This window comes from Pan paniscus, chromosome 2 (genome assembly GCF_029289425.2).
Source record: "Pan paniscus chromosome 2, NHGRI_mPanPan1-v2.0_pri, whole genome shotgun sequence".
Lineage (NCBI taxonomy): Eukaryota > Metazoa > Chordata > Mammalia > Primates > Hominidae > Pan > Pan paniscus.
Genome location: NC_085926.1, coordinates 74,054,405 through 74,126,493, shown reverse-complemented (window position 1 = coordinate 74,126,493; position 72,089 = coordinate 74,054,405). Strand labels below are relative to the sequence as shown.

Here is a 72,089-nt window from a genome sequence, read left to right as displayed (position 1 = left end):
TGTTAAACAAACCTGAAAGGATCATAGATAATTTCTTTTGAGCTCCATAAGCACACTTTGCAGGAGCACTATAATACATGGAAAAATTACTAGAGTAGCTTTCAAGAAAGTTGGGTGCCTGTTTTTGCCATGAACACACCAGAAACTGTACCTGCCAAATAGGCCTGTGCTCCCCTACATTTCTTGGTCTTCCTTGGAGTGAGGCTAGGGCAACATCACTAGTTCCAGCCAATGGATAATGCCCAGAATAGATGTGTCAACTGGGGACCGAGACAGTTAAGAGAATGTGCCTCCTCCCCATGTCTCTTTTCCTGCCTTTGCAGCCTTACAAGCCATGGTAACATGGCTCTAAGATGGAAGAGGGGTACTCAACCCACTAGATTTTATGTCTGAGAGAAAGGCACCCAGGAGCCACTATGGTTTTGAAGATTTGTCTGATATGACAGCTAATATGAATTATCCACTGATACAGTTAACATAAATAGTTCATCCTATTTTTTATGGAACTTTTATATTAAGATAAACAATATCTGCTCATCTCAAAAATAAAATAATTCTTATAAAAATATCTTATAACACCTAATATTTGTAAATTGCCTGGGCCAAGGATGTATGTTGGAAAAAGTTGTTTTAAACTGTCATAAAAAATTTCATCTGCTCAAATGTGATGTCACAAAGAATGTAATATTGCATTTTCACTAAGATTTTGATCCTCACTCTGGATCCAGCAACAATTTAAGGCCTTCGCAACTTACCCAGTTTTCAGTGAAAGATAAGGCAGGGAACTATTTATTAAAGGGTTCAATGTTCTCCTCAAAGAGATTGCAATAACTAGCAAAGAGATGCCCATAATGGAAAATGTTTTGTTACAAATCAGCATGTGATTAAGCTAATAGCTATGGAGAAGTCATTCAGTGCCTTAAAAAGTTTCAGTTGTGGAGTCAGACACACTCGAATTCTGATTTTAACATCTAATAGCTCTGTGACCTTGGGCAAGCTACTTTACTGTTAAATCTCAGTTTCCTCATCTGCAAAATGGGAACACTGGTAACAGCCATTCTCACTGCTAGTTAATGAGCTTAGCCTTTGGTACAGAGCAAATACAAAGTGAAAGCCAACAAATACACCAATAATAGCTGTATTAACACTTCAGGACAAGAACAGGTGCATGAGTTCAAATAATTAAGTTAGTTATTCTACCAATATGTATTGAGCACTCACTACATTTAAGACTTCTGATGTTTTCTATGGGCAACACATAGTCATATCAGTGTGGCAAGGATGATGGCTAGGATCCACCCAAAATTCATGCTTCTACTTCAGTTCCACAAAATTGTTGCTAAAAGGCTTCTGTACAGCGTGGAATTACACATCTTAACTTCCTTTGCATCTTTGTGTGTCCATGTGACCAGTTCTTGAAAGTGGACTATCAGAGAAACTGTGACCTCCGGGCTGGGGCTTTTGTGAAGCAGGTTACTTTCTCCTTTCTTTCTTTCTTTCCTGTACAGTAGCTGGTTGCAAAGGATTCCCAGGCCATAGGAAATGATGGAACCATCTGATGGACAAAGGCTGAGTCCTTGAAGAACAAACTCAGAAGGAAAACTTCCCACATGGGACTATTCAGTGAACAATAAATACACATTGACTGTTTTAAGCTATTGAAATGCAGGAGTTAATTTGTTGTGACAGATTGTGCTACCCTAACCAACATCATCAAATAGGGCTTTGCCCTAAATGACTTTAGAGTTTATAAGAAACTAGTTATTTCAGCAGATTGCCTTATTAGTTGTTAGCTGGTAGGGATGTCTGAGTAGGAAAAGCTTTGGGAAATTGAGAACTTGTGGCCATAACAGGACAGTTCTTACTTCCTTTTTCTGTGACTTGCCTTTATATCCCCCTTGATGATAGAGACCTGGAATGGGATGAAAATATCAATTCCTTGTCTTTCAGTTTTGTTTCTTCTCCTGTTATTCACTCCTCTACTGGTGAAACTCAAGACTGACTTTGGGAATTTTTCACCACACTATAATGGAACTGTTTGCCACACTTTCTGTGTTCACTCTCCCATGCTGGTCTGTGGTGGAAAAAAAAATGATTCAAGATTTAAATAAGAAGTTAATAGAAAAGATTGTAACCAGAGAATCAAAATTTCTGTAGTCTATAAATATACAATGATATCAAATTAACTTCTAGTGCCCAAGCTGGAATGACTCAAGCCCTATCTTTAAATGGCCTTGCAAAATATTTTTTTGTTTTCGTTTTAACTGATCCAACAAAAATGCTTTAAAAATGTAAATATCATTTTCAGGAGATACCTGGCATTTGCTTTCAGGCAGCTATGAATGCTCAGTATTGGTCCAAACTCTCATCTTTGTGCCTTGGCTACAATGTCTCCTATAATTTGCCTCCATGACTTTTACATGACTTTTATTAACAGTCAAGTGGCATACAAAAATAAGAATTTATTTCTCATGAATCAATATGGTTCAGCTAATCTAGGCCAGGCTCAGCTGGGTGGATCTTCTAATTTTGGCTTGGCTCACTCAGGCATGTGGAGTTGGCAGGGGGTCAGCTGCATTAGACTGGGCTTGGATGGGAACACTCAGCAGTGCTCCACATGTCACTCATCTTTCTCCTTAGAGCAGTGGGCCAGCACAGGAACATCCTTCTCTTGACAATGGCAGAAGGACAAGAACGTAACCCAATCTGGTAAATAATTTTTCAAGCTTCTACTTGCATCATGATTGATGGCATCCTGTTGTCCAAAACACATCATATGATGAAATCCAGGTTCTAGGGTAGAACAATGTACTCTTGATGGGAAGGACTGCATAGTTACATGGCAATGGCATATATTTCTCTCAGGGTAAAGTATTGGTTCTATTAAGGCAATTTACCACAGTTATCCCATCTTTCCCAGCAGAAGACAATTTCTTCATTAAAATCTCCCTTAAACACATGCATTTTCCATTGGAAGCTTAGGCTCATTTTTATTAATTTATTAGTAAAAAAAAAAATCTATGCCCTTAACCATAAGTTAACTTGTAGGCAGGAAAGCTATTCTTTTAAAGGACTTTATTAAAGTTTCAGCCAATAACAACATTTATATTTCAAACAGCATATTCTTTCTATTCACAGAATTCAACCAATATTTTTAGCATTGATAATTTACAAAAATCCTAAATGCTTTAAGACACAATATTAATAAAATAATGTTTTTGCCTTTTAAAATAAGTAGAAATTGGAAAAATGCCCCCTCATAAGACCACCATAAAAATAACTCATAACAGTAGAGAAGTCCAGTAAGGAAATTGGCTTTTTATTAGTTTTGTGCCATTGAATATTGTTCTTATCACATCAACCTAAGTGGGGCACATATTATTAGTTATGTTACTTAATGTTAAATTAAAATACATTTGTTAGCAATCAGTGATATTGGATATAAATGGGATTTTTCACAGGACTCTGTTAAAATGGGAAAAAGTAATCAAATAGAAAAGTTGAGATGCACTATCTTTGCATGAATAGTTGAAATGAGCAAATGAGCACTATGTAGAAAAGGGTAAACATAGCAGACCTGAGACTGCTATCATTAGAAAAACCTGCAAGCAATGTTAGCCCTTGGCAGACATTTGGGAACTGGGATTTCAGAAGGGTTCTCACTATTCCTAGAACTGATAAGAATGCCCCATTGTGCCTAAATTGTCTACGCAAAAAAAATGGTTTATAAGGAATACCTGCTTTATTTTGGGGAGTCTGGAATGTTGGTGTATGCTAGGCAGACAGTGCCTACCCCCAGTAACCCTGGGCTCTGAGTCCTTATGAGCGTCCCTGGTAGACAGCATTTTAAGTGTGAAGTCACATCTTTCTGCTTGGGAATTAAACACAACCTGCGTGACTCCACTGGGAGAAGACTCTGGGAAGCTTGTGCCTATTGTCCTAAGAACTTCACCCCATGAGTCCTTTCCCAGTGCTGATTACGCACTGTGTCCTTTTGCTGTAAAAAGTCATGACCATGGGTATGACTATTTGCTGAGTTTTGTGAGTCCTCCTAATGTACCATTGAATCTGGGAGTATCCTGACTCTTGGTAATATTGTGGCCTCTGACACAAATACAATCTTCTCTTTCCTATTGTGAGCTTTCAAATATAACATTGAATGGCCAACTCATTCATGCATTCAGCTGAAACTTAGTGAGCATCTATTATACAATAGGCACTGTGCTAAAATGTAAGAATAAATTTGAATACAACCCACATGAAACCTGCCTTCCTGAAGACTGGATTAAGCAGAGGTTAAAATAATAAACTAAGATGAAGCCAAAATTATTTTCAGCACATCCTTCCCCCCCTTTTTTTGGCTAAAGTAGAAACATGCCAACTAGTTATATAGAATAGTAGATAAAGGAGCCAATTCTTCTTCTTCTTCTTCTTCTTCTTCTTCTTCTTCTTCTTCTTCTTCTTCTTCTTCTTCTTCTTCTTCTTCTCCTTCTCCTTCCTCTTCCTCTTCTCTCTCTCTCTCTTTTTAAGGCTAGTCAAGTGAATCAATAGCAGAATGGACAAAGAAATATATAATTGGTTGTAATCAATTAGTTGTAAACACCACACCAGCCAGGACCCAATTCTTAAAAAAAAAAAAAAAAAAAAAAAAACAACCAAAATTTAGTGCTTGCCTTTCTGTTTTTCCTAAATAATAATTAATAATAATACCTATGAGTATGAGTGTCATGTTATTTTAAAATTCAATAAAGATCTAAAAGCAATTGTTAGGTAAGCATTGTCCAGTTATGTAGGATAATGCTAAAAAATAGTTACTGTATATTTTCATGACCACGTTTGCCAAAGTACTCCAAGGACTCTCTTGCAAGAGAAAATAACAGATGCCATCCATGTATTATAGCTGGAAACTCTACTGCTATGAATTCTGATAGCACATTCAAATAATGAATTTGTAAGTGGAAACAAAACAGACTGAGTATTGTAACTGATTTTTTGAGGCAACTTCAACATTTCTTGCAATAATTAGGTCAGATATAATATTTGAAATGTAAATGTGGATTTTAAAAATAATCAAATGACGAAGTGAAAATGGTAGCATTATTACCCTGTTGGAATGAAGAAAGAATTGCAAAAACATTTTGGAAATTTAAATTGCTTGCCTACTTCTGCAGCTTTATGCAGTTTTTTATGGGCACAAGTGAGCCTCCAGTTTTTATTTTAAGATGTGCTTAAAACATATGAACCAGATTAAGTTAGCTTCCATCTGCACAAAAGTGGGAAGGTTTCACTGCCTTGTGTGCCGACCAGCAAATATTTTCTCTTCTTATATCAACTTCTGCTGGGAGGTAGAAAAAACTAGATGGTATAGAAAGATGTGCCACCATGATCTAATATTTTTCAATTACTTCGGGTCTTACTGGAGCATACGTCTTGTATTTTATGGTCACCCATTCATCTCTGGTGCTTTGCTGCCTTTGTAATCTCATCATTAACAATATATGAGAAGAGTAGTTCTTCAGATTTAGGCATAACTGTGATTTGTTCTTGGCTGCTAGCACACTGGGGGTGGATTGGCTTTTGTTATGAATCATTTGTGCACATGATTTAATATATGTTTGGGCCATAAGTCTGGCTTTGATTTTCAAACATTTGACAGGTTGAGTCAATCTTGCATGAATGCAAGTAAAATGCAATGTGCACTCAGTATTATCTCCTTAAACATGGGTTTTTCAGGCATGTAATAATTTTCATGGCTGTTGTAAATTCACATTTTGAATTAGAGTTTAACCTGTGTTTATCGCCCAAAATCTGGAACGGAAAGAATTGTCAAGAGAGATTCAGAAAACACTGAATTAAGAAGCATTAAAAACATTACATTTTGTGATAAAGAACATGAATTTGGCATCATAAAGATCTGTGTTCAAATTATGGATTTTTTATTTGTAAAATGGGGCTAAAAATAGGATCCACCTCCTGAACTTATGTCCAAGATTAAGTGACAAAATTTTTGACACGAGATAATCTCAGTGACTCAAGAAATGTTACCCATGATATATAATTGTTTATAGCTTAGCATACATATATAAAAGTGCACCAAACCTAACTGTGCAGCTCAATTCATTTTCAAAAATTAAAGCTTCAGTGTAGGTTGCACTAAGATCAACAAACAGGATATTATTACATGTTTCTTCCAGAAACCATACCCTACCACCCCCAGAAATAGTCATTAACCTGACTTCTATCATCATCGGTGAGTTTTGCTTATTTTTAAACTTTCTGTATAGGTTCTTTCAGATTTTTTACAGATACTATCATGCTGTCTGCCAAAAATTATGTTGTCTTTCTTTCCCACTGTCTTTTATTCTCCCTCCCTGATTGCACTGGCTTGGACTTCCAGAGTAATGTTGACTTGAAATGGGAAGAGCAGCCATCTTTGTCTCATTCCCTATTTTGGAGGGGACAATTTTTTTACATTTCATCATTTTGTACAATCTTTGATTTATTTTTAAAAGCTACTATCAGATTAAGAAAATTCCTGTCTATTCAACTTAGGCTAGAGGTTTTTGTTTTGTTTCTAGTAAAGAATGTTGAATTTTATCACAAGTTGTCTATGCATTTAGGGATATTAATTTCTTCTCTTTTTGTGGCTAATGCATCAAATTACATTTTTCTCAAATGTTGACCAATATTCTTTGTATTCACAGAATAAACCTCACTTAATTGTATTCTCTTGTCCTTTTTATATATCCCTAGATTGATATAATATTTTGTTGAGGATTTTACATGTTGTTGATGAGAAAGATTTATTAAAATTTTATTTCTTATAATATCATTGTGAGATTTTGTATCAAAGTTATGCTAATCTTATAAAATGAGGTAAGAAATTTTTCTTCTACTTTTTTTATTTTACACTTTCTTCCTTAAATATTTGGAAGAACTCACTGCTAAAACCATCTAAACATAGGGTTTCTTGCGTTGGATTTGTAATTGGTGGTTTCCAAGAAATGTCTACTTTTCATCTAAATTGTCAAATTTATTTTTTGTTCTTTATTATTTCCTTCCTTTTGCTTTCTGGGGATTAATTTACTCTTCTTTTGTCAATTTCTCAAGATGGATGCTTAATTCATTGATTCTCAGCCTTTGTTATTTCCTAATATATGCATTTTAAAGTCACAAATATGCTGCTAAGCACTCTATCAGATGTATCATGCAAGATTTGATATACTGGACCTTTATTATTATTTCATTGAAAAGATTTTCTAATTTTTGGTGAGTTCTTGACACAAAGTTTTATTTAATATGTATTGCTTAATTTCCAAGAAGCTAGGAATATTCCAGTTATTTTTGTTAGACTATTTTTAATTAATTATATTATGTTTCAAAAACATAATTTGAGTGATTTAAATCCTATACAATTTGTTTAAATTTATTTGAAGACTTATCATAGACTCATGGTAAATGTCCTGTGTGGACTCACAAAGAATATTTATTGTCATTATTGGTGCAGTGTTCAATAAATGCCATTAGGGTAAATTGCTTAAGAATGTTGTTCAGGGGGGTGGAGCCAAGGTGGCCTAATAGGAAGAGCTCCAGTCTACAGTTCCCAGCATGAGCAACGCAGAAGATGGGTGATTTCTGCATTTCCAACTGAGGTACCGGGGTCATCTCACTGGGGAGTGTCGGAAAGTGGGTGCAGGACAGTGGGTGCAGCACACCGAGCGTGAGTCAAAGCAGGGCGAGGCATCGCCTCACCCGGGAAACGCAAGGGGTCAGGGAACTCCCTTTCCTAGTCAAAGAAAGGGGTGACAGATGGCACCTGGAAAATCAGGTCACTCCCACCCTAATACTGCACTTTTCCAACGGTCTTAGCAAAGGGCACACCAGGAGATTATATCCCGTGCATGGTTTGGAGGGTCCTACGCCCACGGAGCCTCGCTCATTGCTAGCACAGCAGTCTGAGATCAAACTGCAAGGCAGCAGCAAGGCTGGGGGAGGGGCACCCGCCACTGCCGAGGCTTGAGAAGGTAAACAAAGCGGCTGGGAAGCTCAAACTTGGTGGAGCCCACCGCAGCTCAAGGAGGCCTGCCTGCCTCTGTAGACTCCACCTGTGGGGGCAGGGCATAGCCAAACAAAAGGCAGCAGAATCCTTTGCAGATTTAAATGTCCCTGTCTGACAGCTTTGAAGAAAGTAGTGGTTCTCCCAGCAGGCAGCTGGAGATCTGAGAATGGACAGAATGCCCCCTTAAGTGGGTCCCTGACCCCCAAGTAGCCTAACTGAGAGGCACCCCCCCAGTAGAGGCAGACTGACACCACACACGGCTGGGTACTCCTCTGAGACAAAACTTCCAGAGGAACGATCAGGCAGCAACATTTGCGGTTCACCAATATCCACTGTTCTGCAGACTCCGCTGCTTATACCCAGGCAAACAGGGTCTGGAGTGGACCTCCAGCAAATTCCAACAGACCTGCAGCTGATGGTCCTGACTGATAGAAGGAAAACTAACAAACAGAAAGGACATCCACACCAAAACCCCATCTGTACGTCACCATCATCAAAGACAAAACATAGATAAAGCCACAAAGATGGGGAAAAAACAGAGCAGAAAAACTGGAAACTCTAAAAATCAGAGCACCTCTCCTCCTCCAAAGGAACGCAGCTCCTCTCCAGCAACGGAACAAAGCTGGATGGAGAATGACTTTGATGAGCTGAGAGAAGAAGACTTCAGACGATCAAACTACTCCGAGCTAAAGGAGGAAGTTCAAACCCATGGCAAAGAAGTTAAAAACCTTGAAAAAAAATTAGATGAATGGCTAACTAGAATAACCAATGCAGAGAAGTCCTTAAAGGACCTGATGGAGCTGAAAACCATGGCATGAGAGCTACATGATGAATGCACAAGCCTCAGTAGCCGATTCGATCAACTGGAAGAAAGGATATCAGTGATGGAAGATCAAATGAATGAAGTGAAGCGAGAAGAGAAGTTTAGAGAAAAAAGAATAAAAAGAAACGAACAAAGCCTCCAAGAAATATGGGACTATATGAAAAGACCAAATCTACATCTGATTGGTGTACCAAAAAGTGACAGGGAGAATGGAACCAAGTTGGAAAACACTCTGCAGGATATTATCCAGGAGAACTTCCCCAATCTAGCAAGGCAGGCCAATATTCAAATTCAGGGAATACAGAGAATGCCACAAAGATACTCCTCGAGAAGAGCAACTCCAAGACACATAATTCTCAGATTCATCAAAGTTGAAATGATGGAAAAAATGTAAAGGGCAGCCAGAGAGAAAGGTCGGGTTACCCACAAAGGGAAGCCCATCAGACTAACAGCTGATCTCTCAGCAGAAGCTCTACAAGCCAGAAGAGAGTGGGGATCAATATTCAGCATTCTTAAAGAAAAGAATTTTCAATCCAGAATTTCATATCCAGCCAAACTAAGCTTCATAAGTGAAGGAGAAATAAAATCCTTTACAGACAAGCAAATGCTGAGAGATTTTTATCATCAGCAGGCCTGCCCTAAAAGAGCTCCTGAAGGAAGCATTAAACATGGAAAGGAACAACCGGTACCAGCCACTGCAAAAACATGCCAAATTGTAAAGACCATCAAGGCTAGGAAGAAACTATACCAACTAATGAGCAAAATAACCAGCTAACATCATAATGACAGGATCAGATTCACACATAACAATATTAACCTTAAATGTAAATGGGCTAAATCCTCCAATTAAAAGACACAGACTGGCAAATTGGATAAAGAGTCAAGACCCATCAGTGTGCTGTATTCAGGAAACCTTTCTCACATGCAGAGACACACATAGGCTCAAAATAAAGGGATGGAGGAAGATCTACCAAGCAAAAGGAAAACAAAAAAAGGCAGGGGTTGCAATCCTAGTCTCTGATAAAACAGACTTTAAACCAACAAAGATCAAAAGAGACAAAGAAGGCCATTACATAATGGTAAAGGGATCAATTCAACAAGAAGAGCTAACTATCCTAAATATATATGCACCCAATACATGAGCACCCAGATTCATAAAGGAAGTCGTTAGTGACCTACAAGGAGACTTAGACTCCACAGAATAATAATTGGAGACTTTAACACCCCACTGTCAACATTAGACAGATCAACGAGACAGAAAGTTAACCAGCATATCCAGGAATTCAACTCAGCTCTGCACCAAGCGGACCTAATAGACATCTACAGAACTCTCCACCCCAAATCAACAGAATGTACATTATTTTCAGCACCACACCACCCCTATTACAAAATGGACCACATAGTTGGAAGTAAAGCACTCTCAGCAAATGTAAAGAACAGAAATTATAACAAACTATCTCTCAGACCACAGTGCAATCAAACTAGAACTCAGGATTAAGAAACTCACTCAAAACCACTCAACTACATGGAAACTGAACAACCTGCTCCTGAATGACTACTGGGTACATAACAAAATGAAGGCGGAAATAAAGATGTTCTTTGAAACCAATGAGAACAAAGACACAACATACCAGAATCTCTGGGACGCATTCAAAGCAGCGTGTAGAGGGAAATTTATAGCACTAAATGCCCACAAGAGAAAGCAGGAAAGATCTAAAATTGACACCCTAACATCACAATGAAAAGAACTAGAGAAGCAAGAGCAAACACATTCAAAAGCTAGCAGAAGGCAAGAAATAACTAAGATCAGAGCAGAACTGAAGGAAATAGAGACATAAAAAACCCTTCAAAAAATCAAAGAATCCAGGAGCTGGTTTTTTGAAAAGATCAACAAAATTGATAGACCGCTAGCAAGACTAATAAAGAAGAAAAGAGAGAAGAATCATATAGATGCAATAAAAAATGATAAAGGGGATATCACCACCGATCCCACAGAAATACAAACTACCATCAGAGAATACTATAAACACCTCTACGCAAATAAACTAGAAAATCTAGAAGAAATGGATAAATTCCTTGACACATACACCCTCCCAAGACTAAACTAGGAAGAAGTTGAATCTCTAAATAGACCAATAACAGGCTCTGAAATTGAGGCAATAATTAATAGCTTACCAACCAAGAAAAGTCCAGGACCAGATGTATTCACAGCTGAATTCTACCAGACATACAAGAAGGAGCTGGTACCATTCCTTCTGAAACTATTCCAATCAATAGAAAAATAGGGAATCCTCCCTAACTCATTTTATGAGGCCAGCATCATCCTGATACCAAAGCCTGGAAGAGACACAACAAAAAGAGAGAATTTTAGACCAATATCCCTGATGAACCTCAATGCAAAAATCCTCAATAAAATACTGGCAAAGCAAATCCAGCAGCACATCAAAAAGCTTGTCCACCAAGATCAAGTGGGCTTCATCCCTGGGATGCAAGCCTGGTTCAACATATGCAAATCAGTAAACATAATCCAGCATATAAACAGAACCAATGACAAAAACCGTATGATTATCTCAATAGATGCAGAAAAGGCCTTTGACAAAATTCATCAACCCTTCATGCTAAAAACTCTCAATAAATTATTTATTGATGGGACGTATCTCAAAATAATAAGAGCTATCTATGACAAACCCACAGCCAATATCATACTGAATGGGCAAAAACTGGAAGCATTCCCTTTGAAAACTGGCACAAGACAGGGATGCCCTCTCTCACCACTCCTATTCAACATAGTGTTGGAAGTTCTGGCCAGGGCAATCAGGCAGGAGAAGGAAATAAGGGGTATTCAATTAGGAAAAGAGGAAGTCACATTGTCCCTGTTTGCAGATGACATGATTGTACATCTAGAAAATCCCATCATCTCAGCCCAAAATCTCCTTAAGCTGATAGGCAACTTCAGCAAAGTCTCAGGATACAAAATCAATGTGCAAAAATCACAAGCATTCTTATACACCAATAACAGACAAACAGAGAGCCAAATCATGAGTGAACTCACATTCACAATTGCTTCAAAGAGAATAAAATACCTAGGAATCCAACTTACAAGGGATGTGAAGGACCTCTTCAAGGAGAACTACAAACCACTGCTCAATGAAATAAAAGAGGATACAAACAAATGGAAGAACATTTCATGCTCATGGGCAGGAGGAATCAATATCATGAAAATGGCCATACTGCCCAAGGTAATTTATAGATTCAATGCCATCCCCATCAAGCTACCAATGACTTTCTTCACAGAATTGGAACAAACTACTTTAAAGTTCATATGGAACCAAAAAAGAGCCCATATTGCCAAGTCAATCCTAAGCCAAAAGAACAAAGCTGGAGGCATCACACTACCTGACTTCGAACTATACTACAAGGCTACAGTAACCAAAACAGCATGGTACTGGTACTAAAACAGAGATATAGACAAATGGGAAAGAACAGAGCCCTCAGAAATAATGCCGCATATCTACAACCATCTGATCTTTGACAAATCTGACAAAAACAAGAAATGGGGAAAGGATTCCCTATTTAATAAATGGTGCTAGGAAAACTGGCTAGCCATATGTAGAAAGCTGAAACTGGATCCCTTCCTTACACATTATACAAAAATTAATTCAAGATGGATTAAAGACTTACATGTTAGACCTAAAACCATAAAACCCCTAGAAGAAAACCTAGGCAATACCATTCAGGACATAGGCATGGGCAAGGACTTCATGTCTAAAACACCAAAAGCAATGGCAACAAAATCCAAAATTGACAAATGGGATCTAATTAAACTAAAGAGCTTCTGCACAGCAAAAGAAACTACCATCAGAGTGAACAGGCAACTTACAGAATGGGAGAAAAATTTTGCAATCTACTCATCTGACAAAGGGCTAATATCCAGAATATACAATGAACTCCAACAAATTTACAAGAAAAAAACAAACAACCCCATCAACAAGTGGGCAAAGGATATGAACAGACACTTCTCAAAAGAAGACATTTATGCAGCCAAAAGACCCATGAAAAAATGCTCATCATCACTGGCCATCAGAGAAATGCAAATCAAAACCACAATGAGATACCATCTCACACCAGTTAGAATGGCAATCATTAAAAAGTCAGGAAACAACAGGTGCTGGAGAGGATGTGGAGAAATAGGAACAATTTACACTGTTGGTGGGACTGTAAACTAGTTCAACCATTGTGGAAGTCAGTGTGGCAATTCCTCAGGGATCTAGAACTAGAAATACAATTTGACCCAGCCATCCCATTACTGGGTATATACCCAAAGGATTATAAATCATGCTGCTATAAAGACACATGGACACGTATATTTATTGTGGCACTATTCACAATAGCAAAGACTTGGAACCAAGCCAAATGTCCAACAATGATAGACTGGATTAAGAAAATGTGGCACATATACACCATGGAATACTCTGCAGCCATAAAAAAGAATGAGTTCATGTCCTTTGTAGGGACAGGGATGAAGCTAGAAACCAGCATTCTCAGCAAACTATTGCAAGGACAAAAAACCAAAGACTGCATGTTCTCACTCATAGGTGGGAATTGAACAATGAGAACACATGGACACAGGAAGGGGAACATCACACACTGGGGCCTGTTGTGGGGTGGGGGGAGGGGGAGGGATAGCATTAGGAGATATACCTAATGTTAAATGATGAGTTAATGGGTGCAGCACACCAACATGGCACATGTATGCATATGTAACTAACCTGCACGTTGTGCACATGTACCCTAAAACTTAAAATATAATAAAAAAAAAAAGAGTGTTGTTCAGCTCTTCTGTGATGTTGCTGATTTTAGTTGTTCTGAGTGAGAACTCTGGTATACTGCCAGTGGTTCCACCACTTTTGAATGAAAGTCACTAATCTATAATTTCTCTTATTAATTCTGCTACTTAATTGTGATAAAAATTAAAATCTTCAGAAGCAAGTTGATGCTTAAAGTAATTAATGTTACTTAATAGCAATTAATGCTACTTATATTTCATATTCAGAATACGGCTTTATTTGAAAAGCCATCTGAATTCGTTAATTTAACTTTTCTAGAAGATCCTGTTGTAAGTCATGACATTTTCTTCTTGGATGCCTAAATGTTGCTGAGAATGAAACGCTAAATTTTATTTTATAGCTCAATGAGTCAATAGGTAATACTAATAATGCCTAATTGTTGTGAAGTTGGCAAAGTTAACCAGACCAGTTTATGTCATAAAAATTAGGGCTTCATTAACACTAGGTAATTAGGCATCCAGTTTTCCCAAGTGGAAACCTCAGAGGATCTTGCAATGGTAAATGAGTGAACTAAGGGTCCAGGATTTCCAAATGGTAATGGTTTCATGTCAATAAGCTAGATATTTCAAACCAAACTATTAAAGCTTTTGTTCAAGTCAACCAGGAAGCTATATTAATATGTCTCATAGGTAAATATTCTAACTTAGATGGTTATGGTTCAACTTCAAATACAAATAGTGGCATCCCAAAAGTGGTGTTTATGAATGAACTAATAAACCAAGTTTTCAGTATCAAAGCCTTACCTATGAGGCCAAGGAATTGCTTTGCTGTTAAGTTTGGTCTAAGTCATAGTATCTATGAAAAAGTATAAAAAATATAAAGGAAAAATATAAAAATATAAAGGAATAGCACAGTTGGGTTAGTGCTCTACTGCATTTACTTGGGATAACCCTAGTTTGGGAATTAAAATGTGTTAACTGTGTATTCTAAGACTGTCCACTGAAAGAATATAAGGCATGCCAAAATGTCACAATATTCCTTTGCCAATCTTTCTTTCTTTTTCTGGTAATTTCCAGTCTTTGAGAGTCAAGAGCTAGAATGGAACAAAGTTAATTTTTATCAGAGCATTCTAAACAATCCACAACAAATATTCATCATACCCAAAGCCAGTGGTCCAAGAGTCTTCAAAAAATACATGATTCCTATTTTTCTCTAATCCAAAAAACAGTAATACTGGAGCCAAACTGACATATTTTCATGTTCATAAAATGATGAAATGAAAAGTTTTACTTTCACTTTAACTCATCTAAGACTAGAAGTGATGCTCCTTAGGAAAAATAGGTGTTAGGCACTGCAGTTATAGTGAGGTGTGTGGGAAAGGAATGTTATTTACGTATTCTTGTGACACAGCTTTCAGTGTGCAGAAACTTTCTGTTAAGACTGTCAGAGTCAATATTGATTACAAAGAGGATTTAGACTATTGTAGAAGTCATTTTCAGAGATATTCTTATTTTTTTCTGCATTGTGTTATTGAATGGGTTGTTTTTACTTTGTCTCCCATCCTATCTTACACTGAAAAACAGTTTCCATCCATTTTCCCCTAAAGCGTGGTGTGCTTTGATATTCAGAGCCAAACGGTAAGATTCCTATCAAAGAAAGAAGCTTAACATTCAAAGGCACCAGAACACAGTGGACACATTCCTGATCTTAAAATAATTATTTAAAATCCACAATATAGAATTGGCCACACTCTATATTTCAAATTCTGTTATTCTGGAAATGCAATGACCATATTCCTCCTACATGTATTAGGAAAATAATGGATTAAATAGAACGCACTTTAGAGTTCTTTATGATGTGGTTAACATTTGTGTTTTAAGCATTTACCCACTTTGCTTTTTTTCTCATGTAAGAGAAAACTCTTAAGAAGAAAACAGGCCAGTCTTTTAAAATCAGGGAAAAAAACCAATATAATGTATTTTATTTCCAAAATAAATTTTATATTAGGTTGCAAATCAAGTCTAGACAATGACATCTTCACTGGTGTGTAGAATTCTTATCAAAAATATTCATCTTATTCTAGATGTACTCTAAATTGTGGCAGATGACAATAGTCATTGGAATTGGAGAAACGGATTTATTTTCAGATTGAAATCTCTCATCTACTAGCATTAATTTTGGCCAAGCTGGTTTTAGCTACAGAATCTGTGTGCCTTATTTTTTCTGAATGCTTTATTTGATATTTAAAATACATGGGGATAGCTGTCATGATAAGAAAATAAGATTTAATTGATATTCTTTTGAAATAATCTTTAAAAAAGTTCTAAGTAAAAAATTGCTATATTATTTTTTATGACATGTTGAATTATTATCTGGATAGCTTTTCTAAGACAATACAGTCAATATTACATGTTTGATATTTAAAAATTATTTTAAACTTACTTTAAATTAATTACACAACTAGAAATAAAAAATGAAATCATAGAAATATGTATTTTAAAAATTGTGGTAAAATATATACAATATGAAACTTGCCATTCAAAACATTTTTAAGTGTACAATTCAGTTGCATTTGCACAATCATCACTACTATCCATTTCCAGAACTTCTTCATCATACCAAACAGAAACTCTGAACTCCTTAAACAATCACTCCCTGATATAGTTTGGCTGTGTCCCCACCTAAATCTCATCTTGAATTGTAGCTCCCATAATTCCAACGTGTTGTGCAAGGGACCTTGTGGGCAGTAATTCAATTTTGGGGGCCGGTCTTTCCTGTGCTGTTCTTCTGATAGTGAATAAGTTTCATGAGATCTGATGGTTTTATAAAGGGCAGTTTCCCTGCACATGTTCTCTTGCTTGCCTCCATGTAAGACATGACTTTGCTCCTCTTTCACCTTCTGCCATGATTTTGAGGCCTCCCCAGCCATGTGGAACTGTAAGTCAATTAAACCTCTTTCCTTTATAAATTACCAAGTCTTAGGTATGTCTTTATTAGCAACATGAGAACAGACTAATATACTCCACATTATTTCTTCCCAGCCCCTGATAACCTCTATTGTGCTTTCTATCTCTATGAATTTGCCTATTCTAGATATCTCATTGTTATATTTGTGTCTCTCCAAAATTTTCATGTTGAAATCTTAACCCCCAATGTGATGGTATAAGGAGGAGGGGTTTGGGGGAGGTAATTAAGCTGTGAAAGTGCAGCCCTCATGAATGATATTAGTGACTGTGATTGTTAATATTGTCAACTTGATCGGATTGAAGGATGCAAATTATTGTTCCTGTGTGTGACTGTGAGGGTGTTGCCAAAGGAGATTAACATTTGAGTCAGTGGACTTGGAAAGGCAGACCCACCATAAATTTGGGTAGGTACAATCTAATCAGCTGCCAGTGTAGCCAGATTAAAAGCAGACAGAAGAACGTGAAAAGACTAGACTGGCTTCACCTCTGAACCTACATCTTTCTCCCGTGCTGGATGTTTTCTGCCCTCAAACATTGGACTCCAAATTCTTCAGCTTTGGGCCTTGGACTGGCTTCCTTGCACCTCAGCTTGGCTTGCAGACAGCCTATTTTGGGACCTCACCTTGTGATCGTGTGAGTTAATACTCCTTAATAAACTCCCCTTTATAGATACATCTATCCTATTAATTCTGTCTCTCTAGAGAACCCTGACTAATACAGTGCTCTTATAAGAAGTGAGATGAGGATGTGAAAGCTTTTTTCTCCATCCTTCCATTCTGTCTCTCTCTCTCTCTCTCTCTCTCTCTCTCTCTCTCTCTCAGCCCCATGAGAATACAGTAAGAAAGCAGCTGCCTACAAGCCAAGAAGTGGCCCTTCTCAGATGCAGGATCTGCAAGCGCCTTGATCTTGGATTTCGTAGACACCAGATCTGTGAGAAAAAAATATTTGCTGTTTAAGCCACCCAGTCTATATAGTATTCTTGTAGCAGCCCAAACTGACTATTACACTCTTACAAGGGAAATCATACAATACTTGCCATTGTGTTTGTGGCTTATTTCACTTAGCTTAGTATCTCTAGGGTTCATTTACATTATAGCACCTATCAGAATTTCATTCCTTTTTAAAACTGAATAATAATTCATTGTATGTATGTGTTGTATTTGTTTATCCATTTGTCTGTTGATAGACATGTGGGTTGCTTCCACCTTTGGCTATTATCAAGAATGCTGCTATGAACATTGGTGAACACTGGTGTTCAAGAATCTATCTGAATTCTTGCTTTCAATTATCTTGGTTATATACCTAGAAATAGAATTGCTTGGTTATATGACAACTCTGCTTAACTTTTCGAAGAGGCACTAAACTGTTTTCTGCAGCAACTGCACCATTTTATATTCCTACTAGCAATTCACAAGGGCTCCAATTTCTTCACATTCCACCAACATTGGTTATTTTCTGCCTTTTTTTTTTTAAATAGCTATTCTAATGGATGTAAAGTGACATTTCATTGTGGACTTGAATTGCATTTCTTGAATGACTAGTATTGGTGAACACTTTTTCTTGTGCTTCTGATCATTTGTATATCTTCTTTGGAGAAATGTCGTTGCAAGTTCTTTGCTCATACCCGTGCCAAGGATTGCAGGCACAGTGGCTCAATGTAATCTCAGCACTTTGGGAGTCTGAGGCTGAAGAATCTCTTGAGGCCAGGAGTTTGAGACGAGCCTGGACAACACAGTGAGACCTTGTCTCTAAAAAATGTACAAAAAAAACCAATTAGCTGGGTGTGGTGTCACATACGTACAGTCCTAGCTACTCAGAAGGCTGGGAGGGGGAGGATTGCTTAAACCTAGGAGTTTGAGGCTGCAATGATCTATAATCATGCCACTGCACTCCAGCCTGAGTGACAGAGCCAGTCAACCATCTTAAAAAAAAAAGAGAGTTATTTGCCCATTTTTGAATTGGGTTTGTTTTGTTGTTGTTGATGATGACATGTAGAATATTTATATATTCTGAAATTTAATCCCATATATATAATATGTGTAATATATATTATATATATATATAACTTGCAAATATTTTCTCGCATTCTGAGTTGTCTTTTCACTCTCCTGATAGTTTTCTTGGATGCACAAGTTTTTAATTTTCATGTTCACTTTATCTCCTTTTTTTATTGCCTGTGCTTTTGGTGCCATATATAAGCAATCATTACCCAATCCAATGTCATGAAGATTTTCCGCATCTGTTCTTCTATGAGTTCTATAGTTTTTATCTCTTTAGATTAGATCTTTGGTCCATTTTGAGTTAATTTTTGTATGTGGTGTAAGGTAAGGATCCAGCTTTATTCTTTGCATGTGGATATCTAGTTTCCAAACTAACTAGCACTGTTAGTAGAAAAGTGCCCATCTCCCAATTGAATGGTCTTAGCACCATTGTCAAAAAAAAATGGACCATATATATATGAGTGTTTAGTTTTTGGATTTCTATTCTGTTTCATGGATTGATATGTTTTTCTTTACATCAGTATCACATTGTTTTGATTACTGTGACTTTTTAGTAAGTTTTACTAAGTAAGAAATCAGAAAGTATGAATCCTCCAACTTTGTTCTCCTTTTCCAGGATTGTTTGGTTATTTGAAGTTGTTTGAGATTCGATGTGAATTTTTGGATGAGTTTTTCTATTTCAGCAAAAAGCTGTTGGATTTTGAGTATTGCATTGTACCTGTAGATTGCTTTGGGTTTTGTATTGTCATCTTAACAACAACTTTAAGTGTTTCAGCCATGAACATGAGACATCGTTCCACTTATTTATGTCTTCTTTAATTTATTTCAGTAATGTTTTATAGTTTTCCATGTATAAGTCTTTTGCCTCTGTAGTTAAATTATTTCTAATTATTTTATTTTTTTGGTGTTATTATAAATGGAATTGTTTCCTTAATTTTATTTTCACATTGGCCATTTTTAGTGCATAAAAATGCAATTTATTTTTGAATGTAGATTTTGTATCCTGATACTCTGCCAACTTTGTTGATTAGCTCTAACAGTTTGTGTGTGTGTGTGTGTGTGTGTGTGTGTGTGTGTGTGTATGTGAATCATCTTTAGGGTTTTCTACATATAATATGATGTCATCTGTGAACAGAGGTAATTTGACTTCTTTCAATTTGGATATATTTTATTACTTATTTCCTGAACGTTCTGGCTAGTACTTACAATACTCTGTTGAACAGAAGTGGTGGTGAAAGTCAATATCTTGGTCTCATTCCTAATCTTAGAGGAAAAGCTTTTAGTTTTTCGCCATTGTGTGTGTTGTTAGGTGTGGGTTTTTCATATATGCAATGTTTTTAATATTGTACACTCTCCATTGAATTTATAGAACTAATTAACTTGTATAATTTATTAATAAAATGAATTTGAGAATGCATATCCCCATATGTCAGTTAAAGAATAGCTTTAGATGTTCATAACAGAAACCCCCCAAAAGAATGGCTTAAGTAAGATTTCAGTTTATTTTTCTGTTATGTGATAAGTCCAGATTTAAGAAGCTGAAGTCTGATATAAGAAGCTGAAGTCAGAAACATTTGGGGTCCAGGCATCTGATACTTTCTACTCAGAAAGGTGGAGTGATCTTCACTATGCTTATAAAATGTTGGTAGCAAGATTGTTTGAGCCAAAGAGCAAAAGCCTGTTATCTGCTGAGTTCCTTCTCTCTATACAAGAAACTTTCCTGGAAACTCCAATACTTTCCACTAGGTTTATCTTATTGGCTACAGTCTAATTGCACATTCAACCTATGTACAACGTATGCTAGGCAATGTAGTTTTTAAGATGGGCACATTACTCAAATTGAGGAAAAAGGATAAAATGGCTATTTATGAAAGTAACAATCTATTCTACTTCATTGCACTTCATCATAGAAACATAATGGTGGGAAAAAGCAATGTCCTAAATACATGTGTGCAAATAATTGGCATAAACTACATATTTTAATAAATATTTATGTAACAAAATGAATGACTGAATTTTTCTATATAAAGTTCTTGTAGTGGAAATGTCAGAAAGAGGTTTTTAGCGGTATTTTCCATTTCCCCTTAAAAAGGATGGTAAAAAATAGGAGGATTTTGTCCTTCACGTGTAAATATTGTGTTTGCCTGATTCAAATGCATTAGCAAAAATTAATAAGCTGCTGACATCCCTCTATGATCTTAATATTTTATTCAACGTTAAATAACCAAATTTAATAGTAAAAAATAATTTAGGGGATGCAGATTTATGAAGTGAACATCTTAACATTATTGTATAAAGCGTGTGCTATATATAAATATTCACTGAAGGCACAAATATCTCAGAGTTCTCTGTCTTGTATGATCCATTGCTAACTTACCTCAATTTCTCACTTCCTCTTACAATTTCATTACTGTATTCTAAGCCAAGAAGATTCTTAGAAGCCAGTGCCTGTAAGAGCCAGTGATATTTTTTACTTCAAGAATTAAAACATTATCTATTTACTCTTGCTTTCTACATGCATTCATTAAGGAGTGCAAATTACACAATTAGATGCATTTTGTTGCTCAAATGAAAATTTCATATTCCAAAATCTGAACTCAGGAGGACCAATTGGTAAAACCCAATCTCAGATTCTGCACTGAATACTGATCTGTATTTTTGCTTGAAGCTTTTCTACTTGAAGGTTTAAAGTATCACTCTTCATCCTAAGTATTGTTTTCTTAGAATGCTTTTGATTTCTAAGACTGGTGAGAATGATGGATTGAGATTAGATAGTTAGATTCATTGAGTGTTGAATGTTATTTACCACTGTTTTTCTTCTACATCGGTAGATAAAAATCAATCAAAATGAGTTTTACTGTAGAACATGGCAAGTATCGCTACTTTAAATAAACTTCTCAGTACAAATCAGAAAGTCTCTTTATGAATACATCAATGATTTTAAAATGCAATAAATTAACAGGGTAGAAAATCTTTTTATCTTCCATCATAATTATTTCTTAAGTGCCATTCAACAGCCCCAAATACTTTATATTACATAAGCTAACATTTATCAAATATGCACTTAGGCTAGGCACTCTTCTACAATTTATTCATTTTACCACATTTACTCTTTAAAAAAACTCATAAGATATGTAATTTTATCCCAATTTTATAAATACATTTTCTAAGCCACAGAATCACAGAGAGTAGAGCCAGGATTGGAATGCAGATTAGCTTCATTTAGAGCTTATAATCTTAACCATTAGGCTATGTGGCTCCCAATGAATATTCATTGGAATGTTCATTAACGGAATATACACGTACATAATATCTACATATGTAGAGATGTGTGTGTGTGTGTGTAAACATACCTAATTTAGGAACACTTTTTTTCTAATGTACATCTATTATGTACTTCCATATGCATGTCTATATGCTCTTCCAGTACACCTGTTCTTCCAATATGCATCTATTAAGAAGCATAATTAACAAAGAAAGATTTTAAATTCTAGTGTATTGCCATTTAGGTCACTTGAGATGGGATATAAATTGTGTCATTCAAAAAAGACAAGTCAGTACAAAATGAATTATTATTTTGACACCCAAATGATATGATTAAGATTATTTTAACACAAATTGAATCTAAAAATGTTTGCCTTCATTCTTTAGTAATATGGGAATCATTGTCCCAAATAAATGTAAGCATAAGATTTAGTAAAGGATAATTTTATCCATAAAATTCTAGGTTTATGTATATCTGGCAAAAGAACATAGTTTAGAAAGTAAAAGTTATTCCAAGGTACTGTATTAAAAATAAAATTGCTTGCATTTTGTCATAATACTCTTTACTAAAAAGTTAAGTCTATTTTAAGTGGCTCCATTTTGTACCCAAATCCATCTGATATACTTACTAATCTACTGGCTGTCAGTTTTTCCTCTAAAGTGGTACCATGGTTTTGGGTCCCCAGTCCTGCTATGCAGGATGAAAATGATAAAATTTTACAGGTAACACTAATGCTTTCATAAATTAGAAATTCTCTAACACAGCTTTTTTAAAGACCAAAACAATGAAATGCTTAACTGTCTCAAAGAATTAACATAATAAGTAGATGATAACATTTTCACATATAAATCATACCTTATCTCTTCTTGTAACCAAAGTCTGTAATGTTTCTTACTATTAATTAGATCATATTTTGACTAGAGTAAAGGGAGTATTGCATAAGGCAGTAGAAATCTAAAATTTCAGACAAATTGCTACTAATGTACTATAATATTATGTTAATGGATACTCAAACTCACCAAGAGACAGACCTGGCAGTATGAGTTACTCTTTCTGGTTTCTGAGCTCTACCATCCTAATAGCTGGGAAATTTAGGAGAAATCACCTCATAGCTCTTGTCTACAAAATGAGGATAGCAATAGTTACCATTCGATAGAACATCAATTAATTAAGGCATAATGTGTTTAGACAGTGCTTATTTTAAAAAATGTGTTTTGATTGTTATTTATAATGTTTTTTTCCAGTAGTGCAATCTCAAAAACTTACATTTTTCTTTGCTTGTCTGGATTTTGTTTACTTTTGTCTAAAGAAACTCTGTAATATAAATGTGGTTGTTTCAATGAGTCCTGATGCATTGTGAAGATAAAACATCAAGGGGCTTTTAAAATAATATTTATTGTCTATTTGATAAAAGTCCTTGATTATTCACTCCTTCACTCATGCACTCATTCATTTATTCACTGAATATTCTTTGAGTGCTAGTCATTGAGGACAAGAGGTTTAACAAGACCAGCATGATCTCTACCCTCCTGGAGTTTAATAGCCATAATGGAGACAAATATTAGTGATCACACTTGCTACAAACTGGGATACATGCTAAAAAAGGACAAAGGTATAGTGATAGATTTAAACAAAGAAACTCAGCTGAGGTTGAAGGGGGCAATATTCTGAAAAAGTGACATCTAAGATGAGACCTAAAGGATGAGTGAGAATTTGCCCTATGAAATTGTTTCTGGAGGAGGGAAGAGCATGCCCAGGTGTTCTGATGAAGGAAATGAACATAAGCCAGTTTGGAGAGAGGGTAGTGGGCAGGAGAGACGGGGGTGGGTTTGACTAGAGTATAGACAAGGCCATGTCTTATAAGCCTCAAAGGCTGATTTAGAAGATTGAGATTTTTCTCCTATTCACATTAAGAAGCTGTTGAAGGGTTTTAAACCAGGAAGAGGTTGGATAGAGTTTGCATTTCGCAAAGAAGACTAGCTGTTGTATGCAGAATGGATTGCAGGAGCCAGAGTGGAAGCCAATAGGAGGCCATGACAGCTGCTTGATAAAAGATGACAAAGTCTAGAATGCTTTGTACAAAGCAGTGAGGATGGAGAAGGGGACAGAGAAGGGGATAGAGTTTGGGGGCACAACTGATAGAATTTTTCAGTAGAATACATGGATGACGGACTTTTGTATAGTGCGCTGTAAGTATCTGTATCTCAAATATTCTGTATATTTTTCCCTTTGTCTTTGAACTGTGGTCATATATTCTTGCCTTTCTAGTCCACCAATAATAAGTCTTAAAATCTTTGCTTCATCCCAAGGGATTTTAAAAATGTTACCTTTCCCATGAAACTCGCTCTCAATTGGAATGAACGCTCAGCCCAGCATGCTTTGCTTTTTGCTACATCTTGGTGTTAGCAAGATGTTAGAGTGCAGCGTTGCCTGCATTGGTGCCTTATTCCTGCTCCTACCCTATTTTATAAGCATCTCAGATGTCACAGCAACATCTTGGTCACACTACACTGCAGATTCTATTACTTAGTATTCAACAAATATTTCCTGACATTGATTTTTGCTTAAAGGTAAGAATAAGAACTTATGTGACAAAAACCAAGACATTCAATTTTTGGGGATATTAGGAATTTTTAAAATAGCAGCATTAAAACAATCAGTCCATAGTACAGAGATTACTATATATTTGATTGTTTTTTTTTTTTTTGGCTCACTTAAAAAATTCTATGGTGTACGAATGCAAATAAATATATCTAATATGTAGCTGCAAAAACTGAAAAGTAAAAATTTAAAAAAAATCTATCAGTCACAGGCACTGTTTTAAAATCTCTTATAGTATAAACACTTCTGGTTTTAATAGTTAATGATGCCAATCTTCCAACACTGTTGTTTAAATCTTTCACCTATGTTAGCTGTGTGGCCACCAATGAGATTGTATTTTTTTTTAAGAGCCGAAAACATATTTTACTTTGTATCTTCCCAGATGTCTGTCCAAATTCCTAATGGCGTTGACCCTCTCTCCCCGGGTCTCACTGTATTCTCACAGCTCATGGCATTCCTTTTTGACTCACCTTGCTGCTGTCTTTGGAGCCCCACACCCTAATTTTGAGAATGTACATTCTCCAACCTATTTCTTCAAATCCAGTTTTATTTCTCTCCATCCATACACTTTGAATCAATGTTTGTCTGCTCAGTTGTTGCCTATTTGCTAATTTCTCTTGGAAGCATTCAATGGATTTTTATATCACAACCTTTTCATATACCCTAGAAAGTGAGTACACCTGCCTTTGTTTGTCCTCATGGGGATTTTATATCTTAACTATCTCATGTGTGATACAGTTCTCAGCATATGCATGTAATTTTTTGGCTCAGTGATCTAGAAAGAAAGATAATGGAGAAATATAAAACAGTCAATTGATACAAAATTCACATTTTCACATAGGTTAATGTTTGTGACAGAAAATGCTGGTTACTGCACATGTCCATTCTGTCCTTCTTTAGCAATATAGCTCCCAAAGTATTGCTGGGCCTATGGCCACCCAGCTAAAGATTATATTTGCTAGACGCCCTTGCAAACAGTTGTGGCCATATAAATACATTCAGGCAATGGCATCCAGAGAGAAGTGATGTGTAGGGTTTCTGGGGCATGGCCTTAAAGGACAAGAACATGGTTTCTTCTTCACTTGCTAGAAAAGTGAAAATGGCAGTGGGAACTGAGGTAGTCCTTTCAGACCATGAAATGGAAGACATTTATTGAGGCTGAAAACATGCAAAGATAGGATTGAATCCCCAAAGTGGAGAACCACCACCGCAGCCCTAGGTCACTTCTATTATGATACTTAATTAATCCACTGTTACTTTGTTTTGGGTACAGCAGCCAAACTTGAATCCAAACACAAAAACACAATGTTTCCCTTGATTTCTGGAGAAGTCCCTGCTGTTCTTCAGGTACTTTATGCTATTCAATACACATAGCTAGTAGTAGTAGAGCTTGGATTTGAACTTTCCTGTGTCCAATTTGCATTAAATTATTGCACAATCCAAAGAGTACATGGTCAGCATTGTTTCTAAAATGTGTTTGCCTACATATATGAATAAAAAAACCACATCTATGCTCTTTCATGTAATGTCTAGCCTTACTATATTACTATCTTAAGTCTATAGTATTACTGTTGTAAATCTATAGTATTATTGTCATATAACTTTATGGGAAAGTTTTTTTTTCCAGCAAATTTAACTCCACATACACTTAGAGAGGACCTATGTGACTTGAAAATGAGTTAGGGACATACATTACCTTGTTACAACAACTTATCTTGTGCCCAAAGAGACCCTATAATACAGTGGCTCAAACAAGCTAGAATTATTTTTCTCCCTGGTAAAAGAAGAAGGCAGATTGCCCATCATGGAGAGACAATTTTGTTTCATGAGGTCATCCAAGCATCCTGTTACTTTCCTTCTTGTTACTCTACAATTCTCTGGGTTAGAAGCTCACAATTTTTTTTCTGTAAAGCACCTCAGTAAATAATTTAGATTTTGAGGACCATGTAATCTCTGATGTCTCTGATGCAACTCCTCAACTAGCCATGTCTACTGCAGTGTAGATTTGTCCTTGAGCAGCTCATAATTTGCCATGGGATAGGGTCAAATAAACAAATGTCTGCCATCTAATATGATGCATGTGCCAATATGTCTAAACATGCACATGCACACACACCTCTATGAGATACAGATGTAGAACAAGACTGGTTATAGAGTATAAAAGAAAACCAGAGAAGGATGTTCACATCTGAAGAAGTCTTTACAGTCTAAATAGGCATTCATCAAGCAGAAAGCATGTAGAGGAAAGGAATTTCTTGCAGAGACACATAGAGGAAAGAAATTTCTTGCAGCTAGAGCCACAGAATTGTGTTAGGATGGGCAAAGTTATACTGTACTAACAAATGACCACGAAAGTTCAGTGGCTTAAAACTAATACGTATTTTTTGATAATTATAAAGATTGGTCTCAGCTTTGCAGGGGCTCAAACTTCTTGAAGCTAGCAGCATTTCCACCATCTAGAGCATCATCAGTCACTGCGGCAGGAAAAGGCACCATGTTTACACCGATGCTGGCTCTTACTTTTCCCCCACAATCACATGCATCACTTTTGCTCATATTTTCTTAGTCAAAACAAGTCCCATGAACACGTCTTAATTCAAGAAGATGGGAAAGTATAATTTTACCATGTATCTTAAGGAGCCAGCAGGGGATATTTGTAAGCCCTAATGTCAACCACAGTTATTGAGGACTCAGAGACAAGCATGCAGGAGTAGCCAGAAGCCAGGTGACTGGAGCTTGTAGAAGAGGAAAAATAGGTGTATTGTGCTCTACCTATAAGAAACTATCAAATGTGCTTAAAGAGGAGCCATCCAAATGAAGGATCACCGTGATGATACTGAAGAGAATAGATTAGAACAGGAAAAAGTATTGTTCTTCCCAGAGTGAAAATGTATATTATGGGTAAAAATTTGGAATGTGAGGATGAGGTCAAGGAAAGAGTCAAGAATGGTACACAAATCTATTCATGTGATAAAGTGACATAGACGTATACACACACACACACACACACACACACAAGCAGGTAAAAACTGATGAAATCTGAATAAGATCTTTATATTGTCCCAATGTCCATTTTCTGGTTTTGATATTATGTAAAATGGGACTTCAGGAAACTGAGGAAAGAGTACATGAGGCCTTCCTGTACGGTTATTTCCTTTTCTGTGAGCCTATAATTATTTAAAAATAAAATAAAATGATCTCAATATTTTAGAGGGTTTTTAAAAACTGGAACGAATAATTAGCATTTGCATAGTGCTGGGTAATTTGTCATCACTTTCACAGACATCATCTTACCCGCATAACAACTCTCAGATATTTGACAGATGTAGTAATTGTTGGAATTATTGCCTTTATAAAAAAAAGTCTTCTGTTGTCCTATTAAACCCCATATAAGAACAAAAGTAATGGAAGTATAATGTAAGAGGAGCTTTTAAAATCTATCCCCCTGTGACATATTTTCAAACAGAATATTGTTCCTAGATGACTCACACTCCTGGCATCTAAAATGAAGCATGATGAAGCCATATATTTTTTAGGTAATGTACATCACAACACTGTCACATGATGAACGTGAAAATGAAATGTTTCCTAGTTGACCACAGCAACAGTAATCTAACGTCCAAATAAAGAAGACCTAATGCCCTTTCCTCTTTTCTTTTCTCAAAACATATAGTGGAAAATGTGTGGGTCTTGAAAATCTTTAGAATATTTATTACATGGCAAATTATTACCAGCTATTGCCAATGACAAATCTGAACCAATACTCATTCTCTGAGGCCAGGCGCAATGGCTTATGCCGGTAATACCAACACTTTGGGAGGCTGAGGTGGGTAGATCCCTTGAGACCAGGAGTTCAAGATAAGACTAGGTAAGATAGGGTGACCCCGTCTCTACCAAAAAAAAAAAAAAAGAAGAAGAAGAAAGAAGAAACTAAAAAATTATTCAGGCATGGTGGCATGCCTGTGGTCCCAGCTACTGGGGAGATTGAGGTGGGAGGATGGCTTGAACCCTGGAAGTCAAACCTGCAGTGAGCTATGGTCATGCCACTGCACTCCAGCATGTGCCACAGAACAAAACCCTATCTCAAAGAAATATTGATTCTTTCTTTATGTGAAAATTTAAGTTTTGGTCCACCATGGGGTTTTTTGTATTAATTTTGATATTTTTAAAAAAGATTACATTAAAACATTATTTATCTTGATTGCTGATAATTTGGTTCTTCCCTTAAGCTTTCTGCCCAAAGCAAATGCCTCATCTGTCTCTCTCCGAGTAGAAAAAGAGATGACTCTTTATGACAGTGAGGGAAGTTGTTTACCTGCAGATAAGCACCAAATATCATTTTGCTGCTAGCCTCACCCTGGGCATCATTCCTGACTCTACATCTTAATATCAAAATGGTTTTCCATGTTATCAGAGAAAATAAATCAGCTAATCTGTGGTTAAAAACAGATCTTCTCTACAAATGATGCAATGATTTTCCCTCAGGAACTTTATAAGCAGGTTATTTGACATGACATACAGCTTTCTTTATGAAATATTCTGTCTGCAAACACTGAAACACAAATTTTCATTGTTTTCAAAATCATTCGGTTTTGACCTTACTTTGCAGGACTATGGATTTTGTTTTGGTTTACTTATTTATTTTCTTTCTTTTTAAGCTGTGGAACACCCGCCAAATCTGAGGAGATATGCATCTAAGCCAATTGTTAGCTTTTAGATTTATCACAGTTTCCAACAGCAAGCTAAAGTTAATGAGTTAATAAATAAAAATTCATCAACATATACATATCATGCCCTTGACAAGAAGGTATCATTTTTCTTGTAAGTTAATGTTCAGAAGTTTTATTGTATACATGGCCGAATTTTGTATAAAAAGGGAGATATTATCAAACTCAAGTACTCTTCCATTTTTCTCAATTTTCTCATTTTTAAAATGAAGGGAGAAATTAATATGAAAATCTTATTAATTTATTTTTACAAAGACCTCATGGAAAGTTCTTGGGCAAAACTCTTAAAATCCATATCAGATTGCTGTCCTGTGATAAATTCCGTGTGCTTACGTCACTCTTGGATGAAAGAGCATATTTTTTATATTCCATTGTTTAATGTAATTATTCTTCATCACACTTATACCTAAGAATCTGAATTCCAGCCAGTTTCTTACATCATTGTTGGTCTTGGGTTTTGAGTGATTTTTCATTTTATCACATATAAAGGGTAATTAACTTGCTATTTTTCTGAGCTTAGATGAAAATAATTTAAGGGAAAACTATGGGTTAGTATTCCAAAGAATCTAAGCTCATTAAAGAAATGACCAGGGTCTGAGAAATAAATATACATATATACATATATATAAGAAATATAAATATATATGAAATATATAAATATATATATAAAATATATATGTTATATATAATTTATATATAACATATATATATAACTTAATACCAAGATTACATCAAGAGGAATTTGAAAGGTTCTATTTGCTTCACATTTTATTAAACTCTATATTCATTTCTTGAATATCTTTATTTACAAAGTTATGTCTAAATAAAAGAGAGACTCAAAATTGGATAGAGAATGAAAACTTAAAAACAATTCTAAGAAATTCTCTTAGAATCAGAACAATTAACCTGGAGAAGAGTAAACAGAAATCTAACTTCAAACAGGGGGACAGGAGCATTTATAAACAGCATCCTTTACTGGGAAATACTCAAATGGAAGTAATTCTTAGGTGCATTATGAGGGACTAAATTGGATAAAACAATAAACTTTCTTCTTGAAAGGAATAGATGAGTTATATATTTTCTTATTTTTTTCTAGAAGAATTTTTAAAGTTATAGAATCACTTGCCTAAAATAGCTTAAATTTGGTTCTATACAAAGACCAATCAGTAGATACACTGAAGTCATCTTTAGAACTTTGAGTTTCTGAAAGTAAAAAATTCATCTCCCAAGCTCTTTAACCTGATGTATAGCTACAGCAAACTCTAAAAAAAGAAAACCCTAGATATCATTTTCTTTAATAGGGTGCAGTGATAAAAATCAGGACATAATATGTTCCAAATAATGACTTTTAATCCCTCTAGGAAGCAACTCATTGTTTCTGTTTCAAACATCACAATTTCAATTTTGAAATATATTTCTGGTTCTGAACATAATTCTAACTATATTTTTAGAACTTTGTTAGGACAAAAATTAAAAAATAAAAAATATCATTAAATAATACATTTTTTTCTGTACTGGAATTATACTGGTTCCTTAGCTTGAAACATAAAAGTGTTCCAGAATATATTAAAATATTCAAAATTCTGCTCCTTCATTATCACTGAAGACCCTCATTACTCTACCTTATGGGTAAAATATCACCAAGTACTAAGAAAGGACTCTGTGTTTAAGCCTGCCTAAAATTCAGGGATCCAAAAGTCTCAGGAGAGATTTAACAAAGTGAAGCCTTAGTGAAAATGTTTGAGTTTTTCCTACTCTTAAAGAATCCCAAGCAATTGGTGTAGCAAAGTGCATTGATCTCCTGTTGGTGTATATTCATTCATTACATTTAGTGTAGTTTTTTAATGTTGCCGATCTAGGTTTAAATTGAACTTGTCATGCTGGAGTGCATGTGTCCTGGTTCTGAATCACTCCTGTTCTTGTGGCTATAGTGACCAGCAGATATCAGGAGGAAAGTGGAAAAGAGGAATCTTCATTTAAGCAGGCATGTCCATCTGACACCCCTGCAAGCAGTAGTTCTCTTTACTTCTGCACCTTTTAAGGTTAATGTAGCAAAAGGAGTTATCCTATTTTGCAGGTTCAGCTTTTATTCTCAGAACTTTTAAAAAGTATGTTTTGGGTTAATATTAAAGTAATAATGGTAACAATGCCAGAATTTAAAAGAAAAGGAAATATTATTTTTATTCTGGAGTACAGTGGTCCCATTATCTTAGAAAAGTATTTCATGGTTTTCACTATTTTCATTTCAGTTTTTCAAGCAGAAGTTCTCAACCAGGAACACATTTGCACCCCGGGGGACCTTTGGCAATGTCTGAGATTTTGGTCATTACAAAGAGGGGGTGCTGCTGCTGACATCTAGTGGGTAGAAGCTAGGGATGCTGCTGAACAGGCTACAATGCATAAGACAGTCCCCTGCAATAAGAAATTATCTGACTCAAAATATTAATAGTACTGTGACTGTGAAACCCTACTTTAAAGCAATGGTGGCACATTTTAAAAACTGATACTACACTGTGAATCTCCTAGGATGACAAGTTGACAATTCTGAATAAGGGCTGATATTCTAATTCTTGGAATGGGGTGGGCAGAGAAAAAGACAAGATATTTAGATATCTGTCTAGTACATTACTCTTCACATCCATAAGCCATGGAAAGAAAGAATTTCCACAGAAAATATTTGAGTGTTTCTCAACCATTTATTTGATGAATCCTATTTCTATTGTGCAATTGTACAAAACTTCTCATTTTCACTTGTCTTAAAAAAATACAAGACTGAGAAGTAGATAAGAGTTCAGTCTTAGTCATGTGACAATTTCTTGGGGTCTGGGCTGGGTTTCTGGGAGCTGCTATTTATGATGATAAAGAGCAGTTATCGGTTGAGTCTTGGGAACCCACCTTGAAGCCTCAGTGCACATTTTCCTGGATGTATTACATTTTGGAAAATAGAGTTTAGGTCCATAGAAAGTTGATTTTCTTTGCTCAATTCACTTAAAAACCCTGAGTTTAAGTAATTTTATATCAACAGTAGATGAATAAGGGAGAGCATACAAGTGGGGCACCGGGCTATGCTCACAAGAGATGGATTTCACATTCAACAAGATAAATGAAACACTTAGCAAGGCTGACCACAGTGTGCTTATTCCACCACTTCCCTCAGCCCTCAGGTTTCCCCTTCATGGACTGTGGTACTTCAAGAATTTATGATAGGGAATGTCAGACATTTCTTCTTTCTTAAAATTGAGTTGGTACAACATAGATGTGTTGGAAGCCTCTGCTGCCGGGTAAAAACAAAGATGAAAAGATAATTCTCTAAGCTCATTTCTCCTGGACTTCTCAAAGGAAACTGTTATATTATGTATCGGTCTTAAAGGCAAATGATGCAGGATCTCTTCTAGAGTAGTATTTTTGTCTCCTTGGTATCCATTCTCCCTTTTCTGACATCGATCCTTTGATTATCCTTTGGGGCATCATTACCCCCACCTCTTCTCAGTTTATATGATTTAAACTGGGTTGGCCCTATCTCCAACTCCACAGGATAAGCACAGACTCAAGATCTTGCCAAGAAGTATCTCCTTGGCTATAAATCTGATTCAGAGACAGGCAATGAAAACACGATCAGGCAATGAGATATATATTTGAAGTTTATTGGACATAATTGACAATTGTGGGGTACAAACAACTAAAAATTAAGGCAGTAAGGGGGAAAAAGCAGAGTCTGGAGAAAGAGAAAGACTAACTCTGACATAATTGGAGCAACTGGATCCAGCAGCACCTGAAGTCAGATACCCATGGATAGTTTAGTTATATGCACCAATAAATTCATCTTCTTTTCTGTTTAAGCCAGTTTGACTTCATTTTCTGCTTTTCAAAACCAAAAGTGCTGAAAATGTAGTAAGGGGGAAAAAATAGAAATGTGAAATAGCTGAAAATCAGATGATATTTGTGTCTTAGCAAATGATGTGCGTATTCCTTTTATCTTTCCTTTAATATGTAAACTTAATTTTAAAGAGATATTTCAACCAATTTAGCCAATTTGTTTCTTGTCTGACACTCTTTTTTTCTCCTAATGGATGTGTTACATTTTGGAAGATTGACTCTGGTTCCACAGAGACTTGATTTTCTTTGTTCTTAGTATCACAGAATAGCCTCCCAATGAATAAAAGAAAATTTTAGTTCACTGTTATCTATTGTGTAGTGAAAATGATTGACTTGCTAAACACCAGCCATGAGACCAGTCAATCTTGTTGATTCAACAAAAGTATCACCTGACATCAAGAAATCTTTTCAGCTCCTGAAGCTAACTTGCAAAATATTTATAATAATCATGCCTGAAAATGTTGAACATAGTTAAGATTCTTACTCAATAGAGTAATAATTTGAGAAATAAGAGAGAAGAAGTATTCAATCAGAAAAGCAATCTTGAACTGTAAACGCTATTTAAAAACAAATACAAATAATTGTTTTATCTCTGAGTGGTAAGACTCAGCAAACTCTCTTGACTAAGTGACCCTTTGTCAGTTATGGATCTATTGCAAATTAAAATTAGCGTCATCAGAATTTGGGAAATCTAAGCATTAATTATATGGCAGAATACATTGAGATTTTTTTTTTTCACCAAAGCACTTTTTACTTGAGGCAAAGAGAAGTCTTGCTGAAGGGATTACAGTTCCAAGCAGTCAAAACTCAACCATTGGCAAGGTGCAGTGGCTCATGCCTGTAATCCCAGCACTTTGGGAGGCTGAGGTAGGAGGATCACGAGGTCAGGAGATGGAGACCATCCTGGCTAACATGGTGAAACCCCGTCTCTACTAAAACTACAAAAAATTAGCTCGGCATGGTGGCAGGCGCCTGTAGTCCTAGCTACTCAGGAGGCTGAGGCAGGAGAATGGCATGAACCTGGGAGGCAGAGCTTGCAGTGAGCCAAGATTGCACCACTGCACTCCAGCCTGGGCAACAGAACGAGACTCCGTCTCAAAAAAAAAAAAAAAAAAAACCTTAACTGTTAGTGGCACTATTTTGACCTGGTATATTTTGCTTCCCTTTGGTCAGAAAAGGGTATTCAGGTTATACTTTCCCCAGTGGGGCAAAAAGAACAAAGCAAACTAGAAGAGACTTCTACTCTACTGACACTGCTCTTCAGATCCAACATCAACCTAGACAAGCCCTTGCTGGCCACTCTACAGGTTGCTGTCCCACTGCTCAGTGACACAGGCCAGGCCATACTACATTTGCAAGAAAAAAATGAGATAGGAAACACAGGTATATGTCACTTGGGGATGAGCAGGCACCCGCAGCTTCAAAACTTCATGGAAGGGGTAGTCCTTGTGGGAGGAACAGCTCACCAAGGCACAGACCCTCCAGTTCCTGTTGTAGCTGAGTAAGGTGGTCATATCCTGGCTGCTTAGTTCAAAGTCAAAGACCTTAAAGTTCTCAGCAATGCATTCTGGTGTCACAGACTTGGGGATCACCTCCAAGTTCCTCTGCCTGGGGGAAGTGGATCAGAATCTGGGCTGTGGTTTTATTGTGCTTGGCTGTGATCACCTTGATCCTGGGATCCTCCAGGATAGAAGGGGCCTCAGGCTTGGCCCAGGGTTTATCAGGAGAGCCAAGGGGGCTATAGGTGGTCACCAAGATGCCTTTGGACTGGCAGTACTGGATTAACTTCTGAGTGAGGTACAGGTGGAACTCAATCTGGTTAACTGCCGGCTTATACCTTAAGCCAGGTTTCTTTAAGATCCTCTCCACCTGGAGATGATTACAGTTGGAGATGCCAATAGCTTTCACCAGCCCTTCATCCACCAGCTCTTCCATGGCTGCCCATGTGTTCACAATGTTGGTGTCACTGGGAACCACGTTGTCTGACTCATCCAATGGGAAAAATTCCTTTCCAGGCTTAAAGTCGGTCAGCCAGTGAATAAGGTGGAGGTCCAGGTAGTCCAGCTTCAGGTTGCTGAGCGTCTTCTGGCAGGCTCCTTTCACCAGGACCTTCTTATGGTATGTGCACCACCCCTTGCTGATGAGCCTCATGCTTCACCAAGTGCTCCCTAAGCTGCTTCTGAATGGCCACCCCTACCTCGTTCTTATTCTGGTGCATGTAGGCACAGTCAATATGGCAGTACCTGACATCGATCGCCACCTTCACAGCCTTGGTTACCTAGCCAGGAGGGGACTTCCAGGTGCCAAGCCCCAGGATGGGCATCTTGGTGCTGTTGGTGAGGACAAGGTGGCTCGCCATGGCTGCGGCACTCCCCAGACCCCCGCCCGGAACCATACATTGAAATGTTTAATATCTAAGTTATCAGGAAAACCCAAGAGGTAATTAGTAGTGCAAAGTTTGGGGAAAGTTTTCATTCGAATACAAATATTGTTATTGTTATCTTTAAGTCATGGTTCCTCAAAATTGGCTGCATATTGGAACCACTTGGGTTTTAAAAATACTGATAATTGAGATACATCATATAGAGTACTGCCTGCACTGGGGAGGGTGTGTAAAAACCTCCCCAGGTGATTCTAATATGCAACGTTCGAGCCTAATTGATTTAAGTCAATTCTACCATTTTAATGTTCATATAAATTACCTGGGGGTGTTGTTAAAATCAGTTTCTGATTCAGTGGGCCTAGAATGCAGTCCAAGATTCTGCATTTCTAACTCTGTTGTTGCTGGTGTGGGTACCACATTTGGAGTAGCAGGGATCTAAGACATTGCTTGTGTTTTTGGAGTAAATGGGTGTAGGAGAATTTTCTAGTGTCCACCTACCGCCTGTCGTAAGACTGGAAATCTCTTGTGATGAAGAGGTTTGTGGTCGCTGAACTTAACCTGTAGAGGACATTCTATTATAATGAAGACTTGTTGAGAGTTGCTATTCCTGTTGATGGTACTACCTTTGCAAAGGGTGCAAAAGGAGAACTGGGGTGCTACTAAGCTTTCTGATTTCACACCCTCTGGCTCTGTTCAAAGCGGTGCTTGGCAAAATGGCAAAGCTTGACTTTTATACCTTCTCCCACACTTTGCCCTTCTCCTCTCCTCCTGGCCTACTAGCCAAGCCAGCCACCTTCTTGAAGCCAGTTTCTCTACTTTACTAATGAAAATACAGTTTTGAAGATCTTACTCCCTCCAGTTGCACCCCAGTGGGAGACTCTTAATTGATTCCAGGTTGGCAGCCCTGTTTGTGGATAATTCAGGAATGTTACGAACTTCCATTTGAAAGTGGGAATGAAATCTCCTCTCTTTTGCCTTGTGTTCAATGTTCTGCTGACTCACTGCTTCCCAAAACAACATCCTTTTCTGAAATAAGATGTAGTTGCAAATATATTATAGTTTGTGATATATTAGCACCCACACCTTATTATTATAGCCCATGAGCTAAGGTGCTAACTTCAACAAAGACCCCAACCCATGTCTCAAAAAACCTAATCACATTCTGTTTGGTCTACTTAAATAGTAGACAACATAAACATAACAACGTGGAGAAAATTTTATTTTCTTAGCAGCAAAGTCATCCCCAAGGAAGTGGTTTTTGGGGGTGAATGTTTTTGTTAAGTTTGGATAGGGTGGGGAGTGAGATCTTTTAAGGGCACACTTAAGGAAAAAAATAAAAGTTTGCTCTTAGAGTTGAATAAAATGCATTTACTTGGCCAAGTGAGGTATATAAGTTGAGCACAGGAGCTGAGAACAGCAGAAAAGACTTTTGGCAGCTGTGTCAGGAAGAGGGAAGAGAGATGGTATTACTAATGGAGAGAATAATTTGTTTAGGGCAGGTGGAGATTAGATATCTGGAGGAAATTTCAGTGCATTTAAAAAAATGTTTTATTTTTAATTTTTATGGATATATCGTAAGTGTATATACTTATGGAGTACATGAAATGTTTTGATAGAAGCATGCAATGCGTGATAATCACGTCACGGAAAATGAGGTATCACCCATTCAAGCATTTATCCTTTGTGTTACAAATAATCCAATTACAATTTTTTATTTATTTTAAAATTTACAATTTTTATTGACTACTATCACCCAGTTGTGGTATCAAATACTAGGTCTTATTTATTCTTTCTAACTATTGTTTTTTGTACTCAAACACCCCCTGTGCCCCCTCACTACCCTTCCTAGTCTCTGGTAACCATCACTCTATTTTCTACATCAATGAGTTGATTTTTAGATCCCACAAATAAGTGAGAACATGTAATGTTTGTCTTTCTGTGCCTGGCTTATTTCACCTAACATAGTGACATCCAGTTCCATCCATGTTGTTGCAAATGACAGGGTGTCATTCTTTTTTTATGGCTGAATAGTACTCCATTGTGTATATGTATCACATTTTCTTTATCTGTTCATCTGTTGATGGACATTTAGGTTGCTTCCAAATCTTGGCTATTGTGAACAGTGCTGCAACTAACGTAGGAGCTCGGATATTGCTTCTATATACTGATCACCTTTCTTTTGGGTACATACCCAGCAGTGGGCTTGTGGGATCAAATGGTAACTCAATTTTTAGTTTTTTTTTTGAGGAAACTCTAAACTGTTCTACATAGCAGTTGTACCAATTTACATTCTCACCAACATCACACAAGGGTTCCCTTTTCTCCACATCCTTGCCAGCATTAGTTATTGCCTATCTTGTTGATATAAGCTATTTTAGCTGTGGTGAGGTGATATCTCATTGTAGTTTTGATTTGCATTTCTGTAATGATCAAGATGCTGGGCGCCTTTTAATATGGCTGTTTGCCATTTGTATCTCTTTTGAGAAACATCTATTCAAATTGCTTGCCCATTTTTAAATTGGATTATTAGATTTTTTTCCTATAGAGTTGTTTGAGCTTCTTATATGTTCTGGTTATTAATCTCTTGTCACTGGGGCGATTGGCAAATATTTTCTCCCATTCTGTGAGCTTTCTCTTCAGTTTGTTGATTGTTTCCTTTGCTGTGCAGACGTTGTTTAACTTGATATTGACCCCATTTGCCCATTTTTGCTTTGGTGGCCTGTGTTTTGGGGTATTACTCAAGAAAATTTTGCCCCAGACAATGTCATGGAGAGTTTCCCCAATGTTTTCAGGTGGTAGTTTCACGATTTGAGGTCTGATATGGTTTGGCTCTATGTTCCCACCCAAATCTCATCTTGTAGCTCTCATAATTCCCACGTGTTTCGGGAGGGACCTGGTGGGAGATGGTTGAGTTATGGGGGTGAGTATTACCCATGCTGTTCTCCTGAGAGTGAATGGGTCTCATGAGATCTGATGGTTTTAAAAAGGGGAATTTTCCTGCACAAGCTCTTTTTTTGTCTGCCACCATCCACATAAGATGTGACTTGCTCCTCCTTGCATTCCGCCATGATTGTGAGGCCTCTCCAGCCATGTGGAACTGTGAGTCCGATTAAGCCTTTTTCTTTTGTAAACTGCCTCTCCGGCATGTCTTTATCAGCAGTGTGAAAATGAACTAATACAGTAAATTGGTAATGGGAGTGGGGGCTGCTGAAAAGATACTGAAAATGTGGAAGCGACTTTGGAACTGGGTAACAGGCCGTTAGAACAGTTTGGAGGGCTCAGAAGAAGACAGGAAAATATGGGAAAGTTTGGAACTTCCTAGAGACTTGTTGAATGGCTTTGACTAAGATTCTGACAGTGATATGAACAATAAGGTCCAGGCTGAGGTGGTCTCAGATGGAGATGAGGAAGTTGTTGGGAACTGGAGCAAAGGTGACTCTTGTTATGTTTTAGCAAAGAAACTGCCAGTATTTTGCCCCTACCTTAGAGATTTGTGGAACTTTGAACTTGAGAGAGATGATTTAAGGTATCTGGCAGAAGAAATTTCTAAGCAGCAAAGCATTCAAGATGTGACTTTAGGTGCGGTTAAAGGCAGTTTTATAAGGGAAGCAGAGCATAAACGTTTGGAAAATTTGTAGCCTGACAATGCCATAGAAAAGAAAATCTTATTTTCTGAGGAGAAAGCCAAGCTAACTGCAAAAATTTGCATAAGTAACACAGAGTCAATGTTAATCCCCAAGACAATGGGGAAAATGTCTCCAGGGCATGTCAGAGGCCTTCACTGCAGCCCCTCCCATCACAAGCCCAGAGGCCTAGTAGGAAAAAGTAGTTTAGTGGGCTGGGCCCAGGGTCCTCAAGCTGTGTGAAGCCTAGGGACTTGGTGCCCTGTGTCCCAGCTGCCCAGCCAGGGCTGAAAGGGGCCAATATAGAGCTCAGACTATGGCTTCAGAAGGTGCAAGCCTCAAGCCTTGGCAGCTTCCATGTGGTGTTGAGCCTGCCAGTTCACAGAAGTCAAGAATTGAGGTTTGGGAACCTCTGCCTAGATTTCAGAAGATGTATGGAAACACCTGGATGCCCAGGCAGGAGTTTGCTGTAGGGGCAGTGTCCTAGTGGATAACCTCTGTTAGGGCAGGGCAGAGGGAAATGTGGGGTGGGACCTCCCACACAGAGTTCCTACTGGGGCACTGCCTGGTGGAGCCGTGAGAAGAGGGCCACTGTCCTCCAGACCCCAGAATGGTAGATCCACTGACAGCTTGCACCCTGCGCTGGAAAAAGCTGCACGCACTCAAGGCCAGCCCATGAAGGCAGCCGGGAGGGAGGCTGTACCCTGCAAAGCCACAGGGGCAGAGCTGCCCAAGACTATGGGAACCTACCTCTTGCATCAGCATGACCTAGATGTGAGACATGGAGTCAAAGGAGATCATTTTGGAGCTTTAAGATTTGACTTCCCTGCTGGATTTCAGACTTGCATGGGGCCTGTAGCCCCTTGGTTTTGGCCAATTTCTCCCATTTGGAATGGCTGAATTTATCCAATGCCTGTACCGTCATTGTATCTAGGAAGTAAGGAACTTGCTTTTGATTTTACAGGCTCATAGTGGAAGGTATTTGCCTTGTCTCAGATAAGACTTTGGACTGTGGACTTTTGAGTTAATGCTGAAATGAGTTAAGACTTTGGGGGACTGTTGGGAAGACATGATAAGTTCTGAAATGTGAAGATACGAGATTTGGGAGGGGCCAGAAGTGGAAAGATATGGTTTGGCTCTGTGTCCCCACCCACATCTCATCTTGTAGCTCCAGTAATTCCCAAGTGTTATGGAAGAGACACAATGGGAGATGAGTGAATTGTGGCAGCAGTTCTTTCCCATGCTGTTCTCCTGATAAGGAATGGGTCTCATGAGATCTGATGGTTTTAAAAATGGGAGTTGTCCTACACAAGCTTTTTTTTTTGCCTGCTGCCATCCACATAAGATGTGACTGGCTTCTCCTTGCATTCCACTATGATTGTGAGGTCTACCAATCCACTTGGAACTGTGAGTCCACTTAAGCCTCTTTCTTTTGTAAATTGCCCAGTCTCGGGCATGTCTTTATCAGTGTCATGAAAACAAACTAATACAAGGTCTTACATTTAAGTCTTTAATCATTTTGATTTGACTTTTGTATATGGCAAGAGATAGGAGTCTAGTTTGATTCTTCTGCATATGGTTGTCCAGTTTCCCCAGCAACATTAATTGAAGAGACTGTCTTTTCCCCAGTGTATGTTCTTGGCACCTTTGTTGAAAATCAGTTCACTGTATGTGTGCGGGTTTGTTCCTGGGTCTGTGTTCTGTTCCACTGGTCTATGTGTCTGTTTTCATGCAAGTACCATGCTGTTTTGGGTACTATAGCTCTTTAGTATAATTTGAAGTCAAATAATGTGATTCTACTAGTTTTGTTCTTTTTACTTAAGACAGCTTTAGCTATTCTGGGTCTTTTGTGGTTCCATATAAATTTTAGGATGGGTTCTATCTATTTTTTTGAAAAGTATTATTGATAGGGATTGTATTCAATCTTTAGATTGCTTTGGATATTGTGGAGATTTTAACAATATTGATCTTTCTAATCTGTGAACATTGAACATCTTTACATTTTGGTTTCCTCTTCAATTTCTTTCATCAAAGTGTTTTATAGTTTTTATTATAGAGCTTATTTACTTCTTTGGTATTTAATTTTATCAGTTCATTTCTTCAACATGATGTGCACTAGGAGTCATTTTTCTTATTGCTTTGTGGCACCTGTAGTAAACGACCCATTTCTTATGAACACAATGGGGCATTTTGGTATCTACTTTATAATCATAAAATGTAAATTAAGTTATATCACTCCTATACTCAAAAATTTCTAGTAGTTCTCCACCATATGCAGAGTAGAAGCTAATGGCTTTATGGTTATCCTCAAGATCCCACATGATTGCTTTCTGACCTCATCTCTTTTTCCTGGCTTCCACACCTCACTGTTCTTAGTACATGCAACTACATTTCCTTCCTGTGGCCTTTACCTTAGCTCTTCCCTCCCTCTAGAACACTTTGCCTAGAAATATCTGCAGGGCTTTTTTCTCCACTGCTTCAGGCCTTGCTCAAATGCCTCCTTCTCAGCAGACAGATTTAAAGTGGCTATGCTCCCTCCCTGCTTCCCAACACATTTGCCATGCTCTACTTCATTCTTCCATACCGCTTTTCTCAGTATGCTTCAGAATGTATTTATGTATTATTTTCATTGTTCTCCACTCTCAAATGCAAGCTCCGTGGAGCCAGGGAGTCTACCTATTCAATGATGCATCTTCAGCATCTACAACACAATCATCGAAGAAATAAATGCATACAAATGCCCATTAAGCTTTCAAAGTGCTCATAGGAAGTCAGCCAAAACCTAATTACTTGAACTCCGCTCATTATATTGCTTCTGACCAGTGGCTAGCAAATTTAGTAGACTGGGAATGTATAAGATTTTCCCCAATGACCCCCCAGACCTCAGCTCCAATCTCTTTTAAGACGCTTAATTTCCCTATATTCAGTCTAAAATATTTGAAGCAATAACATTAAGTTCTTAGAACACATCTGAGGCTATCCTGGCAGAGCCATACTGTGTTAATACCTTTATCTGTTCCTCCTTTTCCCCTACTTCCATAGCCTGCCAACTATTCCCCAAGGGTATGCTGTGCAGATGGTACCTCCTCAGCCCAGAATTTCTCCATGTTCTCTCCTATTTATTTCTTTGAATTTGCACTTGGTCTTCCTGTATCTCTTCCAGTAGTTCCATACCCACAATTTTTTCCTCTGTTTAAGACCTTTGCTTAGAGTCAAGAAGATCAGAAGTTCAATTCTGGCTTTATTACACAGTTGTGTAGTCTTAGCCATGTTATTACTCTAAGTCTCAGTTTTTTGGTCTATGATATGGGAATATTATTTCAGTTCCTTATGCAAAATGGGGATGATGATGTTGTCCTCTTGGACAACATTGACCTCATGGTGAGTGTTAAGTGAGTTGGAGCAGAGTATTTATAACTAGGTGGCCAATAAGTATTTCTTCCCCCTTTCTTCTCCTTCCCCTTTTATTAGCTTTGTTTGTCATAGGATCATAAAATCTTTCGTTTTAAAGGAACATTAAGGCCATTTAGTTCAGCTTATCTAAAAATCTGTTATCATCTTTGCGAGCAATTATCATTCCTACATGATGACTAGAAGCCTTTATTTCCTTCTAAAGCATCTGGTAATCTATTTGGAATAGATATAACTAGTTCTTCTCTCATATTGAGATTGAATTGCTCACCCTAAAACTTCCATTCTTAATGCTGATGTATGAAAAAAATCTAAACTAATTTTTACTGTGTGATAACCCTTCAGAGAGATGAAAATATTTACTCTGTCTTTTGGTGTCTTTAATCATCCATACAAACTTAGCACAGTAATTTTGATTTCTCAAAAAAAATGACAGTTTTGATTTGCCTCCTATGGCAATAATTTCTTTGTGAAGCTCCATCTCATAAGGCAATAGAGCACAGTGATTAAGGACACAGCTAGGGAGTCAGAATAACCTAAGGTTTGAGTCTGAGCTTGGTGACTTATTAGCTGTGAACCTGGGATAAACTTCTTTAAATATGTGTGTCTTCATATATAAAATGGATAATATTAATAAAAGGTATTCCATGGGGGCTGCTTGGGGGTAAAGCAGATGATGTGTTTAGCACACTTAGCACAGTGCCTGGCATGTGGTTTGTGATGTGTGTCAGTGGTTGTTGAGTCCTGCCTGTCAGACACAGCCTGTGTGGTGCAAAACTTGAGCAAGACTATCTCCGTTTGTTCTGGAAATTGTAGTTTTATATATGCAGTCTTAGATAGAATTAGGTTTTGTTGGCACCTACATCAGCCAACTCATTCTCGTTCCATTTGGAATCAGTAGTACTAGGGATGTAAGTAGCATGTTCTCAATGAGGCCTTACAAATGCCAAAGAAATGAATAGAAAAGCCTATAAAACGTTTAAAAGGGATGAAATAAAAAAATTAATTCTACAGCTAGCAAGATCATATGTTAAGAAAATAAGTTCAGTGGGACAACAGTTTATGTATTTATTCATCTATTTTTGAAAAAATATTGGTTTGGCCTCACCTATTTTCCAGACAATGCCAGGCACAGGTATCGTCCCTCACCATGGCATACTCAATAGGGGCAAGTACAACAAAGAATTAAATTCAATGTTACATAGACTTGCCTATCTCCATAAACCTAGGTGGAAGAATAAAATACTGTATGGTTTTATTTTAATTTGGACTATGACATTTGAAAGCATACAAGATGGAAATATTAATAATGTCTAACCGTATTTTAAAAAATGAAGTCATGTGCATCTAAATTTTTTAAGTTCCTAAGAATTGCAGGATATGCATGTTGAGTAACCACTGAGTGACCCACTGACAATGTTGAGGTGATTTCCACGTAAGCTGGAATGCACAAAAACCACCAGCATTTGTTAGAGCTTGACTTGGATTTTGTGAGTTTTGAATTGTGCAAGAACTTTAAAATGCCTCCTCTTCATAAAATAGGACTCTCTTAATTTGTAATTATCAATTCCATTATCACCTAAAGGATTCTTAAAATGTGGGATTTGTGACACCAATAAAATATCCTTCAAGTTATCAATAAGACATCAAAGGATGACTTAGGATGAAGACTTTCAATCACAATCAATCCATGGCAAAGCAATATAGCAACCATGTTAACCATGTGGCAGCAAGGAGTTGCCACCATTCCTTAGAATGGTCATAGCTGTGACAGTGATGACATTATGTAAGCATTCAACAGACCAGGGAAAATAAATCTATAGAGAGACATTTTTACTTGAAACAGTCTGGAATAACAAAAGGATGCTTAGGGATGTGATGCCTGATTACTGACTGAGCTATCCCCAGGAAAAACTTTTTTTTTTTTTTTGAACTGGATACTTTGGCACTGAACATACAGCAGGGAAAGGAATTAGGAATCTACATGTGAATAAAGATATAGTTAAAATATAAAATAGGTCAGGTGCAGTGGCTCACGCCTGTAATCCCAGCAGTTTAGGAGGCCGAGGTGGGCAGATCACCTAAGGTTGGGAGTTTGATACCAGCCTGACCAACATGGAGAAACCCTGTCTCTACTAAAAATACAAAATTAGCCCTGTGTGGTGGTGCATGCCTGTAATCCCAACTACTCAGGAGGCTGAGGCAGGAGAATCACTTGAACCCGGGAGGCAGAGGTTGCGGTGAGCCAAGATTGTGCCATTGCACTGTAGCCTGGGCAACAAGAGCGAAACTCCATCACAAAAAATAAATTAATTAATTAAATAAACACGTATAGTTATTAAATATTAAGAGATTTAACATAAAGGCTGACAATTTCCACCCAGCGATTTCAAGGAGGGGAAAAACTGAGGCTAATGAAAGGGAAGTTGTTCCAAGTGAAAAATTTGTTTTTTAGAGTAGAAATGTTATCTACTCCATTGCAGAGGTCCAGGGTCTTGCCTGCTCTGCCCCAAGTATGAGAGATATGCAGTGTACCAAAATTTAAGTTTACTTCTTGTGGTGTACAAAGTCAAAGATGCTCACTAGATGTGATTCAGGAAACATGTAGTCTCTAACTGAAACGTAGAGTGGAAGGGTGGTAGAGGGGTTTTTCTTTTATTAATTTTAACTTAATATTCAAATAGAATGTAGTCAAAAAAGATTTATGTGTTCATTTATTTTTAAGCATGAAAGGTCTGGTCTGAGCTTCACACAGTATAAGAGAAGGCAGTGCATTATATTAAGAAAGACATGGACTTAGGAACCTAATTTATTTTTCTTCTTCTTTTCTTTCTTTTTTTTTTTTTTTTTTTGAGACAAGGTCTTGCTCTGTAACCCAGGCTGGAGTGCAGTGGTGCAATCATAGCTCACTGCAACCAGCATCTCCTGCACTCAAGAGATGCTCCTTCCTCAGGCTCCTGAGTAGCTAAGATTACAGACATGCACTACCAAGCCCAGCTGTTTTTTGTTTGTTTGTTTGTTTGTTTGTTTGTTTGTTGTTGTTGTTGTTAGTAGTGATGAAGTCTTGCTATGTTGCCCAGGCTGGTCTCCAACTCCTGAGCTCAGGCAATCCTCCTACCTCTGCCACCCAAATTGCTGGGATTACAGATATGAACCACCGTGCCCAGCCAAGTACCAAACTTTTTGGGTGGGTTTCCCAGCTATAAGTTGAGATAAAACAGTACCAACTTACAAAGTTGTTGTAAAGTTACATTGATGCAGGCATAGAGCTTAGAACAGTGCCTGACACGTATAAGCACTCACTATATGTTGCCTATTACTATTATATACAAAAGCAAAACAGAACCAGCTCACAATCTTTGAAAATACCATCCTGCCTTTCAGTTTCCTCCTAAAAGTTTAAAAGCAGAATAAAATATGTAACAGAACAGAATTAATTCCCAAGTAATCAAAATATCCTGCCTTTCTCTGTAAAGGTGGTAAAATAAATGTAACAATGGAAGCCCTTTCCTACCCACTCTCTTTGTCTGCATCATCCCAGGCTCCCAATAAAATGAAGAAAAGGATAGAGAAAGTATAATAGGAAGTAACAGGGGCTCAGCCCATCCCAAAATGTTTATGGAATATTTAAAAGTTAAAACATCGAAAAAGAAAAAAAATGCTGACCCATTTAAAATAAATTGTGTCCAGAAGGAAGAAACTGCAGCACAGAGGAATGCACTGCAGAAACACTCTATAAGTGACAGGTTTAAGGAAGGAGCAAACATGGTTCATGGAAAAGTCGGTGGAAAGTGTCAGGCCCTGGACACCACCCAGTGTAGGAATACTTTCTGAATACTTAAGGTCAGTGAAGCCGCGCCTAAACAGCTGGCTGCATGAAAACCAACATCCTAGCAAGAACATCCATGCTGAGTTCAATGAAATTTGCCAAAATAACAGGGAAAAAGCATTCCTGCAGTTCAGAAAAGCTTGCCAATGTTGCTGTCCTTACTGCCTTTAGCAAGTGGAAACGATGTCCCCTGCTGTTCTGTCGGCCTAGATCCTTTTCCCTCTCTTCTTCTCCGGAGAGGTTATTCTTCCTCGTTTATCAGATCCCAGTATTCCTTCTGAAACCTCTTACCTGTTCAGGCCAACTCCCTAGGTAGCCCTCAAGGGAAAGTATTTAATGAACCCTCTTTAGCCAGAGAAGGCTTTAAAAGGTAGCACTTTAGCCAAGAGAATGAGACTTGGAGCGTGTGATCACATCCACTTCATTTCTGGATGTATTTTGGAGACCCAAACGCTAGCGTCAGCGAGGATTCTAGATAAATAGGTAACTATTGTGCTTCTCTCTACTTCTACATTTATTTCCAGTTTGCTCATTTTCTTTCTTTTCCACTCCCACCTACTTAAGAAATGGTTGTTTTGCTGAGTAGATTGTTTCTAGAAGGTCTTCTCCATCTGCTTTCTGACTCTCAGATCAGGGTGCAGAAACATTTTCAAACAGTTCTTTGGGAAGGAGCTGGTGCTTGCCGTTTTCTCTAGATAAGTGTTAGCTTTTGTTTGTTTAATAGATCTCTGGCTTAGGCCTTTTTGGTATTCTTTACGGTGGAATCCAAGTTTGGTTGGAGGGAGTGGTTTCTAAAATGTATGGGAGGTGATGAGAACTTAACCTGCCAGGATTATTCTATATGTCAAAATTGGTATGCTAGGCATGTACATTTTTAAAAGTTTTATTGACAATCAGCTGAAAATTATGTGCTTGTTATAGCACAATATTATGCAACCAAACATTTAAAAAAAATCTTTGAATAGGAAAGCTTAGTTTTAAAAAAGTCCGAACGGACACACACACGCATATACACACAAACACAGAAAATAATATTAAAGTTATTTAAGTCTAGTTGGATAGCTTTTTGCTCCAACGTTCATTTGAACTTGGAAACAACAATCAAATGTGCCAAGTCAAAAGAATGATTTTCCAACTTTCTCTCTGTCTCTCTCTTTTTCTTTTTTAAACTAGTCATCCTGGTTTTAAAACATGAGATACAAGTCATCAATTTCACTGTGACTTAGCAATTTATTTACATGGTTTTACTGCTTTGGACATAACACAGCTGAGTTTCGAGCTTGATAAAATATTGTTATCTGCATAATTCATTTTCTCCTGCTTCAACAAGGTGTTTGGATTTGTGGGAACTCCCATTTGAGGTTGAAATTGAATTGAAAATTCATGTGAATGCTACACAGATGAGGCAAGTCTGACTTCAGGGAAGCGTCCATTAAATTTACTCGCTATCTCTGGCATGAAAACCTGTTCCTGAGGCCTTGAAAATAGCTCCTATTATCATATCGATTGGAGTCAGCAAATATAACTCAAATTTAAGGTTAGTATAAGTTTATTCCTGGATATGTGTAACAAATTTCTAATATATATTTAATATATTAGTCACATTGGGTTTAATGTAAGTTACTAATGTTTAACACAATGATTTATTGGCTCTTCATGGGCAATCCTCACTTATTAACGATATTATTGACTTAACTGAAAGTAACAATTCCCTATTAATTCATAATTCATCTTTTAGTGGTAGTCATAAAATAAAGGCTACATCAGTCATTAATTCAGAAGCAGACCCCACATAAGAAGGTAGAAGTAAAATACTAACAGTTGTTTTCTCATGGAATACCAAGTAACTTCACAGCCAAAAAAAAATGTTTGAATAGAAAAAAATTGCTCTTCTTCCCTTAAATGTTATTCTTTTATTTAGAGAAATGAGAGCCAATTTTCTAGACTCTAGGGGAAAAATACTTTCACAATCTGTGAAAGCCAAACATTGAGTTTGTTAGAAGATCTTTATATTTTATATAGTATTCAAACCTCACAAATAGAAATACAGGTGTTTTTCAGAAGATGCATTAAATGAAGAGTCCCCAAAAAGGAATTTTTAGCACTCCATTGAGAAATCTTTCTGTAGATTGTAGCTCTAAATTCAAAATGATACCGTCTTACATCTTTAGGAAAGGTGTGAGTGGCAGGGAGACTGGAGAGGATTTTTTTCTCCCCATGTTCTACTGAAAGAGCACTGTTGTGCTTTGGGGCAAATGCTGTTTATTCAAATCAATTAATGCACCCAAGAGTCTCATATACAAGTCCACAGGACAAAGATTAACATCATGAAGAAAAGGTGTTAAATTTGGTTAGCAGAAATGATGAAGATGAATGAGACACAGCCTATAGTAAGAACACGTACCTGAAGGCATGCATTCCCAATGGGAGGATTTTTACCTCCAATGTCTGCTTAGGAAGATGATAATAAACACATGGCTGTGAAACACGGATCTAGCCTAAAGAAAGTCATTAAATTACATGACACAGTAGAGCATAGTATTTGAAAACATGGATTCCTGAAGTTTGACCTGGATTTGAATCTGAGTTACTGCTTCCTATGAAGTCTTGAGCAACCGAGTGCTTCAGTTGTCTCATTCTTGAAACGAAGATAAGAAGAATATCTACCACATAGCATTGTTAGGTTACATGAAGTACTTAAAACATAGTAAATTTAAGTGTTTTTATTGCTATCTCTATTTATTTTTATTATTACATGAATATGAGTTGTCAAAACAGGAAATCTGGGCTCCAATTCCCATTTGGATATTTATGAGCTTTGACCTTGGGCAAGTTTCTTAAACTTGGCAAAATCTCCATATGTATAAGCTGGAAAAAGTGGAGAAATCCACCTTTTCAGGCCTGTTTTGAGACTAAAGTGGCATAATGTATGTAAAGTGTGAGATCCTTAGTTACCAAAGAATAATTCCTCTCCCATAAGATACAGGAAAAACATAAAAAGAAAAAAGAAATGAAAGTCTGTGAAGCTTTCTCTTTCATATAATAATAAACAATTCAGTGACCTCTACATATCAACTGCAAATGTGAATTACTCATGTTAAATATGACTGCAGAAAATGGAAATGGGCCAGACATGGTGGCTCATGCCTGTAGTCCTAGAACATTTGGAGGCTGAGGTGGGAAAATCATTTGAGCCTAGGAGTTGGAGACCAGCCTGGGCAACATGGCAAAACCCTGTATCTACAAAAAATTTTTTTTCTAATTAGCCAGGTGTATACCTGTAGTCCCAGCTATTTGGAAGTCTGAGGTGGGAGGATTTATTGAGCCTGGGAAGCAGAGGTTGCATTGAGCTGAGATGGTGCCATGGTGCTGCAGCATGGGGGACAAAAAAAAAAAAAAAAAAAATGAAGCCCAGCACAGTGGCTCACACCTGTAATCCCAGCACTTGGGAGGCTGAGGCAGGTGGATCATGAGGTCAGGAGTTCGAGACCAGCCTGGCCAGCATGGTAAAACCCTGTCTCTACTAAAAATACAAAAAAATTAGCCAGGCATGGTGGCGCACACCTGTAGTCCCAGCTACTCAGGAGGCTGAGGCAGGAGAATTGCTTGAACCTGGCAGGTGGAGGTTGCAGTGAGCTGAGATCATGCCATTGCTCTTTAGCCTGAGTGACAGAGCGAGACTCCATCTAAAAAAAAAAAAGAAAAAAATGGCTAATAGAGAAAGGTAACTATTGCAAGTGTTAGGTTAAAAAAAAAGTGAGTGAAGTATCCCATTTTGCAGTCACAAGTTGAAGGTCTTTGATCTGGTTTGGCTGTGTCCCCACCCAAATCTCATCTTGAATTGTAACTCCCAAAATTCCCATGTATCATGAGAGGAATCTGGTGAGAGGTAATTGAATCAAGGTGGCAAGTCTTTCCCCTGCTATTCTTGTGATAGTGTATAAGTTTCATGAGATCTGATAGTTATAAAAACTGGAGTTTCCCTGCACAAGCTCCCTTTGCCTGCTGCCATCCATGTAAGATGTGACTTGCTCCTCTTTGCCTTTCACCTTCCACCATGATTGTGAGGCCTCCCTAGCCATTAAGTCTTATAAACCTCTTTCTTTTGTAAATTGCCCAGTCTTGGGTATGTCTTTATCAGCAGCATGAAAATGAATGAATACAGTCTTCAAATAGGATCAATTATTTCGAGAGTGCTTATGGACAGATGACCTTCCTATGTGACTAATTTAATCATTCCCCTCCTCTCCCTTTTTCAGCAATTTTAGTTTATTCTTTTCAGTATTTTGAAGTTGTATGTTGAAGGAAATTGTCCATGTGTCACTATTTCTAATCAGTAGTTGGTAACAACACCATCACACATATTCACGAGATTTAATCTCAAATGTATTCATCAAGTGCCAAAATCTCAGTTCAGACTGGCTCCAGTTAAAAAAAAAAAAAAAAGGTTAATGGGAGTACAATAGTTTCAGGCATGGTTACATCCAGGAGATCAAGTCATTTCCAGATTCTGCCTCTCTTTCTTGGCTCAAAAGATGAAAATTGATGATATAAGGTCCTGGGGAGCCCATCAGGCATTTTTATGCATTATGAGGAAAGAAATCTCAGAAATTCCATGGGGAAAGCTTCTCTTCCTATGTATTTCTAGAAAAAGTTTCCCAGCTCCAAGACAAAAGGTCTTGCATGCATTTCTGAACACGTTGGTATAGTCAAGGGGCCAGAATTACACTGAATTATACATTGAAGGTATCTAGTTTGAAGACTGGTTCTGGAGAAGTTTCTGAGCATGACTTCCTTTCCCAGATGGCTGCCTTTGGAATGAAGTTTGGGAACTTTGCACAATAATTGAATGTTATTAGAGTTAATAAAAGGGAAGTCAAATATGTTGCTTTTGAGGAGAAATGTAACAGTTTCAATGGTATGCTTAGAAACCTTTTTTGAAACTTAATTTTTATCATTGTTATACTTTATTGTGGGGAGAGAAAATGGTGTTTAAACATGAAAGCAAGAGAGCACAAAATAAAGGAAACCTTGTTAAGGTCAGTAGACCAGAAAAAGAAAGCAGAATTTCCTTGAATGCTAATCTGCAAAACGTTGTTTTCTTCTAAGTACAAATTGCATCCATTAAAAAACCATGTAGTAGTTGCCTTCTTTCATCTCTAGAAGCTTTTGATGGGCAGAAATGGAGACATGTGTTCCTCTTTTGTCAATCCCATGATCTCCATTGGTTCTCCCAGCCCCCTCATTTATTGGACACACAGATTACAACAATTTGTTTTTGCTTCCTGTCTCCAATTTGTCCTTTAATATTCTATTAGCATTCAAAGTGACATTCTTCTGGATTGAATGAAAGAATGGAAAAATCACTGGACTCAGTCACCTCTGGGGTCTTGAGCAAGTCTCTGATTATACTTGTTCTTTTTTTTTGAAAACATTCTTAACAGAAGACACACAACTGTGGGTAAATTGTTTTACCCAGAGTTCATGAGTGCTCTATTCCCCAAGAGCCTCCACATACCCTGAATTATCTCCCAGGAACTACTAGGATGACCCAGTGATCTGACAACTAGAAGGTAAAAACCAGAGCCGTGCCCCAGCACTGCAGCTGAAGGCTCCTCTGCCTGCTTGGTGCTGGTGTTCTAATGGTTGTTAAACATTCTGACCATCACCTGGCTCCAACCCATTCATTCCATGTGAGAACACTGGCCTTGAGCTGTTGACTCGTCTGATTTGGAAGAAATATTAGAAATCTTAATTTATACATCAAAATTACAAAAATACTTTGAAGTTGGAAATGAATTAAAGGTATTAAAATATTGAAAATCAAAGAAAGAGAGTAGATTTGAAGAAAGAGGACAGTTTTGATGGTAGAGGATGATGAGTTAGGCAAAGAAAAATGTTCCAGGCTGAAAGAACAAAACAAACACAAGCAGGAAGAACTCTTTGTTTATGTTGAATGTAAGAGATTTTAAACTGGCAGCTCTATGTTTATGATGAGTTTAAGAGATTTTAAACTGGCAGCTCCCAAGCCAGGCTTGGATAATTTATTTTTTGTTTGACCAGCTTATAGTTTGCCCTGCACAGTATTTTTAAAAGAATAATACACTTTAATAATATACTTTAGTTCATGGATACCCTGTAATTTTTAAAATAATTTATCTTTGTTGGACATTTAGATTGCTTCCAAATTTTTGCTGTTTTCAACAACCTTGAAAACTATCTTCTATATAAATTATTTTTGCACATCTATAAATTTTGGACAGAAGGGCAAAATAAAAATCCTAGAAATGAAATGGATAGATTAAAAAGGGCATGGATGCGGTAATGGTTGGGATGCATATTACCAATTTGCCCTCTATAAACTTTGTACTAATTTACGCTTCTATGAGTCTTGTGACTGCCTACTTTTTGTAAATCTTTGGTACCAGGTTGATGATTATATTTTAATCAGCACAAAATCTCAGATATTAATATCATTTTATTTTATTATTATCAAGATGAAAACTTTTTTCAGATGACTTATAGAATAGATTTGAACCAGTCTAAAAAAGTCAGAGTTTCTATTTCTATTCTCCCTAGGCCACTCATAACAAGAGAGGTTTATTTATTGGATTTTTATCAATAAAGGAAACTCACATCTAGGTTCTTACACTTATTCTTCCACTTCTTATCCCTGGACAAGATTTTTTCATGGTCCTAGCTTCCTTCTCCCAACAAAATGCAGCTAGGAATGAAATCCTATCGATGGCTTACCGCACAATTGGGCCTGGCCAAGGCTCCTACTCAAGGGGAGTGAGATGTAGAGTCAGATCTTAGAATATCATGCAAACAGAACAGATTTTATGTCATTTCTACAAAGTTGTGTCTGGGTTCAGATCTTAGACCTTTTGTAGGCATCCCTCTTCATGTCCCTCTCCGTAAAACAATGGCGTACTCCTAACTGGTCCAACTCTTATCAGAATTTTCCCTTAGGAGCTGCAGCATATCTCTCAGTGCCTTATCTTCCTGAACCAATCTGGGGAGTATACAGAACTAATGACTAGTGGCCCAACTGATGGAAAATACAAATTTAGAAAATCTAAACTTTTTCTGTTCAAGTTATGCCAACCTTTTTTCCTGTAGCAGATACTGGGTATAAAATGATGAGTAAGATCTGAAATGATACCCATCTGAATGGCACTTAAAATGTAAGCTTAGGCTGGGTACACTTTGGGAGGCAGGTGGATCATTTGAGCTCAGGAGTTCAAGACTAGCCTGGACAACATGGTGAAACCTGTCACTACAAAACAAAAATACAAAATATTAGCTAGGCTTAGTGATGTGCATCTGTAGTCCCAGCTACTTAGGAGGCTGAGGTGGGAGAATGGCTTGATCCTGGGAGGCAGAGATCATGGCACAACACTCCAGCCTGGGTGACAGATCAAGATACTCTCTCCGAAAAAATAAAAGAAAGAAAAAAGTAAGCTTAGTATTATAGCACTTATCTAAGATTCGTAATTGAGTTTAAACAACAACAGAAATGTGATTTTATTTCAATGTGGTAGGTATTTTTCTTTTTTCTAAGAGGTAATAATCATGAAAGTCTGTGAAAAATTCTTTAGCAGTGCTGACAGTTTGTTCTCTTTTTTTCCTTCTAATCTCCCAAAGCACAACAGTTGTACAGAGAACTTTAAATTTCATTAAAGTATAAATCATTTATTATTCAACAAATATCTATTGAAATCCTTGTCTGTATCAGATGCTGTTTTAGGTGCTGGAGATACAGCAGTGAAAAAAATCGGTAATAGAATGAGAGAGAAAGAATGAATCCAAGTAGGTAGTGCTACAGAGAAAAATAAAGCAGAGGAAGGGAATGCTAAGGGATGAGGAGGTTGTTATTTTACATAGGTACATGGGAAAATCAGGGAAGACTTCCCTGATGGGTGACATCAGAGGCAAGAACCAAAGATTCAGGGAGAGAGCTGTGATGGGGAGAGGACATTCTAGGCAGAAGGAGCAGGGAGGTAGAAGCTCTGCTGGACGATCATGCAGGCATAAAGGAGGCAATTAGAAAAACACAGCGGATGTCCTCAGACCAGGGTAGGGGAATGACTGGTGAAAAGTGGTCAGATTCTGCATGTGTTTTAAAGGTAGAAGCAATGGGATTTGTGGGTAGATTCAAGATGTAGTATGGACAAAAGATAGGAGAAGTAAGGATGGCCTCAGATTTGGGGCAAAAGCAACTGAACCTGTCAATTTGTCATTTACTAAGATGGAGACACTGCATAGAAGTGGCTGGTCTGTGCATGAGGTTCCTTGCGTATAAAAAATAGGAGAATTGCAATTAGTACTGTGAAACTTGGGAAGAATATGTTCCCATCTCCCATTCATTTGGGGCAGGTGCTCACAGAAAGGAATAGCCGGCAAAATTGCACACATTTCCATGCTGTTTGTCTTTGTGTTTAGTATGCATGGTAAATATGTGAATGAAGCAACTTCTACTAAGTGACAGAGCTGGAATGAGAAAAATATATATAACACAATGTACTTGATATACGGGATGTACAAAACAATTTCTATATGTGTCACTTCTTGTTTGATTACATTTTTCACTTGGAGCTTTTTTTTTTCATTGGTGGTAGTATAGAACTAAACCACTTGAAAATGTTTAACTTTATCCAAGTCTTATGCTCCCGGAAAATAGCAGCAGTCAAAAAATCCCACCACCTTTTTATATTAAGGGAAATGACTTACTGCAAAAAATCACATATGACTTTTCATATTACTTTTATAAGATTTGCAGGTGCTCCCTCACCTTGTTCAGTTAGGTCAAAGTCAAACACAGACTCTGCAAATCCTCATTCATTATCTCATCAATGATTAGCTGAAATGTTCGGCCTCCATTGGACAATCTGAACGAAATACCTATTTAACTTGACTTGACCAACTGTAATCAGGCTTCTCACTCCCATAGGCCATAGGACATTGACTCATCCTTGAGCCCGCATTAGAACGCAAAACAGCACCTTCTTAACAGTCCCTATGAAGAATAGGTTGACCTCAGGGAAAAAGATTCTCTGACCAACCATGTAAAGATGACACCTGCTCACTCCCTTTCCCACACTCAGTTCTTTCTAATCTTGTTTACTCTTTCCAACAAAACAAAAACCTTTCTTTGGCTTGATCTTTGAGACATCCACAGATCTTTGGATCAGAGTGATCTCTCGAAGGCAGTGACCCCTCTTCTCACTTCCTCATATTTCAGTAGTTTTTTTGAATTAAATCTCTCCTTCCCCAAGTCTAGATTTGATTTCCACTTGACTGCCTTGATTAACTAGTAGTTTATTATTGTAGTGTATATAGTGACTCATTTCTATTCAACAGATATTTGTTAGGCCTGCATACTTAATGAGTTCCTGGGGATACAGTGTGAACAAAATGGACAAAACCCTTTCATTATTTGAGCTTACATCCTAGGTTGTAGAGATAGATAAATGAATGAAATACTTCGTAGGTCTGATGGTGCTTTCTGCTATGGAGAAAATTAAATCTAGCAAGAGAGAGCTGGGTTGGATTGGGTTGAAAGGGCTACATTTTAAAATAACGTAGTCTGGGATACATTTAGATTATTTCCACATTTTAAAGCTGAAAGAAAGGGGTGACTGTGAGTCTCTAATTCTGAAGTCTATAAATGATAATAGTGGAGGCTTCTAAACACAAATGATGCTCAAAGTCAAGTAAGGAGGTCCCCTAGCCATTTGGAGCATTTATAGGTATTTGGTTGCTTTGTTTCAATGAAAGATCATGGAAGTTAGAGGGGTTAAGGAGTAAGATTTCCAAATTGGAGTCCTTGAGGATACAGGGCTGTTCTCCAACATGCATATCCAGGAGAAGTTCCCATCCCAAATACCTTAGGTCAGTGTTGCACTAGCAATAAAAGCAGGTGCTGGAGGGATCATCCCTAGTTCGTTTTTGGTTATTTTCTTTTGGATTTTTTCACTCCAAAAGAATGCCATGTCCTTATCAATTACTAACAATTCTGAAATTAGGATTAGTTGATGATTTGGGTAGTTATGCATTCTAGGTGTGTTTTTAAAGAGCTAATGATTTGAAGTGAAGTATTTTGTACTGTTTTGACAATGTTTCTAGCATTGTAACTTAAGTAAAACATTTCCCTTTCACATGCTTTCTGTTATACATCTGTCAGACTCTAAGACATTTAAATTTTTTTTTAAAAAAATGATACTATGACTCAGTACAGGTTTCCTGAAAGCAAAATGGCTGAAATTTGGAATACTCAGAGGCCACATTTATGAATTAATTGAGCTTATTTATAATTATCATTTGGCATTTCTTAACAGACATCCTTCTGTAATCATAAAATATAAATCAACTGAAGATACAGTCATGTGTTGCTTAACAGCTATATTCTGAGAAATGCATTGATAGGTTATTCCATTGTTGTGTGAACATCAGAGTGACGCAGAGCAGTATAGTGTGGGCTACTACACACCTAGGCTATATGGTACAACCTATTGCTCCTAGGCAACAAGCCTGCACTGCAGGTTACTGTCCCGGATACTGTAGGCAATTGTGACACAATGGTATGTCTGTATCTTATATCTAAACATAGAAATGGTACAATAAAAAATATGGTACCATAATCTTATGGAAACAGTTTCATATATGCAGTCTGTCCTTAACTGAAACTTGTTTATGCCGTGCTTGACTGTATATGGGATGGATTATTTCCAAGGTTCCCCAGACTAAGATACTAAATACCAAGGCAACATTAACTATTTGGTTTTTTTTTTAATAAAGCTCAAGAAAATAGCCCAGGTGAAGCCTAGGTATTTTTTTCCCATTACATCTGGCTGAACATATTCCATCAGTGTCTAACACATATATCAAAACAGGCTTTAAAATAACACCACAGAGTTTTCAAGTGGGTAGTGCTCAGAACAAAATAGATAAATTGGAAAGCCTATATCAAATCTGATAGGCTGATCCTCTTTGATACAAATATCATGAAATATAGCTACTTCAATTCCCCAGGCACTTTAAAGGTAGTTAGCTGGTATTTAAACTCAGCTGGGCTACATATCCCAAATCACTCAAGGAGCAATAATATAAGATCATCACTGCTATCGCATCTCATCCCAACAATGATAGTAAATTATGAAAATTGCTGAAACTGCTCCATATTGTCTAAGCTGTCCACGAATGAAGGTTATATGTTATAATGCCTATCACTAAACTAGAACAATATAGGAGAACACCTTACTTGTAGGGTATTTTGAATCAATATATATAATACTAGAGCTTAGCCTGCCATATTAAGTTATTAATAATTGGAGGGAGAGGAAAACACCCTTTTCGTTTTTAAGTGAGTATGAATTTATTTTTTTGATTTTTTATTTTGTTTTCCACAAAATCAGACTCAAACAAATATCAGGACCTTCTTATTTCCTATTCTAGCCTTCCTCCATTTAAAGGACATGTAATCAAATGTAGAAACTTATATTAATTATCAAATTTTTCATCTTAACTCACCCACCATCATCTGAATCTCGGTAGTGACTCATGGCTGATATTGGCAGGTTGATTGCTCAGCCAATGAGCAGATTTTAATGGTCTGTTTAAACCAGCTTTCGAAATACTAAAAAATTTTTTAAAATATAACTAATTATGTCTGTTGTTAGCACAGCCAATGGGATTATCTTCTGGGCAATTGACCAGTTGAACAGTTATCAGCCTGGGTAACAATTTAAGCTTCCAATGGTCAAATATTGACTATGTAGCCATGGCCTCAGTTGCAGTGTGACTCAAAATTAAAAAATGAACTGAACCATTCATTGACTGATAGTTTGCAAAGATGTCTGAGCTATTCACATGACTTCCCAAGGTGGGGGATTTAATAGAGAGTGGTATTACTCTATTCAGTGATGATAGAAACTAATATAGCTTCACAGCTGTGATTTGTGACACAGGACAGGAGCACAGTTGGCTGCATCTGAAGTGAACCACATTTCCATGGGTGTTTTTCAAAGGAACAGATTGTACCAAAAGCAGACAAAACATCGATGCCTGAATTCCACTGATTTTTTGCTAATAGTGGCAATATTCAGTGGTTTTTAGTTGGAATGGCTGTGTTTGCACTGCTGATGCAACCAGTTTGCCATTGGAAGATCTGCCGGAGCAAATTACATTCCTAGCAGCACAAACATCATTTATTTCCTCATTCATTCAACAATAGTTATTGGGGACTTGTTCTGTGGGAAGACTGTGTTAAGTTACTAGAGATAATGTTGCAAATAAGATTCTGTCCTAAAGGAACTTTCTCCCTAGTGGGACATATGAACAAATGAACATTTACAATTGATTATAATAATTGTAGTGTCTCATGTAAGGTCAAGATGTATTGGAGCTAATTATAGGGTCACCCAGTCTGTCTTGGTTAAAAGTGGCTTCTCAGAAGAAGTGTCTTCTAAGCAGAGACAGGGAGAATAAGTAGGAGTTAGTTTGATAGGGGTGCAGAAGTTGGGAAGAGTTTGTTTTCTACCCAGAAAGATCACCATGTTCAATGTTCCTGAACTAAGAGGGAGCAGTTCAATGAAGGGCTGTCAAAGTTTGTTGGCGGAATGTAGGAATATGTACCAACATCTAAGGGTAGAAGAGAAATCCATTAGCAAAGCTAAAAATAAAAAGAAACAAAAGACCCTTCAACTTTTATTTCTAATCAGATACCTGTTTAATCTACTAGAACAGTAAAATACAGATGGATGAGGCTGAGACTTTATAGTATGGATATTCTATATTTTCCTAAACTGTTAGGAAAACGTATTGTGATTAATTATAGCACCTTTTGAATGCAGTCATACCCCATATTTCATGAACAGTTCTTTCGCTCTTTGGTGAACTCAAAAAGAAAGCTAAATCACAGCTTCGTGCATATGATTTCTCCTCAAAATTTAAATTTTAAAATATGTAAGTAAAATTGCAATTGAAGAATCCTTCTCTGTTCTGCTGTGGAAATGAACTTTGCTTTTTAAAAAAAATTCCAGCTAAATATAGAGAGTGAATAATTATAGTAAAGCTGACCTTCCTGTATACATCTGTTTCTTTCCATAATTGCTTTAATTATGAGATGAACTCCCTGGGAATCAAAAACAAGTTTATTGCAACAGATTATATTATTACATTTTATGAAGTTTTGAACTTTTATTAAATTATTATTATTGTTAGTTTGCTCATGCTTAAACACTCAGACCTTTGAATACCAAGGATCTACCACAGCAAATTTAAGATATTCAAGAGCCAGGTTTTACCCAACTTCAGGAATTTCCGAAGACATTGGCCATATGCTTATTGTTCAAAATGAGGCCCTTTAAAAGCTGCATCTGCCTCGTCCTATCTCAGAGAAGACTATGCCAAATTTTAAAAGAGCTTATCCCTTAATCAAAAATGTCAGACAGGGCTGCTAGATTTAGCCAAAATATTTGAAAAGAAACAGAAAGAAAACAAAGAAAAGGAAAAAAATGTATGGAATGATCCAATGATCTTTGGGATATGTTTATCCTAAAAAATTATTTGTTGTTTACTTGAAATTTAACTATGAATCCTGTAAATGTTTTTGCATGTGGCAACCCTACAAAAAGGGGATCTAGCAACATTTTCCATGGAGATAGTAGCATTTTGTTATCTTTTCTACCCACTTCCCTCACACGTGCTACGAAGTTAACCTGTCCACAAAATTTTCAGATCTTTTTCTATCCCTATAGCATCCAGTCCTTTCTAGGACTTCTCCATCCATTGCTGTATCCTATAAATCGGTGTAGCTTCTTTCAAAATAATGGGGTGGAATATCTACTCGTTAGGAAGAGGAAGGAAGAGAGAAGACTGTTGTGCCATTTGAGAAACTCTCTGTGGAGTGGGTAAAAACACTCTAAACATTCCCAAATCAATTTGGGTTCTATTATATATACAGAAATTCTACTATCTCATCAGAGTGACTAAATCTTTCATTACAGTTTTTGCCTATATATCAGTGAAATTTAAAAGTAAGTTTTGCCAAAATTAGAAATTAGTTCTATGATTATTGGTTAACTAAATTAGCTCTTTGGACTTAAATTGTTTTCTAGTCTGTTTTACACTTTAGCACATTGTTTTAATTTTCCTTCACTATCGCTATGTTGTTCTAAAACTTAGTGTAGCTCATTTCTTTAGAAATCAAAGCCAAACCTTGAATTTATAGTTAATCATATTTCTAATCATCAAATAAATTTCTAATTGTCAAATTCACCTATATGTTAAAACACGAGAAAAATGTGATTGCTCAGTAATATTCAGAGTTGGGAATTATAGACAAGATTCATTAAAACACTGAAACAAGGAAAAGAGCTATTAAAATGCCATTTTTTTGTGTTCTTGAGAAAAATCCAAGAATTCTTTTTTTCTAAGTCTTTGTAAACTAAAAAGGGCTTTGACAGCTGATTGTGTTTATATTTCATGGAAAATTTCAGGTTTATTGTTAGAAAATTGTAATGCTATTAGCAATAATGGCAAAGCCAAATGTTTACAATATAATTACCATTCTCCTAGAAAATTTGTGGTTTTGGAGAAAGAAAATTAGACAAATAACCTCTCAAAAGATTACATGTGGCTAGGACCCTTGTCCAAATGGGGAGATAATAGTAGCATTTCATAGTAATCATTATAATTGAAAAGTGACTTAAGGATCTTTGGCTCCTCATAATTACATTGAAGGTGGTTTTTAATTTGGGGGGGAACATTTTGGAAGAGATAGTTTAATAAATATACAAAATATCAAAGTAAGGAAGTCACTGTTCTAAGATTGAAAACATTTGCCTTGAAATATACATTGATTTTTGTATAGGTTCTTCCTTCAAATGTTTCCAGTTATTCTTTCTGTCTGTTTCAACCACCAATAACACCAAGGAAGAGGTTCTAATAATATTCTTGGCTCATTGTAATATAGTCACCCAGCTTCAACCTCTCTTCCTTCTATCATTTATTCTGCTATAAGATTAATGATCCTAAATGATTACTTTCATTATATGTAATAATGACCTTTCAGCCGGGCATGTTGGCTCATGCCTGTAATCCCAGCACTTTGGGAGGCTGAGATGGGTGGATTACCTGAGGTCAGGAGTTGGAGACCAGCCAGGCCAACATGGTGAAACCCTGTCTCTACTAAAAATACAAAAACTACCCAGGCGTGATGGCACACACTTGTAATCCCAGCTACTCAGGAGGCTGAGGCAGGAGAATTGCTTGAGCACAAGAGACAGAGATTGCAGTGAGCTGAGATTGTGCCACTGTACTCCAGCCTGGCTGACAGAGCGAGACTCTGTCTCAAAAAATAATAATAATAATAAAATAAATATAAATAAATAAATAAATAAATAAAATAATGACCTTTCACTTACTCTATTTGCTTACTTTTTCAAATGTGCACCCTTCATTCCCTGTGCTGATGGGAAGCTTGTTTCAGGAATAGCCATTGGTCAACAACAATCTGTGGTTATAGATGACAGATAGATATATATCTATAATGAAAGCCATGAGTGATATAAAAGAGCTGTGGGCAAGGAGCTAGAATACTGGTGCTTACCTTTCTCTGTACAAACTTGAGTAACTCACTGCCTTTGAGCCTCAGTTTCCTTATCTGTAAGGAAGAGAAAATAGTGGCTATGTTGTTGAGTGATTGTGCAAAGCAACAATTGGGAATAGTTCTAGTGTATCAACAAATGTTTCAGTCTTTATATTTTATCCAATGAATTGTAAACTCTTTTGGAAAACGTTCCATGGCTCTTCATCATTGCCTGGGCCCATCAAGTTGAGATTTCTGATTTGGACATTTTAAATGCCTGATTATCTGGTACAATCATACCTATGCACCTTGTATATTGTTGTTAGTGATTATCAAGTACAAATTATATGTTAGGCACTGTGATGAAAGCTTTGTACCCATTTTCACTTCTGAACATCACAACCATCCTATAAAAAAGGAGTATTAGGCCAGTGAGGTAACTCATACCTGTAATCTCAACACTTTGGGAAGCCAAGGTGGGAGGATTACTTGAGGCCAGGAGTTTAAGACCAGCCTGAGCATCATAAAAAGACCCTGTCTCTATAAAAACGTTTAAAAAGATCAGCCAGGCATGGTGGTGCATGCCTATAGTCCCAGCTACTCTGGAGGCTGAGGCAGGAGGATGAATTGAGCCCAGGTGTTCAAGGGTGCAGTGAGCTATGATTGTGCCACTGTACTCTAGCCTGAGCAACAGAGCAAGAGCCTGTCTCTACATTCTTTTTTTAAAAAAAGGGCTATTAGTACTGTTTTTATTCCTTCTTATGGATAAGGAAATGAGCCTTGGAGAAGTTATGTAGCTTGTCCAAAGTTAAATAGTTGGTGAAGAGGAAATATCCATATTTGAACCCAGGCAGTTCAATTCTATAATCTGACATTTTAGCCACTGAGCTATACTTATCAAAGAAACTTCTTTTTGGGCTTGGCTAATTGTTGACCCTGAACATATATATTTTTGTACATTTTGTTGCATCTATTTATACCTCAAAGTCTATTCCTTTTCTTTTCTCTCTGCACAATTCTATTATTATGACTGTGTATTGCCTTTCCCTGCTAGATAGGTACACCAAATCCTAAACTCTCTCAAGCCTCATGGAGCACTTTTGTATTGTACTAGCGAGAACCACACTGGATTACATTATCTTATAGTTTCTCTGATGCATTCATATATTGAGAAACTGCCAAACTGGACCTACCTCAGGAAAGAGTACCATATCTTTTACCTCTTTTGCACCTCCTAATTTATGTAGAAAAACTAATGGACAACAGAAGATGAAAAAATGCATAAAAAGAATAATTGTTAATTTCTGTAATAATCTTTTGAGATTGGCAGTCTTACAGTGTTCTAGAAGCTGTCCTACCAATGTTTCAGAACCGATTTCTATTTCTGAAATAAGCCCAAGTGATGGGAAAGTCTCTTTCTCTTCTAAGCCACTATACTACTCCTGACTGTTTGTCTTGCCCAATTTCCTCCAGTGGTAATGTTTTGCAAATCTATAGTATCGTATCACAGCAAGGTTATTTCCACTGATGCAGCCAACATGCAGAATATTTCCTTTACTATAGGATTTGTGGTAAAGAGCCTAAAATTAAGGCCCACTGTTGTATGTGCCTGGAGAAAACCAGGAAGAATTCAAGTGGCCTAGCCACAAGCCCTCCTCCCTACTCTGCTCCTGTGGATAAAGCCCCCTGACCAAACAGCCCTCCTTAACATGGGGACCATGCACAATTTCTGCTTATTCCCCATCATCTTGGTGGTACAAAGCCTGACTCCAACAGCTGCTGGGTGTTCACTCCGTTCCAGGGTGTACCTGCTCCTATGTGATTCTGCATGCACGATGTCCTCCTCTCCCTGGCTGTGAGTATATGTGACTAGTAAACTGCTGTCAATCTCATTAGTCCAGTGTTGGATGATCCCCATATCCCTCTTACTGATGGGGTACAGAGGAAGTGATTAAAATAGGATTTTTCATGTGGGCTTTTATAGACACAGCACTTCCCTCCCATGCCTATCCTCTTTTTAACTCCTGGCAAATGCTAACTTGTTTTCTGTCTATTTTTTTCACATCAAGTTTGTTATGTACATAAAATGATACAATGTATCAACATTGGGGATTGGCTTTTTTCACTCAGCATAATTCTCTGGAAATTCAGCCTGGTTGCTATATGTATCAACACTTCATTCCTAGAATTCCACTGTATATGCACTATTATTTGTTTACCCATTCTCCACTGAAGGACATCTGGATTTTTTCCAGTTTTTAGCTATTATGAATAAAGCTGCTATAAACATTCACATAGAGGAGTTTTAATAAACATAAGTTTTCATTTCTCTGGGATAAATGCCCAAGGGTGCAATTGCTGGGTCATATGGGACTTGCACGTTTAGCTTTTAAGAGACTGCCAAACTGTTTTCCACAGTGCCTGGACCATTTTACACGCCTATCAGCAATTTATCAGTGATTCAGTTCCTCCTAATCCTCGGAAGTCTTTGGTGTTCTCGCTATTATTTTAACTGTTCTGATAGCTGTGCAATTATATCTCATTGTGGTTTCAATTTGAATTTCTATAATGGCCAATGGTGTTGAATATCTTTTCATGTGCTACTCAGAATCTATATATCCTCTTTGGTGAAATGTCTGTGTCTTTTGTCCATGTTCAAATTGGGATTGCATGTTCTTTTGACATTGGATTTTGAGAGTTTTTAAGCATATTCTAAATACTAGTCCTTGGTTGGATATGTGGTTTGCAGATATTTTCTTCCATTCTGCAGGTCAGGTGATAATTTGAATCACTTATTTAAATCTCTAGACTGTTACTAGGAATCTTCTGTGATTACTAGGCTGACAAGGGGTACCTTCAATTAAACAGTCATCCAGCAGGGTTAAAATGAAATACGCTACCCATCATATCAATGTGCTAGAGTGGAACAAACCCAAGGTTCGTAGTTGATGATCATGGGCTGGGCATGGTGGCCCATGCATGTAATCCCAGATATTCCGGTGGCTGAGGCACAAGAATCACTTGAATTCAGGAGGTGGAGGTTGTAGTGAGCCGAGATCGTGCCACTGCACTCCAGCCTGGGTGACAGAGCAAGACTAGTCCTGGCTTGGTCACTAAGTGTTACAGGATCTCTCTGGGCCTCAGTTTCTTCATTTGTAAAGAAGGATCAGGCACATTATCTAAACTACTATCTTGTTCTACCATTCTATGATTCTCAGTTTAGAAGTTAAGCTGAATAGAATGAAGCTAATTTCCCTATTATGGCAAAAATACTAACATGTAGGTTTTAAAACAACTGAGAATGGAATACCTTTTCTTCTTCTTTGTTAGTGAGAATATGCTAAAATATCACAGTGCAGCATGACCTTTAGAATCTTCTTGCCTTTTGCCTTTCCTGGTGATGCCCAACAAATGCATCTCAAGAGTTTTCAATTTTATTGTATAGAACCTTGTAGCAGTTTAGATGATAGATTTGGAGTCTAACAATGCCCTACCACTAAACTGGTATATGTGCAATTGGAAAATTACTTAGCCACTATAATCCTCAGTTGCCTTTTTTTTTTAATTTGGTGATAATAACAGCACTTAGCACAAAATATTTCTGTGAGAATAAAATGAAATGACCCATGTGAGTGTTCAGCACTCATTCATTTCCCACTAGCACACAGTAAGTGTTCAATAAAAATTATTAGCAGCTGTTGGGGCTGCTGCTGTTATTATACTAAGTGGTATGGTTTGGCTCTGTGTCTCCACCCAAATCTCATCTTGAATTGTACTCCCATAATTCCCATGGATTGTGGGAAGGACCTGGTCCAAGAAAATTTGAATCATGGGGGTGGTTTCCACCATACTGTTCTCTTGGTAGTGAATAAGTCTCACGAGATCTGATGGTTTTATAAGGGGTTTCCGGTTTTGCATTTCTCTCATTTTTCTTTTGCTGCTGCCATGTAAGAAGTGCCTTTCACCTCCCACCATGATATTGAGGCCTCCCCAGCCATATGGAAATATAAGTCCAATTAAACTTCTTTTTCTTCCTAGTCTTGGGTATGTCTTTATCAGCAGTGTAAAACGGATAGTACACTGAGTTACCCCAAATACCTAAGGTGCGGCCCCTAAGAAGCAGATAGGGGGCTCTTAGGAAGGGGAGTGCTTTTGTTTCCTAACTTTTCTAAACAGAATATGGTTCTCAGCTGATGAAACCAGCATTAACCATTGTACCGGTTATTATTACATTTGCCACTCACAAAAATGGCAAAGGAGGAATATCAGGTACAGATACAAAAGATACAGACCTTTTGCAATTAATCTTCTTCTCACCTTGCCTTTTTCAAACCCCAATGAGCTACTCTAAAATCTCTCCCTTCTTTCATTCCAAGGTCCCTAAACATTTCCTCACAGTCTTCTTTGCAGTCTCTCCTCTCTGGTCACTGGATAAGAGCTTTATTAGTTAGGCCAATTTATCCTTGTTAATTCTGTTCTCATTTTCATTTCCTTATGTCCTGGACTCTGCCCATTCACAAGTGCTCAGGAGCTAAGTGGGCAAGAATAATTCCTTCTTGGAAGCAGTGGTTAATATTTCAAATGTACAATTTAATATCTTTTCTTTTTATCACTGCCACATAAAATATTAGCAATAAACAGAGAGGCAGCTTCTAAAAACCCTGACACTATGACACAAACAGCTTTCAAACTGTTCCTCCTTAAAAAGATCTCAAAGGAATTTTTCCCACCAAATTGTAACATTCACTACCTGCCTGAATGAACAGAACCATTGGCAAGAATTGGCATACTGATGCTTTGTTAAGATTCTCATTCATTTCCTACTCGATTTCTTACATTTCCAGGCTGATTACTTTCCATTCCAGAAATGCAGTTATTTTTTCTCTACATGGCTGCTTGTTTCTTTTTACACCTGTACAATAACTGCTTCTTATAGCCAAGGGGTTATATCATTAATTTAAAGACAACAGCACTGATCCTGTGGATTTTTCAAAGCAGAAGTTTTATTTCTCAGAAAGTTAAATTCTTCTTTCTTTTAATGGAATTAGTGAGTCAGAATCATATTATACATATTTTTTTTTCTTTCCGGAACTGTGATGACACAGGTAATTTGATTAAGCTAAGAAACTCAATTCATGTCACCTGTTCTGTTATAAATATATCAGTACAACGGGGAAAATAATTTTATTGAAAATATTAAATTTGGTGCAGGTTGCTTTTAGATGTCATTTTTATCTCTCATGTAGGACCTTGTCATCCATTGATTTGCCCTGGAATAGGGATGTTTATGAATAAAAAATGCATATAGGGTGGCTACTGAACATGTCTTTAATGAAGAATGCAAATAAGCATGCAGTCCTTGCCAGCAAGGAGCTTACTACCTATTTGGAAAGGCAAGGAATATACACAAATGACGTTGAATTAGAATAACAGAAGTCAGTAAAATCTAAGGCAACAATAAAGAAAATTCACTATGCTGTGCACAAATGAGAGCCAAATATTGGATGGAGACTAACAGTTATTGGAGGGAGAGAGAGATGCTGAAGAAAAAGAGTTACCCTTTTAAAATTTTTTGTATAAAACTGCATCTTCTTTATTTTGCATACTTTAATCTCAGAACAAAATAAACAAAAAACCCATAATATGCAACATCCAATCCTGTTGTCAAATTAGGGAGGGGATGGGGTTAGAGGCCCTTGTTTCCTGCCTTAGGCACAAGGACAGGAGAGAATAAACACAAGACATTAGCAGAGGGAGCCAGGCGAGACAGGACCACTCGAGGCTGTGGTGGGAGCCATGGGGACACTATTCAGAGGGCACAAGATTTCCAAGTATAAACTCCTAGTCTACCTCCTCCATGCAAGACACATCCTAATCGCCCTCGAGTGGGGAGGGAGTATTGTATCAGGAACAGCATCACCGGCTTCCTCAGCTGCCACTTCATCTTCATCTGTAGCTAGACCGAGCTTGTTCATGGTAGATGCTATTGGAGTAGGTCTGAGAATCCTCAGGGGAGAAGCCAGAAGAGAGCCCCACAGTTTCAAACAGCAGCACCCCCAGGTCTTTGACAGCTTTGTCGTCCTTGTCCACCTCAGCCTTCTGCTGCAGTGTCTCCACAATAGGTTGGTCAAGATTGATTTCCAGGTGCTTTTTGGCCATCATGTAGCCCATTATAGAGTTGTCTCAAAGTGTCTGAGCTTTCACAAGCTACTTCATATTGGCTGTTCAGCTGTAAGTGCCAGTCATAGTGCACCTGTGACTGCAGCTGCAGGATGAAGAAACAGACTATTGGAGATTTTCACTTTCTCAATTTTCTTCTTCAAGTTTTCTTCCAGGAGCTTGCAGAGGTTCTCAAACTGCCTTGCTCTCCTCCATTTTCTTCTTCTCCATCCTCAGGTAGCCTAAGACCCTACTAGGTAACTGAGACCAGGCTCTTTCCATCAAACTCATTGAGCTGCTGCATGCAGTACTCATCAGTGAGCTTGGTCATATATACTGCCTCAAAGCCCTGCTTCCTCACTCATTCCACAAAAGCAAAGTTGGCCACCTGCTCTTTGCTCTTGCCAGTGATGTCATAGATGGACTTCCCATCTCCATGTGAGAGGCATGCTCTGACAGAGATGTCATCTCATCTCCAGACTGGGTGGTGTGATAGTGCAGCAGCTCAGACAGGCATCATCAGTTAATAGAGTCCTCATGGATTCCAACCTTTAGATTTTTTAGAGAATTCCTCATGGAATTTCTTATAACATTCCTTGTCTTCTGCCAGCTCAGAGAAGAGCTCATGACACTTCCCAAGAGTGTTTTTGTGTGGACTTTCAGGATTCTGCTCTGCTGCAACACTTCTTGGGAGATGTTCAGGGCAGATCTTCAAAGTCATATATATATATATATGCACACCACGGATAAAGCTGAGATACTCTGGTGTCAGCTCGTCATAGCACATGCCGGACATAGAGGTTGATGTTTTTCTTTTCTCTATTGTTCTCAAAGAGGTCAAAGAAAGCCCTACTCTTTTTCTCAGAGAAGTCAAAGACAGCCTGATGAGGGATGAATAGCAGTGCCCTGAATTCCAACTGACCCTCTACAGAGACGTGCTTGAGTGGCAAGCGGTCTTCCCAATCATTTGTGAGGCTCTCATAGAATTCTCCATACTCTTCCTGGGTGATTTCATCAGGCTTTCTGATCCAAATGGGCTTGGTCTTGTTTAGTTATTCCAGATCAATGCATTTTTTTGTTGTTATTGATCTTGGTTTTCTTTTTCTTATCCTTACTGCTGTTATCCTCCTCACCTGAACCCACATCTTCAATCTTGGGCTTTTTCTCATCTTTATCATCCTCTTCTTTCTCACCTTTCTTTTTTTTCTGCTTTATCGTCACTGACTTCTTTCACCCACCCGTTCCTTCTCCAAACAAAGGGTGGTGGGATAGCCTATAAACTATGAGTGTTTCTTTGACCTGCCTCTCTTAGAAATACTCTCTCTGTCTAGTCTTCTTTAAAGTGGAGGATCACTTTGGTGCCACTGCCAATGGGATCAACAGGGTCAGCACATACAGTTAAGAAACCCCTAGCATAAGACTCCCAGGCATAGTGTTTATCATCATTGTGCTTTATGATCACAACCACTTTTTCTGCCTCCAGGTAGGAAGCATAAAAGCCAACACCAAATTGCCCAGGCCTGGAGATGTCTGCACCAGCCTGAGGAGCCTCCATAAATGCTTTAACACCAGACTTGGCAATAGTTCCCAAATTATTTATGAGATCAGCCTTGGTCACGCCAATGCCTGCGTCCACCAAAGTAGGGTGTGTTCCTGAGGGTTGGTGATGTCAATTTTCAGCTCTTTACCACTGGCTAACTAGGAAGGTCCTGTCAGGTTCTCAAAGCAAATCTTGTCCAAGGCATCAGAAGCATTAGAGATCAACTCCCAAATGAAAATCTCTTTGTGGTAATAGCAGATATTGATGATGAGACACACGAGTTGGGCAATTTCTGCCTGAAAGACAAAAGTCTCCATCTCCTCCTCTACATGGTGCATCTCCTCAGGCATCTTGAAAGGAAAAGATTTACAAGTGCTAGTGAACAAGGTGGGCCGAGACCGTCCAACATGCACATGGCTCCAAAGCTGCGTGGGAGTGACTCAAGAGCTAGAGTTGCCTTTTAATGAGTGGCTATTACCTGCCAGCCATTGTGGTAGGCATTTTATACTTGATTTCTTTCAATTTATAAATAAACAAAGGTATGATTATTTTTAGATCTACATTTCACATGAGGACAATGCTGAGACTTTTAAAATAAATGTTAGTAAGTGGTCCAGGTGAAATTTGAACCCAGACATATTTGGCTGCAAAGCCTGGGTTCTGTTTGCAACCTATACTTCATAAAAACATGCCAGGCAATGGGTAGGTTTTGATCTGATTATTGAAAAAATAGTAAAAGATAAAGTGAGAAAGAGGCAGAGAGTTAAGGAAGGAGCAAGAAGAAATGAGAACATTTTAGGCTACAAAAATAGCATGATAGTGGAGGCAAAAAATACATATATAAAGTGTTTGAACAATGAGTAAATGAATTTGCCTGGATCAAATATAGGGGATGCTTGCAAATGTGCTTAATAGCATAGGCTCTGGATTTTGACAGTTTGGTTTAAATTCAAGCTCATCCATTTATACCTGACCTCTCCTAGGCAGAATACAACATCACATAGAATAGCTGTGATGATTTAAAGAGCTAATACAATTTAGGTGCTGGTAATACAGATGTTTTTGGTATGTGAAAATTCATCAAGCTGTATAATTATGTGTGCTGCTTGGTATGTATATGTCAGAAAAATATTTTTTTTTTGTAAAAGGAGCTAATGCATATGTAAGCATTCACTGAATGTTAATTTATTATTCTCAATGTATTCAGGACAGTGAGATATTAGAATAAGATCTTAGCAGAATGTTGGAGCATTGCAAAGGGCCTCTTACCTGAGGAGGGTCAAAGAAGGATTAGAAAGATGGAGATATACTCACAGTGTTGTTTAGGAAGCTTGTCTTTGTCTCAGTGTGTAGAATGAATTGGAATTACAGAAGGATATAGAACAGTGAGACCAATGAAAAGATGTTGCTGTCACACGGAAGTCCAGTAATATGGTCCTGAGGCAAGTGATGGTGAAAAAGAGAGATTCCACGAAGGAAAAATCAATAGGATTGGACAGTGGGATATAATAGGGAAGGAAAGTAAAGATTCAAAAATAACTTCTCTAGTCTTTAGAGTAAGAATGATTGGAAGAAAAACCTGAGTGGGGGAGCAATGGCAAGGAGGTTGATTTTAGGTAAACCCAGTTCCAAGTGTCAACATCTGGTTGGCAGCTGGATGTGTCAATCAACAATAGAGGACATGCTCCAAGAACTAGTAATTACATAATTAGTAACTACATAAAGTGTGAATAGTTTCTTGTGATTATTACACAAAGGAAAATCCAAAAATCTGGTAGTGCAAACCAAAAAATTTTCGATATGATTACATGTGTATTTCATAGTTTTTCTCTTTGGTCCTATATTTAAACCATATTTACCTCTGTCTCTAAACAAATAATTAAGAAAAAAAGCATCTGAACCTACAGAAATCTATAAAATCCCCAAGTTTGGTGATATTTTAGTTATAGGGAGTTAGACTTCTCTAACCATAATGGATAGAGAATTTAACATGTTGGTAAATTGCAAGTACCTTTTTTGAAGACCCCATATATTCTCTCTTTCAAAGAATGTTTATGATTTCTTGAACTTACTTTTAAGAGATTTAGAAAGAGGGGATTAATTATTTTCTATTTATAAGCACAAATGTTGTTGAGGACATTCTTATACATTTACCAAAAAGGGGACCCAATCATAATATATTGAAAACTTAAATCCACCACACAACAAATTCTGGATGAAAACCTCACCCAATACTGGATTAATGTCATTTCGTTTCTCTGGTATTAAAATAATATAAAGTAAGAATAAGTTCAACTTTAGGATCCAGGAAAAATGCATGCGTGTGTATGTTTGTGTGTGTGTTTGTGGGTATGTGTGGTATGTGTTGTGGGTTTGTGTGTTTACGTACACACATGAATGCATGCATGTGTAAATATAAAGAGGTGGAAGGGAAATGATAAAATAAGT

General features: G+C 37.4%; 2 pseudogenes; both read right to left on the bottom strand.

Moving 5' to 3' along the window:
* Window positions 1-33,849: 33,849 nt before the first annotated feature.
* LOC100992295 (aldo-keto reductase family 1 member B1-like) lies at window positions 33,850-35,463 on the bottom strand (annotated as a pseudogene).
* A 32,320-nt stretch (window positions 35,464-67,783) lies between these two features.
* Window positions 67,784-69,991, bottom strand: LOC100986215 (heat shock protein HSP 90-beta-like; annotated as a pseudogene).
* Window positions 69,992-72,089: the final 2,098 nt, after the last annotated feature.